We start from the raw sequence: 72,089 nt of genomic DNA on the forward strand, positions 1-72,089 counted from the left end.
TAGCTTTAATGTGTAAACAAATAATGTCATTGTCAGTTTGGATTATATATGCATATTTTGTGAACAGTGTAGCATCCCATACCTTATTCTCCTGCTGTCATGGGTGCAATTTCTTGATTATCAATACTAGAAACACACCAAAATAATAATAATAATAATAATAAATAAAGGGGCTTGGAAGTTAGCGCAAGAAATGTGGGGGAAAAAAAAAAGGCTCATTCAAGTTGATATGTATTTCTACACTGATTCACAAGTCAGTTCTCAAGATGAAATTATCAAATTGAATGTCTTATTGAGCTAAAAATTTGATCTTTAACATATAGATGCATTCCAATTCATCATACAATTGAGATGTTTCTATAACTAATTGTTGCTTTCCTCGAGTATAAAATTCTTTCTATGCTTAATTTTGAATCAATATGTTGGCAAGATGTTTATATTAGTTGTTACTTATGACTTATTTGAAATGCAGGTTTTGCCATTGGTGCTTTAGCTGTTTTGGTGAGTAGCTCCTGGTTGTACTGGATTTTCAAGAAAAGAAAGCTCATCGTGCTTAAAGAAAAGTTCTTTAGGCAGAATGGTGGATTGACGTTGAAACAACAACTCTCTAGACTAGAGAGATCAACTAAGGATTTGATCAAAATATTTGATTCAGAAGAGCTCAAGCGGGCTACCAATAACTATGATGAGAGTAGAATTGTTGGCCGAGGAGGTTTTGGAACAGTTTACAAGGGAATTCTACCCGAGAACAAGATAGTGGCTATTAAGAAATCCCAAATGGTGAGGTGGTCGTGCTTTTACAGATCAATCATAAGAATGTGGTCAAACTCTTAGGTTGTTGTTTGGAAACTCAAGTCCCTTTACTTGTTTATGAATTCATCACCAATGGCACTCTCTTTGAGCATATAAATAACCAAAGTAAGGCGTCTAATATATCATGGGAAAATCGTTTGCAAATTGCTGTTGAAACTGCTGGAGTGTTGTCATATTTGCACTCTGCAGCGTCAATTCCTATCATCCATCACTACAACAAAAACATACTTTAGTGGCACTACACTAGTGGCATATTTTTAGAAAATGCCACAAAAATGATATTTAGTGGCACGTTTTTGAAAAATGCCACAAAACGACAAACATAAAAGGCTCTAGTGACATTTCAATGAACAAGTGTCACAAAACTACAACAAAAACATACTTTAGTGACACTACACTAGTGGCATATTTTTAGAAAATGCCACAAAAATGATATTTAGTGGCACGTTTTTGAAAAATGTCACAAAACGATAAACATAAAAGGCTCTAGTGACATTGCAATGAACAAGTGTCACATAACTATAACAAAAACACACTTTAGTGACACTATACTAGTGGCATATTTTTAGAAAATGCCACAAAAATAATATTTGGTGACACATTTAGATAAATGCCACAAAGCCACAAACATATAAGGCTCTAGTGGCATTTCAATAAAGAAATGTCACATCAATTTTACGGCATTTTATAAAATAATGACACAAAAGATTATGTTCGTGACATTTACCAACAGATGCCACTAAACTTTAGTAGTAATGGCATTTTTTAAAAAATGTCAGGACACTAGGTAGGTGAAAATTACTTTTTATGGCACTTAGGTGAAAAGTTTCATAAACAAATATTTTATAGCATTTTGAGAAATGCCACTAAGTCAAAAACTTTCCAAGCTTATAATGGCATTTTTGAAAAAATAAAAAATGCCAATATATTTTTAAAATTTTTACAATGTAGTAAATGATTAAAAATAAATAAATTAAACTCAATATACACTACAGGAAAAAGCATATTCGGCGACTAAATTTCCTGACCAAAAAAAATTTGGTCGCTGAAAGTATAGCTTTCAGCAACCAAAACAGCATTAGTAGCCAAAAGTAAAGCTTATATGGGTTTTAGTGACAAAAAAAATTTTAGTAGCCCAAAGTAAAACTTTTTGGCAACTAAAAAAATTTAGTAGCCAAAAGTCTACAATTGGCAACTAAAAATAAGTTTGGTCACTGATTATATGGGTTTTACCGACTAAAAATATTTTAGTAGCCAAAAGTAAAGCTTTTTGGTGACTAAAAAAATTTTAGTAGCCAAAAGTCTATAATTGGCAACTAAAAAATAAGTTTAGTTGCCAAAAGTGGTTATTTTTAGTGCGGGAGAACTAAAATCTTAAGGCGGGAATTAAATTTTTTGGCGACCAAAATTTTGATAGCTGAAAGTGCATCTTCAGTGACCAAATCCGATTTTGGTCGGCAAAAGTTAAGTTTTTTAGCAACTAAAAAACAATTAGTAGCCAAAAGTATAGAATTGGCGACCAAAAAATATTTTTAGTCACCAAAAGTGGTCTTTTTTTATTTTACTAGTAAATAGTTTATTTTACATAATTTATGTTCAATAAAATAATTATGTTTATACATATACTTTTATATTAATATAGAAGTATGTACTATATAAATAATATATGTTGCATATATAATCATATGGTGCTATAGAGGTGTAGTGGGAAGAGTGTGGTGTATAAGGTTTATGGTGCGGGAGGTTGGCGGTTCGAGTCTCTGCAAGAGCGGATCAAATTGTTCTATAACGAATTATCGTCACGAATGACACTTGATAGCGTCACGAATAGTGCCTACCATGACATTAAAGTGTCACTGAAAGGTTTTAGTCTTGATGGTGTAATGACACTTATAAGTGTCACTAACTCTTTTTTTAATGGCGCTTGATAGTGCCACAAATAATATCTATCATGACATTAAAATGTCATTGACAGTTTTTAGCCATGATGGTGCAGTGACACTTGCAAGTATCTACCGTGGCACTCGTATCTACCGTGGCACCGATAGAAGTGGCACTTGTTCAAAATGCCACAAGACCAAAAAATGTCATTAGAAGAATAGTTTTGTGGCACTTTCAAATGTCACTAAACTAAGAAAATGTTGTAGTGCATAGAGATGTCAAGTCTACAAATATACTCTTAGACGATAATTACATAGCAAAAGTGTCGGACTTTGGAGCATCAAGGTTTGTTCCCCTAGGCCAAAATCAATTAGCCACAGTGGTACAAGGAACTCTTGGATACTTAGATCCTGAATACATGTTCACAAGCCAGTTGACTGAGAAAAGTAATGTTTACAGCTTCGGAGTAGTCCTTGTAGAGTTAATCACTGGAAAGAAGGCGTTGTCATTTGACAGGCCAGAAGAGGAGAGATGTCTGGCTATGTATTTTATTTCTTGTATGAACAATGATTGCTTGAACCAAATTATTGATGAACACATGGTAATTGAAGGAAACATTGAGGAGCTCAAAGAAGTTGCTAATCTTGCAAAGAGATGCTTGAGAGTAAAAGGGGAGGAAAGGCCTTATATGAAGGAAGTAGCGATGGAATTGGAGGGGTTGATCAGGAAAAAGACATTTAGAAATGATTTGAATTCTTCAGAGATTGAGTACTTGCTTGATACGGCATCAACTGGATATGTAGTTGGAGGTTATGGAAGCAACACAACAACAGCTAGGGTTGATAGCATGGCGGAAGATATGTTATTGCATGGTGGGAGGTGATTTGATTGTTTTGTGCTTGTCCATGATGGTAAAAACTTCATTGATGGATTGTTACACCTGCATACAGGTGATTACTTCTTTTAAATTTCTTGTACTTTCTTATGTAAAAATTTGTTAGTGACTCGGTCACTTTTCATTAATCTTGTCTGTTCATATCATTTTGTATCATGTTTTTCTTTTTGTATATCTTGACTTATCAAAATCTTATAAACAAATAAAATTTATAGAATTTGTTAGTGGGACTCGGTTCTGAAATTCTTATCCATCCATATGAATTCAATATCATTTTGTGACATCAGTTTTGTATTTCTAAATATCAATTATTCAGATAATTCATGATATGTAAGGAGAATTTCGTATATAAATGACAAATAGGAAAAGTAATTATAAATTCATATAATGGAAGTGAAAATTGTGCCTCCCAAAAAAAATTTAGGATTCAAAATAACATAAAACTATAGACCATTGATATTAAATTTTAGTGACATGTTGTAATCATATGCATTGTAATGAGAATCTCCATTGTAATCATGCACAGGGAGGATCTAAATCCTTCATGAAAGTGTAAGTTTATCAAATTTAATGTGTAATATTTTTAGGCAATTTATAGATGGTGGTAGGAAATGATTGGTTGGTGCCCGTATATGCTCCAACTTGGTCTAATATATATATATATATATATATATATATTATGGTAAGGTATTCTATATAAGGCAAGAATAACGAATTTACAATAAAATTAAGATGCAGCCACTTCTACCAGGAAAATATATATATCTATCTAATAAGGTAGGAGGGTTTTTGAATTTTGTCTAATGTGGCAAATTTGTCCTACATGTCATTTACTATCAATGGCTGAGAAATATGGCCGAAGATTCAACAGTTCGAATTTGCTTCACCTAGACAAATTCTCTCTCAGTGCTTCTTCTCTCACTATCCTACTTCTAATCTCTCTCACCATTGGCACCAGACCTCCTCTCTTTAGTTTCTTCCTTCCTCTTAGACCTACTTTTCCTCCCTCTTAACCTCTCTCCCACCGCAGCTCACCTACGACCTTCCCGACTTCGGCAGCTACAAGCCCTCTCTCCCATTTCACCACCTCACCACCTATTCCTAATCACCATAATTCTCTCCTCTGACTGATTCTAGGCACACCACCCATCTCCGATCGCCTAAGGGTTTTGTTCTCACTCTTGAAGTTAGATTTTAAATAAGGTTAGTTTAGTTCTACTTTACATCTATCTCGCTTCTCTTTAATTTCATAACCCTAACATCTCTACCAACAACCTCTCTCTCTTCTCCACTTGAGGAATTTTTAGAATTCGAGTTTAAAAGTTTTTGAATCTTTTTCATGCACAAAATTTCAATTCTTGATTTGGATATATTATCAAAACTCTGTATATGTGTCATACAATCTGAAAATTCCAAAAGTGAAATATCTTTGTTCTTTTTTTAGTAGTCAATTATATTATAACAATCATTTTGTTGTTATAATGGAAGCCTTTACAAACAATGTGTTGTCGAAGAGATGGATGAGATTGGCGACAAAGCCCATAAGATCATTAATGAACCAAAGTGGTAATCGACGACAAACAGTGGCTTTGTTTTGGTGGTGGCAATAGTAGCACATACTAGAGATGGGTAGATTGGTAAAGAAACTACCTGATCGGTCGTGTTTCAATCAAAAATAAAGAACTAAACAAAACACTAACTAGTCTCTCCTCAACACTTTTACCAACAGATTCGTGTTGCCTCGTAAGACTTGGTCTCGAGTATCTAAAACTCTAATCGGTCTCTCCTCATACGAGGCATCCTTGTCTACCTCTAATTCTATCCAATACAACACGTGTGATGGATCCATCTCATACTTTCAGAGCATACAGATATGGAACACATCATGAACCCCGGAAAGCTGTGGCGGCAAGGCCAAATGATAAGCTACCTCCCCAATCTACTCTAGGATCTCAAAAGATCCAATAAATCTAGGAGACAACTTCCTACTCTTCCCAAATCTCATCAAAACCCGTCTAGGCGATATTTTTAAGAAAACATGATCTCCCACCTCAAAGGATAACGGTCTCCTCCTACGATCGGCATAGCTCTTCTGACGACTCTGAGCTATGACCAACCTCTTATGGATAAGTGTAACTTTCTCTGTCATTTTCCGAACTAACTTTGGATCTATCATAGGTGCATCACCCACCACAGCCTAACACACAAGAGATCTACACGGTCAGCCGTACAAGGCCTCAAACGGTGCAATGCCAATACTCAACTGGAAGCTATTGTTGTAGGCAAACTCCACTAAGGGTAAATACCTCTTCCACGACCCCTTAAAGTCGATGACACAATCTCAAAGCATATCCTCAAGGATCTGAATAGTACGCTCTGACTGCCCTCAGTCTGAGGATGATAGGCAGTACTAAAAGTCAACCTAGTGCCTAAGGTATTCTGCAGGCTCTGCCACAACCGAGCCGTAAAACGCGAATCTCTATCTAAAACAATAGTCACAAAGACCCCATGAAGTCAAACAATGTCCCTAATGTAAAGGTTGGCTAGAAAATCTACCTAGTCACTTGTTCGCATAGGTACAAAGTGCGCCGACTTGGTCAATCGGTCAACTACCACCCAAATGGCGTCATTATCCCGTTGAGTCCGCGAAAGACCCACAACAAAATCCCATCATGACATGCTCCCACTTCCACTTGGCTATAGGCAAGGGTTGCAACAAACTCGCTGGCCTCTGATGCTTGGCCTTCATTTATTGACAAAGAGAGCACTTCAACGCAAACACAGCTATGTCTTTCTTCATTCCCTTCCACCAAAACTGATGACTAAGGTCGTGATACATCTTTGTGCCTCCCGGGTGCATCGCAAGGCGTGAATGGTGAAACTCTCAAAGTACCTCCTCTCGACAAAACTCCAGCATGAAAGATGATTAAGGTATCTAACACTCGAGTCAGAGTGCGCGTTCAAGCCTCTTTCTACCTTCCTACTGGAGATCTTCTCTCGAAGGGTTTCTACCTCAAGGTCATCCCTCTGTGCTTCTATAACTCGGCTCACAAGTGTAGGTTGTGTAACCACCGAAAACAAAGTTGCCGACTCAACGAACTCGCTAAGATGCAAGGCAAACTCACCAACAGCACCCAACATCTCCCATTCTCGAATGGAAATACTCGCTACACTGCTAAAGGACTTTCTACTCAAGGCATTAGCCACTACATTGGCTTTTCTTTGATGATAGTACAACTCAAAATCGTAATCCTCCATAAATTCCATCCACCTCATTTGCCTCAAATTCAAGTCTTTCTGTGAGAATAGATATTTTAAATTCTTATGATCATAAAACACCTCAAACTTCTCACCATAAAGGTAATGCCTCCAAATTTTCAAAACGAAGATCACAACTGCTAATTCTAAATTATGGGTAGGGTAGTTCCTCTTATATGTTTTCAATTGACGTGAGTCATAAGCTACTGTCTTTCCCTCTTGCATCAAAACACAACCCAAACCTCCCCGTGAAGCATCACAATAAACAGAATAGCCCAAACCCCTCTCCAGAATAATCAACACTGGAGCAATGGTAAGTCTAACCTTAAACTCTTGAAAAGACTTCTCACAAGTCTCATTCCACGTAAACTTGATTTCCTTTCTTGTTAGTCTAGTCAAAGGTGAGGCTAACTTAGAGAAATCCTTCATAAACTGACGATAATACCTAGCCAACCCCAAGAAACTACGAATCTCAAAGGCATTCCTGGGTTGTTCCCAATATTACACTACTTCTATCTTAGAAGAGTCTACAGTCAATCATTCCCTGGATACTACGTGGCCTAAGAACTTAACTTCTTTCTACCAGAATTCACACTTCCCAAACTTAGCATACAACTCGTGGGCTCTAAGCAACTCAAGCATAACTTGCAAGTGTTCTTCGTGCTCTGCCTCAGATGGTGAGTAAATCAAGATGTCGTCCACAAAGACGACTACAAAGCGGTCTAAGAACTCACGGAAGATTCGGTTCATCAAATCCATAAACATGGCCGGTGTGTTGGTTAACCCAAAAAGCATCACTAGAAACTCATAATGGCCATACTGTGCACGGAATGTCGTCTTCTAGATATCTTCCTCCCTTACCCTCAACTAGTGATAAGCCGACCTCAAGTCTATCTGGGAGAAACAACAAGATCCCTTCAACGGGTCAAACAAATCATCTATACAAGGCATTGGGTATTTGTTCTTAATAGTTACCCGGTTTAATTTATGATAATCTATACAAAGTCGCAATGTGTCATCCTTCTTCCTGGCAAAGAGAGCCGGTGTTCCCCAAAGCGATGTACTGGGGAAAATAAAACCCTTATCTAGCAATTCTTAGAATTGAATCTTCAACTCACTCAACTCGGTAGGTGCAAATCTATACGGTGCTATAGAAATCGGTGTCGTGCCGGCACTAAGTCAATAGAGAACTTAATCTCACGATGAGGTGGTAAACTAGTGAGATCCTTAGGAAAAACATCCGGATATTCACAAATTACCCTTGACAAATCAACTCAAACTTCGTCTCACTACCCAAGAAGTTTGCAAGAAGACAACTATGCTCACTCCGACCTTGCAGATCACATACTGGTGATGAAAATGTATCGGCTCTATCCCCAATGAAATAAAAACAATCAATGCTCAAGGTACATACAGTAACCCTCTAATGGTAACAATCTATGATAGCCCAATACGATGGCAACCAGTCCATACCCAATTTAGCATCAAAACTCGACATGGCAATCAACACAAATGCAAAAGGAAATCGGGGACCGACAACCTCTATCTCACAACCCTGACACCTCTGTTCCAAAATAATCTCCCTACCAATAGGTGACTTTACACTGAGTGGAGATGCTAACCGAGCCAATTCTAACCCCAATGCTGATGTAAATGCAAACAAAATAAAATAATGGGATGCACCCGTATCAATCAACACATTAGCAATAGAATTGCATAACAAGAAAGTACCCTTCATAACTGAAGGCGTTGGCACTAAGTTTGGTGAGGTAACAACATACACACGCCCTGTAGGTCTCTGTTCCACCTGCTCACCCCTTGGAGCATAAGTTCGATGCACTGACTGAGCCGAAGAGGCTCCCTAATTGGCTTTCGAGGCCTGTGCTGACTATGCAAACTGGTGGCTTTCTGTCTGCCTCGAACCAGACGCTCCAGGTGTGCTACCTGACTGAGGGTAAAACCTCCTCACATGCCCTGACTGCCCACATTGGTAACAGGTAGGCGATTGTCCTCTCCACTGACTCTAGCTTTGAGAACGAGCCACTATCAGTGCGGACTGTTGCCCTCCTCTCTGCGGGCAAGCTGGAGATTTGTGACCCAACTGGCCACATTTGAAACAATTATCTAGTATTTCATGGATAAAGTGTTCTAATTTTATTTTTATTGATTAAAATAATAAATTTATGTTTATTTTTGAGTGATCACATGATAAATATAATGAAGTGAATGGTGTAAAATATATTAAATAATCTCTCGAAAAACATATTGGGGTTAGGGGCGAGCAACGGATATATCGATCCGCCCAAACCGATCGAACCCAACTAATCCGTCCGCATTTTGGACAGATGCGTGATGACGAGCAGACGGTTACAGATTGATTTTTTCTAATCCGCCTAGTTTTGGACGGATGGCGGATTTGAGGTTCATTTGGCTGCAACCAAACCGCCAAACCGCGAGCACCTCTAGTAATTTGTAAGACTTTGTGTTTTCAAAGCCTCCATGATTACCTCTCCCTGAACCTGAACTCGACACAGGAAAGGTGGATCTAGACTGTGCAGCCTGGGATTGCTATAGAGCGGGACCTCCCTGTCTCTTACTATTCCGACTCTCCCCCTGAACCTGCTGACTCCTTTTGGAGCCCCTCATCCATTCCTCTTTTGCCTGAACTAGAATCTCAATATGAGCCGCCGCCTCCATAAGGCGTCCGTAGTCCCTAATCATTGACCCAGCTACTTTGAAAAGAAGTCAGATCCTCAATCTCTTCTCGAACTCGATACAACGGCATTCCTCTATTGTCACGAGTTTCGATGCAAATCTAGAGAGGCTTGTGAAAGCTGCCTCAAACTCAGCTACTGGCAAGCTAAGTTGCTTAAGCTTCAAAAAATGATCTCTCAACTTCTCCCTAATAGTGAAGGGTAAGAACTTATCTTGGAAGGCGTTGACAAAAGCCTCCCAAGTCACCTTAATGCTCCCATGCACGTACTTCCACTATTAATCCGCATCTCTTGTCAGCTGGAATGATGCCAAGGTCACTCTCAGCCCATCGTCTTTGATGCCAAGTATCTCAAACGTCTTCACCATTTGTTCTAACCACTCATCTACTTTCAGTGGCTCGTTAAGATCACCGAAAAACTCGTCCGGATTAGACCAGAGGAATTCCCTCTTCAAGAATGACGGCCCTGCCTCAACTACTTGGGCCTGGACTTGATTCTCAGCCTTGAGAATGTCCATGGATTCCCGCTAGGCTTTGGCCATTTCATAGGCCAAAGCGCCCATGGCTTGCTGACCAACTGGTTCAGCCACATTTGCCTAACCAACTCCTTTCTCTTGTCTCGGAATTTCATCCGATAACGGCACCTCATGCCCTCTAACCCTACCACACCTACCACCACCATGTCCACGTCCACGTCCACATCCTGACATCCTAATGAAGATGACAAATGAGATTAGCACATTTACAAATGTGTCAAAGCTAACTCACTCGCGTCTTAAAGCGATAGACAACAATTAATTCACTCCACATAAGCAGATAATCACATAAACACATATGAATTTTCTTTCTAAATAATGATCGTCCCGCGACATTATCGGAGTTCCAGTTAGAAATAGCAATGATCAAATGCTCTTCTAATAGGACTTCTAGAAAGCCGTAGACCCAATCAATATCTTGAAAATTAAATCTCATACCCATATAGCCACATAAGCATATTATTGCATAACATACCATACCATACCATACATGCAAATATCTTTATCAAGAGAGACAAACCCATTGTGCTAATAATGACTTCCCATGTACCGAAAGTACTCAAACCCGGTACACTCTAGTACCCAAGTTGTAACGCCCTGAAATAATAGGCAATAGACCATCCATTAAATACATTAAATAACTGAACTGACATGAGTAATTATCTTTCATTAATTTTAGTAGAGTTTACAAAAGAGTGACATATGCAGATATACATTCATAAGCATATCCCTGAATCTATAGCATACATTACAACAAGGGATAAGATATGAAAACAAAATAGATAATAAATGCCCTAAAGGCTTACGACTTTCTAAGACAGAGTTTGGTTACAACAAAAGTGGACTTAAGCCCAATACAGTTAAAACCCTTGGCTTGTACAAAAACAAATATAGTAAATACACAAAAGAAGCTTTCGCTCCAAGTCCTCCCAAGTTATTGCCTTGGCGGAGGCATATCATCAGTACTAGAAATGTTTTTCCCACATAGGGTGAGTCAAAACCTAGTAAAAATAAACCAACACAGTGTATGAATCTTAACAAAGCTATAAGGTGGATGCATATGCAATTCACGTAATGAAAACATTTTATATCTCTTTCAAAATCATGCAATTCTAGGATAATATCATGATTCATAAAACACACTTCTTTCAATGGAAACACAGGGCAGTTAATCATATCTCGAGGAATCTCTAAAGTAGGGATCACATTTCACGGAAATTTTGTCCGCGGGAAACCGTAAACCGGCACCCATATAAACGTAGGCTATACAAGCACTACTATTGCCATTTTACAGATATTTCATCCGCGGGATCAGCATCCAGGTATACACGCGGTTTTCGGGACTTTCACCCTGCATACACAAGCCAACGTATTTGATGTAACAACCACTCCTTTCTAGATTCACCCATTTCCTCAAAACAATATACAGTTACAATGTATAATTATAAAATAATGGCCAATGCAAATGAATAAGAAATAGTTTCAATTCCCCTAATTCTCATGCAATTTCTACAACAATCATAACTTTCCTCCACCGATAGCCCAAAATCGATATTTCTAAACAGATAATTAATATTCCATAAAGATAAACTTTCCAAATTTCAAGAGGTGAGTGATAATACATATCTAACTCTACCATCATCATCAATACCAATCCAACTTCATAATTTCAACCTCAATTTCATTATTTATACAAGATCAATATTTGAGGCATTTAGGATAAAATTCCTTTTCTTTCCAAAATCAATCCTAAGTATCAAAATCAACCATTTCTGCCCAACTCAACATTATTTCCAACATCAAAATCATTTCCAAGAATCCATGTGAAAAACTCGTCTTTTGTTTTTTTCCCAAAACCCTAGATTTGTTCTAAATCTTTCAAAATCTCAATATTGATTAGAAATAACAAATAGCCAAGTTAAAACTCATAAAAAGAGTAGGACATGAGAGAGAGAGAGAGAGAGAGAGAGAGAGAGAGAAGGTGAGCCTTAGAGAGAGAGGGTCTCAACTTAGGGTTTTGAAATATTTAGAGAGAGAGAGAGATGAAAAAGTGATATAAAAAATGACTTTTACGGACTGATATACGCGTAGACCGCCCGAGCACAAGATGTGATGTTCGAGTGTATAGACACAAAAGATGTGACCACTCAAGCGCAAGAAGCTTTTGTTCGAGCGTGAAATATAAACTCCTAGTAATTTTACAGACAGAAAGCCAACTCTCGAGTGCAATAAGGGCCACTCGAGCCAAGATCGCTCAAGTGTAAGAAGTTTCGCTCAAGCGAAGAATACCACTTCCTAGTAGTTTTACAAACTTGTAAAAGTATTAAGAGTTCACAAAGATCGCTTGAGCGCCAGCTCGAGCGCAAGAAGTGACGATTGAGCGTAGGAGCGAAATTCTAGGCAACGATAGTTTGAAAAAAAAATAAGCTACCAAGTTGTTCCAAACACGACCAACACAACCCAAAAGCCAAACTCAAAGGGGTATAAGGGGGAACAAGACATGAATAACTATATCAGACAATGAAATCCGAATCCAAAATGTACAATGGGTCTAGTCTAAATCAGAGATGCTATAGACACACATCCATCCAAACAACACTACACTGGATTCCAAAGTTAGCAAGATATTTTTAACTCTCCACTCAATAATAAATTCAGATCAACTCAAATAAACTCAGTCATCCAAACCAACTCAAAAATAAAATAAAAAATAAAAATAAATAGCTATCATGGAAAATGATTTTGCCAACATACTCATAAGTGTGTGATTCGTCCCAATAAAATAAACTAAAATTCTAATGTGTATTGTCTCTATTCAAACTCATGAACCAATTACTTTGGACATTATAATTTTAAATTTTGTAAGGTGTATGAACAAAATTTCACTTGCTACCTTTGTGAAAGAACTAGGAAGTATGCAAAAAATCCAAAGAACAGCCACAACAATTCACCAACAATTGATGACAATATGTGATTTAAGCAAAACAAAAGTGTTAGGTTTTTATTCTTGGCAATCCCGTTTGACAAAACTCCTTTTCAGTTGTACTTGTTTTCGCACTTTTTATTTCAGTGAGACTATGAGTGTTTAGATACGAATCCAATCTAAATTGTGCCTTGCAGAGAAATTTGTGATGTCGATTCTTTCAAGATTGCCACTTCGCTAATTATGACGGGGGTCGAGCTGCCCGGTCAGCTCGCTGGGTCGAGGGGTAGCGCCCCCGAAGCAAAATGCATTCAAAGTTGCCTGTCCGCTCAAGCGGACATTCCCCTGCTGGAGTGGAGAATGCTGAGTTCCAGAAGTTTGGTGAGTCTGCAAATATACTGTGATCCGTGTTTCCACGCTCGAGCGTACATTCTGGTTTGGAACACGTCATATAGTGTCCCCGCTCGAGCGTCCATTTCCCCACTCGAGCATACACCCTAGTGCGGAACACGCAATGTAGAGTCCCCACTGGAGCGTCCATTCCCACGCTCGAGCGGACCTCGCGATTTCAGATTCTATAAATTCACAAGTTGCTCCAAATCTAGGATTACGCCTCCAGATCTTCTTTTTGGGTTCTAGGGTTTATATCTGGGGATATTTTGCTAGTTTTCTTTGATGTTTTGATTGAGTATTCAACTCATGGTTTAAAGAATATACATCAATGGATTATTTGTTTGTTCTACACAAAAGAGAGAGTTGTTCTTCGGTGGATTCTGAAGAATTCGAGCCTGAAGCTTTGGTGGATTCTGGAGTGGCTCATCGTCAAGACAATTCCGAGGTGAAGACGGGGTTGGAAGAGGCACATAGGAGTTGGTTCAATTCAGGCATGGATTCGCTAGGTAATTGAGAGTATACCTGTGTAATTCCTTTATATCTTCTTAGTGGATTGTTTTGTGGTTGTTGCCCGTGGTTGTTTATCACAATTGGAGGTGTCCAATTGTGGTTTTCCTACGTAAAATCGTTGTATCGATTTATCTTGATTGTTTGATTAAGATTGTTATATACTGCTTAAAATTGATACATAATCACAAATCAACATCTAGGAGATTTCTAGATTTTTCAATTAGTATCAGAGCAGGTCGTTCTATTTTTTCAAAAAAAATTCATTTAGAACGAGATCTTGTTTGATTTGTGATAATGGATACAATTCGTGAGGGAAATTCTATGGTTCGACCACCCCTACTTGACGGATCCAATTATTCTTTTTGGAAAGCCCAGATGAGATCGTTTTTAAAATCTATTGATGAAAAAGTTTGGCAATCTGTCATGTATGGGTGGACTGAACCAATGATTTCCGTTGATGGAGTAACTTTCCCCAAACTAATTGATAAGTGGGACACAATTGATCACCAAAATAGTAGCTAGAATAGTAAAGCTATCAATTCTCTCTTTTGCACTGTCACACCTGAAGAGTTTAGTCGTATTTGTAATTGTGAAGTCGCAAAAGAGGCTTGGGATATCTTACAAACTATTCATGAGGGCACTCCTTCTGTTAAACACTTAAAACTTCAAAGGCTCATGTCTAGTTTCAAAAACCTTTCAATGAAAGATGGTGAGACCTTTGATGAATTTTATGCAAAGTTGAGTGACATTGTTAATTCCAGCTTCAATTTAGGTGAAAAAATACCAGAATCCAAAGTTGTAGGAAAAATTTTGAGGTCCTTGCCCGATCGGTTCCAACCAAACGTTACGGCTATTGAGGAGGCTCAAGATGCTGACAACCTCAAGCTGGATCATCTGGTTGGAAATCTCCAAACTTATGATGCACATATGAATTTCAAAAACAAACAAAAAGATACTGTTGCTTTTAGTAGTGCTCATAGAGTCGGAGAGGATTCTGATGAGGATTGTGAAATAGATTCCAAGATTACAGCTGCTTTTGTTAAACAATTTAAAAAATCTTTTTTGAAAAAGAATCCTAATATTTTGGAATCTACTCATACTCATAAATCTAAAGGCAAAGATAAACTCAAAATTAATTCTATAGCCAAGAAGGAGAAAGGAAAGATAAAAGGGAACTCTGAAAGAGTCCAATGCTATGAATGCCAAGGATTTGGCCACTTTGCTTCAAAACGCCCCACTCGTTTGAAGAAGAAGAAAGCCCTCGCTATCACTTGGGATGATGAATCAGAATCTGATGAAGATGAAAGTGACAACGAACATCAAGACGAAGAGGGACATAAACAATTCCTTGCTTTCATGGCGGTTTCCGAAACTGAAGGACGAACAAAGTATCTGAAGAAGCCGGTTGAGAATGCCACTGATGATGAATCCTTAGGGAGTGATGATGAAGAGCTTGAACAAGCTTATCAAAAGTTGCATAAGGAATCTCTTAACCTATCCAAATTGAATGACAAACTCACTACGAAACTCAAAGCATGTGAAAGTGATAATGTCAAATTAAAGAAAGAGATTTCCGAGGCTAGGAATAATGCCCTTAAGATTTCTAATGATCGACAAACTCTTTGTGCAAAACTCTTGACTTGTGAGACAGAGAGGAATGAGCTACAACAAATCTATGCAACATAAGAAGAAAAAATTGAAACTCTCGAGATGTCTCTAGTTGCTTTGGAAGAACTAATGATCAAGAAAGAGGAAGAACTCAAGTGTGCTATGGCTACCATTGGTCTTTGGAACAGAGGATCAAAGACTTTGGACAATATCATTAGGTCTCAAAAAATTTGTTCTGACAAGAGTGGCATTGGCTTTGGTGGTAAGAAAGAGCAAAAACAGAGTGCTTCCACATCTCATGATACAAGAACTCAAGGAAAGAGAGAACAAAAAATTCCACATGTGGATGGACTTCTCAATCTTCCTAGAGTTGGTAAGGTCAAAGAAAAGAAGGTACACTATGTTTTTATTTGTCATCATTGTGGTATGCATGGTCATATTCGCCCTTATTGTTATGAGTTGCATGGGAGAGTGTCTCATAGAGATGGAAGAAATTTCAACATCTCGTGGGATAGGAGACACTTCATTGGTCGTAATGAGGTTAAGGGTCATAATATACCTTGCTATTTTGATGTGCTTGAGACCAAACATGGAGCGAGTTTGTATTTGCCTAGACCTAGAAATAGGAAGTTGAAAACCAAGTCGAGACAGGTTCCCATTGAAAGGGAAGGGAACCACAATGTCAAGACACCACCCAAGAACCGCCATTCTGACAACTTTGTTCATACTAAAGCGGTTTGGGTGAGAAAACTTGACTTGTGTTAATTTGTTTATTAGTTTTAGTTTTTGGGTTTCTGTATGTTTTTTTTGAGTCATGTAGTGTGTGCGTGTTCGTTTTCTGTATTACTTTGTTTAGAAAAAAAAATTTAAAAAAAATCCAAAAAGATTGTCTTAGTATGGTTTTGCAAGCTTGAAATTTTTGAGTGGTCCTTGGTGCATATTGGAATTGATAAGAATATCCATTACATGTTAATATGTGTGTGCGTTCTATGGTCATTACTCATTTTGGAGTGTGTGTTTTTTATTAGTATGTCTCATTCTGTACACACTCTTGGATTAGCAACTTTTGGAGTCTTCCGCCTTAGTGATCTTTTTTTCCTATGGACTTCTGGCATGGCATCTTTTATTTTTCTAGAGGAATTGACCGATACTAACATATCTTGGGTGATGTTGAGTCTCTTAACCACCTTTCATCTTTTTGCATCTCCATGGCTTTCTCCTCTGTTCTTTGTAGTCCAGCCATGAGGAAAAGGCTGCCTCAGAGTCACCAACTAGGCCATCCTTATTATATCCATGCTTCTCTAGTTTGGTTTCCATACTCTTGAGCATGTCAGCCGCCAATGAGTGTGCAAAAGAATAAGAAAAAGAAAAAGGAAAAGAAAAAAAAATGTGCAAAAGAAAGAAAAGAAAAAAAAAATGTGCAAAAGAAAGAAAAAAATAGGATTCATTGATTGAGGGGGAGCCTCCGCTTTTACTCACCAAATACCCCTTGATTCCTAGTGGTTTGACTTTCCTTAGTTGTGCTTAGATTCTCTTGCTGGAGGTCTCGCTATCAAATCACTACTAGGATTTGAATCTTGTGTTTGTCAAACTCCAAGAGTCACACACACACTTTTATCATGAGTCTATGCTTTTCACATAATGCATCACTTTCTTTTATGAGGAATCTTCTAGAGGCTGTGCACATTGTGTTTTCAAGTAATTATGCTTCTTGGATAATCTTGTGTGTTCTAAGGTACAAATATGAGATTTCTTGCTTGCTCCACCATATTATTTTTGTCGGTTTCTTCTTGTTCATTGTTTTCTGTTTTCAGTGCTTGTGGTTACTTTTAGTAAGGGGGAGTTTGGTTTATCTTTACAAGAGATAGTTAGCATGAACACTTTGATTTGTTTGGTAAGGAAGATTGGCTTTAGTTGTTTTGCATGTTGTTTTGCATTGGCTTCTTTATTGTTTCCTTCCTGCATGCTACTGTTATTTAGATCATCATATCATTACTTGTATGGTTTATGCTCTTGGTTTCGTTGTTTGAGCTTTCTTTGTCAATTCGTGACAAAAAAGGGGAGTACTGTCATGTGTCCTTGTGTCCTTGGATTCATGTTTTCATGCCATGGGTCGGACGGGTGCATGTGTCTTAGCTTTCATTTATTCATGCGACATGTTCTTAAAATCTCCAATTTATATCTATTCATATTTTCATCTCATGCTTCAAGATAATCTTGTCATATGACTATTGCTTTTTCATATACTCTTGTGGGACTAATAGTTGTTTTAGAGATTGCGGCACTAATAACTGTTTTACAGATTATGACCTTGAGAAAGAAGTTGGCTTTTGTTGGCTGTTATGGGTTGGGGTGTTTAGGATTTTATTTGTTAGGTGTGTTTTGTCACTTCATTGCCAAAGGGAGAGATTGTTAGGTTTTTATTCTTGGCAATTCCGTTTGACAAAACTCCTTTCAGTTGTACTTGTTTTCACACTTTTTATTTCAGTGAGACTATGAGTGTTTAGATGCGAATTCAACCCGAATTGTGCCTTGCAGAGAACTTTGTGATGTAAATTCTTTCAAGATTGCCACTTCGCTACTTATGACGGGGGTCGAGCTACCCAGTCAGCTCGCGGGGTCGAGGGGCAGCGCCCCCGAAGCAAAATGAAAAAATGCATTCAAAGTTGCCTGTCCGCTCGAGCGGACATTCCCCTGCTCAAGCAGAGAATGCTGAGTTCCAGAAGTTTGGTGAGTCTGCAAATATACTGTGATCCGTGTTTTCACGCTCGAGCGTCCATTTCTCTGCTTGAGCGTACATCCTGGTTTGGAACACGTCATATAGTGTCCCCGCTCGAGCATCCATTTCCCCGCTCGAGTGTACACCCTTGTGCGGAACACGCAATGTAGAGTCCCCACTCGAGCGTCCATTCCCACGCTCGAGCGGACCTCGCGATTTCAGATTCTATAAATTCACAAGTTGCTCCAAATCTAGAATTACGCCTCCAGATCTTCTTTTTGGGTTTTAAGGTTTATATCTGGGGATATTTTGCTAGTTTTCTTTGATGTTTTGATTGAGTATTCAACTCATGGTTTAAAGAATATACATCAAAGGATTATTTGTTTGTTCTACACAAAAGAGAGAGTTGTTCTTCGGTGGATTCTGAAGAATTCGAGCCCGAAGCTTTGGTGGATTCTGGAGTGGCTCATCGTCAAGACAATTCCGAGGTGAAGACGGGGTTGGAAGAGACACATTGGGGTTGGTTCAATTCGGGCGTGGATTCACTAGGTAATTGAGAGTATACCTGTGTAATTCCTTTATATCTTCTTAGTGGATTGTTTTGTGGCTGTTGCCCGTGGTTTTTTATCACAATTGGAGGTGTCCAATTGTGGTTTTTCCACGTAAAATCGTTGTGTCGATTATCTTGATTGTTTGATTGGGATTGTTATATACTGCTTAAAATTGATACATAATCACAAATCAACATCTACGGAATTTCTAGATTTTTCAAAAAGTATGACAAAGTTTAAATTAAACAAAAATTAACAAAATTATTGCCAATAAAAAAATTAGATAAAAAATTAGGACACTAAAATTAGATTTAAAGCACAAGTCAAAATTATACAAAGTCTTCAAATAAAAAAAGAGCAATGAATTCGAAAATATATAAAGAAATAATAATTAATAAATAAATAAATAAACAAGGAATTTTAAAATTTAATTAGAGCACAAAAAATAGATTTAGGGCAAAGAGAGAGGACTCACCGTCAGTGATACAATACCGCACCATTACTTCGTCGCAGGTAGAATTGAACTCGCCACCCGCTCCTTTTGCTTCCCAGCTAAGAGTTGCATTTGTAATTTGGAATAGATAAGGGGAAAATACAAGTCAGTGGGATTTTTCAAAATTAATTACATATTAATGATAAACTTTATAAATATTAATAATTAATATTATAAAATTTTCAATATATTTGAATTATTATTATTGTTATTTTTAAACCTACTGGACTGTAGATTCCCTGATAGATGATGCACTGGAAATAAAATTGATAGGATTTTATTATTTACAAACTTCACCCATTATATTTTATAATTAAATTTGTACCCCTAAATTTTTTTGGGCCTTTTTGTGTTGTGTGTTGAAACTAAAGAATATTGGGCTGGACTTCGATTTGGGGAACTTACAGATAAGTTTCATACACAAAGTTCATAACCAATTTAGTCCCAAAATAAAATATTTGTACCAATTAGTCCTACATATTTTTAATTGTTATCAAAAAAATCCTTTTTTGAAAATAAAAAAATAAAAAAAAATTTAAAGACGCTTGCATCCCACCACTGTCAGATTTCCGTTAGACGACCATCTGAGACTTACCAACATCACTGGGAAGTCACTGGAATATCACTGAAAATTTGCCGGAGTATTGCTGGAATATTCTGATTATCACCGGAAGTCGTCGGAATATCTAGAATATTTGTTGGACGTCAAGAACATCGCTGGAGACTCATCGGAATATCTAAAATATTGCCAAAAAATGAATAAACTAACAGATTAAAGCGAAAAAATATAGAAAAATATGCTAAATATTGATAAACTGAAAAAAGAAGAAAAAATCTAAGAACAAGAAGCAGCAATAATGGAAAAATATATATGTCATTTTCAATTTTTGTAAGGTTCAAGCAAATAATCTCCAATATTGATCAAATTGCAAAAGTAAGTTTTGAAATTGTAAAATGTTACAATTTCAAAGTATGATTCAATTAAACATTTATTCTTATTAATCAAACTGAAAAATATGATACGAAACTGCAAAATTTTACAGTTTTAAAGAATGATTCATTTCAGCAACAAAAAAATTAAAACTGTAAAATTTTACAATTTTTACTGCCTGTAACTAAAATTCGAAAATAACTTGTTCAAAACGTGAAGATTTTCTCTATTATAACAGGAAAATAGAAGTGTGTAGTACAGAAAAAGTAAAAAAAATTGAGAGATCAAATGAAAGAGACATATATAAAAAGATGTTTTTACTCTGACAACCAATTTTTAGTTTAGATATAGCCGGATCTAATGTAGATCTACTCAGATATAATGTAGATCTACATTAGACTTGAGTAGATTTACTCATCTTCTTCTTCGGAAACTCATCTCTTTCGCTGTCGGTGAATGCGAAGTAAAGAGTTGATACTCGATGGTTGTCAGTGAATCCCAATCAATGGTGGTTGCCCCGGTGACTGTAGATTAGAAAGAGAAAGAAAAGAAGGAAAGTGTGGTCATGGTCGTGGTTGTGGTTGTCGTCGATACCAAAGAAAGAGAGATAAAGAGAAGAAGTAATGTGTAGGGAAAGAGAAGATAAATGAATATAGGACTTTTGGATCTATCCAAAAGATTGGATTAAGTAGAATATACACTTTTTAACAAGGACTTATGGGTAATTTACCCCTTCAATTTTAGGCTACTAATATTACATGGGTAATTCTATTTGTACTCAAATATTGACTCAGTACGTCCAACAAAAATTTTAAAATTTTACTTCCTATTATATCTTAATGTAAATTTACTAATAAAAATAATACACATTAAACCTTAAAATAAAAATATTTTTTTTTCTCATGGTACGCCCTAATTACTTATGTATATTTTTCATATTCAAGTCTCTTCATCTTCTTTTCAAAATTTTAATGATTATTATTTTTTTTTTGTTGATAAATCAAAGTTTTAATTATTTTTTATTCATCTTCTCCTTCGCCATTATCATCAAGTAATGTCAGAGATCCCAAATATTTTATCAACATTTTTACCAAACGTCTCACATTGGTGTGGGACCCACATGGAACTCACATGGTATGGGTCCCACACCTATGTGAGATATTTGGTAGAAATATTGGTAAAATATTTGAGGTCCCTAACATTTCTCTATTTCTTATTGTGTTTTTATTTACAAATAGAATAAAATTTAAATAAAATCAAACAATAAATGTGAATAATAATAATTTTTTTTTAAGCAATCCATCACTCAATTATGTGTATATTCAACACTTTATATCATCCGAAACAAAACGTGATCGAATTTCAAGTCGCTGAACACAGACATTCTCTTGAACATCTATTCTCTGCTCAAATTTTCACTTACAGCCACTTGCAATATCAAATTGTGTGAGTGATTTTTCGATCACACTGCCCAACTGGAGAACACTGGCAGAATAGATGACACCTGGTTAACCTGTAACAGAAAGAGAAGATTCCGGCGGTGGTTTGTCCACCCGAGGGTACTCCGACGATCAAGTCAATATATCTCTCAAAGATAATCAATAGTGCTTAACTCACTATACAGAATATATATTGCGTACCTTAGACCCACAGGGGTGCCTCTCTTTTATAGTTACCTCAATCCTAATCTGAATAGAAGCCTGATTTCTATGGATTCCTGTTCAGTACTTACTTTGGACTCCTTCAGAGATAAAGATAAACTCCCTAAGAGCTTTATCCTTATCTTGGCTAAGTCTCCTCTTTATTCTAGGACTCTTGTCCCTTATCCGCTTTTCTCGGACTCCGATATCTTCGGAGATAACCTCGGCGTCATGACCCTGACACGTGACACCTCGGCTGACACGTCGGCGTCACCTTGTCACGTGTCGGTACTCAAAAATATATCCCCACAACTGCCCCCTAGGTTCTATTACCTCAGCATTCTGAGGTGATGGAACCTATATCATTCCTTCCTTCCAGTACGTCGGTTTACAGTATGTCAGCCAAGATCATTATGTTAGCCGACATGTCTTTGTTAAAGAACAAGAACTTCAAGAACCCTTTCACGCGTATGAGCTGTCATACACCACAATTCAACCGTTTCAGCTACGTGTCCCTTTCTTATTGGATTGTACTTGGCACGTGCTTCATAATCGTCTCGTACATACGTGTGCCGTCTGACGCTCACGTTGTCCCAGGCGCATTAATTACCCTCTTTTTGCCGTCGTTTCAATTTTTTAACAAAACTTGTTTTTCCTTCTTTCGTGTTCTTCACTTTTACATCGATTCCTTTGCTTTTTCTCTCTCTAGCTCTTGAATACGCCATTGTTCTGGACCTCAAGCTCTGTAACTGCCTTCATTCTTCCTTCTGGTGAAGCTTTCTGCCGTTCTGTTACTTCTGTAACCATTGACTGACTTCGACAATTCTTACACCGGCCTCTTTTCTTCGGTGAGTTTACTGTTCCTTTCGTTTTCAATTTCTTGATGCTTTTCATTACTTGCCACCACTACTGCATTTGTTTAAACTTTTTAATTTGTGAATCATACACCTGAATGTGTTTTGCTCACGATTTTTCCCTTGCCCATATCTTGAACACACGCACTGTTTCACCACTTCCCTGTATTTTTGCCACTGTTCATGGCCTTATACTTCTTGTATTCTTTATGTTCTTGATAAACCATCTCTATTCTTGCTTCTGAAACTCGTTCTTGTTTCTGTTTTCCAGATTCGTTCCTTCAATCTTCATCTTCATAGCTTTAGGTTTGGGATTTGTTTGTAGAACCCACAATTTAGGGCGAAACTGAAACATCCCTTACAAATTTCTGCACTAGCTCAAACCTAGGTTTTTTGCCGAGGTCCTAATAACCCCATTTGAAAACATCTTCTGACTGAAATCCAATACCTTTAGTAATCCCGATATCATGGGTATGTGGAAACATCGGGTAGACACCCCCTCTAAGCTAGACTTTTTTAGGCAAGAGTTTGAAATCCCAGCCGATGTCAATCTGAGGTTGGCTGGGGATGATGACTCCATCATGCCTACAGATAACTCCATGCCCTTCCCTGTGGTTGCCTTTATTGAGTGTGGACTCTAGTTTCCACTTGACCTTTTTTTCCGTCAAATCCTTCACTTCCATAAGTTGAATCCAATGCAACTCGCCATTAATTCTTACCGAGTTATTACTGGTACCATAGCTTTAGTCAAACAAGAGAATGCCAGGATCACGCTTGTCGATTTCCAGTATTGTTATACCATGTGTCGCCTTAGAAAAGACACAGACTATGTCTATTACCTCAAGCCGAGATCCACCGAATATAAAATCGTAGCCGACCTCCCAAATTCTAACAAGGGAGCTGGAGACGATTACTTCATCGTCTCGGGCAATTGGGAGTTTCAGCCAAACGACGACCTCCATCTTTATCCCTTAAGCCGAACTATTTTGGGAGAAGGAGCTGGTAAGGGCCACCCTTCATAAGTTTTTTTATCTTTTTGCACAAATTGTTCAATATTCTTGTTCTAATGTCAGTGTTGTTTTTATCTTTGCAGTTCTTCCTCAACCTCCAAAGAACTTTCGCCAATCCTTCTTCCCCAGCAAGGATTTGAAGAAGCTACTAAACCTTCCAGTCCATAAACGGAAGGCGCCTTTGCTTCTCAACTTTATCCCAACCTATAAGTCAGTTCTGCCCGACGTTCCTAAAAGGAAGAAGAAAAGCCTCTCTCCACCTTCTGCCACAACTCCACAGACTGCGTCCACATCTCGGACAGATCAAGGGTCAACTTCCGATCCAGCTGATCAACCATCAACCTCGACTCTATACCCGATTCCAATATCTCAACGCCACCGTCGATGTTGAACAGTTTCTTCCGTCGAGATGGGTCGCCCAAAACCAATTGCAAAAGATCTCTTGGTCAGCATCCCTTCTGATGTTGATACACAACCAACACAAACCCTGCCTCCACCAAAGCCGAAAAGAATAAAAAAGGCTCAGCCAAAGGCTAAAATTGCTCAAATTGAATCTAAGGATGCTCTGCCAATCTCTAAGTTGGCTGAGAGTGACAAATCTCAACCTTCTGTTGGGAAGAGGTGCTCTGAAGCCCAACCATCCGAATCACCCAAATCAAAAAAGCCGAGGTCATCTTCTGCAATGACCTCAGGGTCTAAGAAGCCTGCTGCCCCCTGGGGCCCCGAAATTACTTTGGAGGATAAGCCAGTCATGGCAAATGATAGTGCTGAGGATATTAATGTCGGCGTTGCGCTCAGTACTGCTCTGCTGCTACCAGGCGATCTGGAGCGAAACGCCGAGTTGAGCGAATACGAAAACTATGCGTTGATGCTTCAACGCTCTATTCAAGTAAGTGTCTTTCATCTGGAACTTTTTTTCTTTTTTTTTCATACTTAGAAATTTTCTAATAACTTTTGTTTTATTCAATTTCAGGCCATCCAGCATGCCCATTCTTTCTCTGTTCAATCTTTTGAAAATCGGCAAAAGCTAGCCGATATGAAGAGGGAGTTCTCTTCTCTCCAAAAATCCAACAAGAATTTGTAGTCAAAGATGAAAAAGTTGGAGGACCAAGCCGAGGCTGCAATCAAAGCCCAAACTGAAGCCGAAGAGAAGGCTGAATCTTCCGAAGCCATCAGAAAGGTTGCTGAGTCCCAAAGAAAAGAGGCTGAGGAGAAGATGGCCCAAGCCGAAAAAGAGCTTCAAGAAGCCTTGGCCACCAAAAAGGCTGAAATCAAAGACGCCGATGAAAAGGCGTACGCCCAGGGCATAGCCGATGTCACTGAGGCTTATGAAAAACAGGTGAAGGAGGCATGCAACAAGGATTTCACCCTTGGTTGGATGTCCCTTCTGAAAAAGCTCAACGTTCCTGAGGACTCGCCCTTGAGAAAAGCTGACGCCATTCCTCTTCCATTCCCTCCATCTCCACCTCTAAGTCAAGACGTCGACAAATCTGAGTCTGAGGATGGTGATGAGGATGAGGATGAGGCCTTGGTGAGAAAATCCAAGGATGCTGATGGGGCCAAGTCCCCTCTTCAAAAGGAGCAAGTCCTAGACTTGACTCAAGACGAGGAAGGTGATGAGGTTCCCAAAGATGCTGCTCATGAGAAGGTATTCACCGACAAGAGTATTGAAGAAACTTTGCAAGAAATTGATGCTGAGCTAACGGCGGAGAAGGCGGCCGAGGTTGCTTCTCAACAATCGTCTGAGGTCCCAACCCAGCTCACTGTTGACGCTGAGGAACCTTAGTTTTCATGTCTTTTCTTTTGTACTTTGTTTTTTTTTTTTTTTTTTTTTTTTTGAAACAATGTAAGATCTCTATATGGCCGATGTGCCTCCTTTTTGTTGAATGCTGATACAACTTTCCTTTACTGATTACTTGTACTTTTGTCTGTTCTTGACTACTCTGGTGTGATTCTATACTTAGAATATTCTGTATGTCTTTCACATACTCTTCCTTCTTTGTGCAATCTTCTCAGGGTGACACACCTCGGATAGGCAAACTTCTTGGTTTAACTTAACTTGTATATTTTTAACAAGTGTTGGACATCATACTGGTTTAATTCAACTTGTAAATTGTCCATAAATTTCAACAAGTGTTAAACAATGATTTCGGTTTAACTTAACTTGTAAATTGTCCACAAATTTCAACAAGTGTTAAACAATGACTTCGGCTTAACTTCAACTTGTAAATTATCCACAAATTTTAACAAGTGTTAAGCAATGATTTCGGTTTAACTTAACTTGTAAATTGTCCAAAAATTTCAACAAGTGTTAAACAATGCTTTCGGTTTAACTTAACTTGTAAATTGTCCACAAATTTCAACAAGTGTTAAACAATGACTTCGGCTTAACTTCAACTTGTAAATTGTCCACAAATTTCAATAAGTGTTAAGCAATGATTTCGGTTTAACTTAACTTGTAAATTGTCCACAAATTTCAACAAGTGTTAAACATATTCTTCTTCTCTCTGCCCCCTAATGTGAACCTGAGTTCCACTTGGGTTCTCATTATGCATGTATTCTAGAGACAATGTCAAGTATCTTGAAAAGAAAACTGAATCCTTATTTATTTACTTCGGCAAATGGAAAAGGAATAAAGAAATTTTAATGATAGAAAAATTTCAAATTACAAGTGTTCCAAGGTCTTGGCAACTCTTTGCTCTCATTATCTTCAAGCCGATATGCCCCATTACCCAGTACCGAGATGATTCTGTAGGGTCCTTCCCAGTTTGGGCCAAGCTTGCACTCTCTGGGATCCTTCTTATTGCCGACGACTTTCCTCAGGACTAGGTCGCTGAGTTGAAACTCTCTTGGATTAACCTTCTTGTTATAAGCTTTTGCAAGTTGCTGCTGGTATGCTGCAAGCTGGATTGCGGCTTTCTCTCTTCTTTCTTCTAAAAGGTCTAGATCTCGGGCTAAGAGTACATTATTACTCCCGTTTTCTACTCCTTGGGTTCTAATTCCTGGGATGCTGATCTCCAGCGGAATGACTGCTTCTGTGCCATAAGCCATGGCGAAGGGGGATTCTCCTGTTGATCTTCTCGGCGTAGTCCGATATGCGCAGAGTACATTGGGCAATTCGTCTACCCACTTGCCTTTTGCTGCCTGCAGCATTTTCTTTATTCCATCCAAAATTACTTTGTTGGATGCTTCTGCTTGTCCATTGCTTTGTGGAAAGCTTGGGGTTAAAAAGTAGTTCTTGATCTTGAACTTTGCACATAAGTTCTTGATTAGCTTGCTGTAAAACTGAGTTCCATTGTCTACAACTATTGCTCTCGAAATCTCAAATCTGGTGATAATGTTTCTCCATATGATGTTCTTGACATCCACATCTCGAATCTTGGCAAGAGGTTCTGCTTCTATCCATTTTGTGAAGTAATCTGTTGCTACCAACAAGTACTTTCTTTGTCCAGTTGCTTGGGGCAATTGCCCAACGAGATCCATGCCCCATTGGGCAAATGGCCAAGGACTAGATACAGGGTTCAGGTCAGCAGCTGGCTGGTGTATCAAAGGTGCAAACCTTTGGCATTATTCACACTTCTTTACGTAGGCTTATGCATCTTTTTGCATGTAAGGCCACCAATACCCCTGGGTAATAGCCCTGTGAGCTAGTGATCTGCCCCCAGCGTGGCTTCCAAAAATTCCTTCATAGATTTCATATAAAAAATCTTCAACTTGCGAAGGGTGTATGCACCTTAAAAGTGGTCCAGTGAAGGACCTTCTGTAGAGATGTCCTTCTGCTGTCAGACTGAATCTTGTCGACTTCAATCTGATCTTGTGTGCCTCCTTGCGGTCATCTAGTAGCTTTCCTTCTTTCAGGATTGCAACAATTGCATCCATCTAGCTTGGTCTCATGTCTACGCACATTGCTTCATGCTCTGTGGTTACTGGTTCAATGCTCGGGCCCGACATGTAGTCAATTATTATTGTCCTTGCTTTTCCAGGTTGTACCGCACTAGCAAGGTTGGCCAACGCATCGGCGTGGCTGTTATCATCTCGGCTTACCTGAAGTAGTCAGCAGTTCTGAAGCAAGGCTGACAGTCTGATGACTTCCTTTGCGTAGGTCGACATTCGATCATCTCGGGCTGCAAACTCGCCTGTTGTCTGGTTGACTTTTAGTTGTGAATCACAAAAAACTATTACCTCATCTGCTTGCACTGTTGCTGCCAACTTCAGTCCTGCAATGAGTGCTTCATACTCTGCTTCATTTTTTGAGGCCTTGAACCCCAAACGAATTGACTGTTCCAGTACCTGCCCATCTGGGGATATCAATACTACTCCTGCCCACGCTCCTTGTCGGTTTGAACTCCCATCAACAAACAGTCGAAAGGAGTCGCCGATGTAAATGCTGCAGGGTCTGAGTTTGTCCTATTTCCTTTGTTCTTTTGCCTTTGGTTGTGCTTCTCCTTGCTTGGTTGGATATCGCTCATCCTGGCTCAACGGAGCCCGATGTTCGATGAATTCTGGTGTAAACTCAGCCCCGAAGTCGGCCAGAACCTGGCCTTTAATTGCTGTCCTTGGCCTGTACTCCAGGTCATACTGGCCTAGGGTGACTGCCCACTGGGCTATTCTTCCTGTCAGGTCTCCTTGCTACAGTAAGTACTTCAAAGGGTGCTCTATTAGCACCACAATTTTATGGGCCTGGAAGTAATGGTTCAACTTCTTTGAAGCCATTACTAAAGCTAGTGCCAATTTCTCTAAGGGTAGATACCTCGTTTCTGCATCGGCTAGGGTTTTGCTTACATAGTAAACAGCCCTTTGATCTCCTTTTTCCTCTCGGATTAGTACTGCACTTATCGCATGTTCTGAAACGGCTAAGTACAGGAACAACTCCTCCCTAGGTTCTGGATTTGAAAGAACTGGAGCTATGGTCAAGTACTTCTTCAGGTCGACCAAAGCGGCTTCTCATTCTTCTGTCCACAAGAAGTCTGTGGCTTTCTTCACCAAGTTGAAGAAAGGTCTGCACTTATCTGAGCTTCTGCTGATGAATCTGTTCAGGGCTGCGGCCCTTCCAGTTAGCATCTGCACCTGTTTTGTCGATGTTGAGCTCTTCAACTCTAGGATGGCCTTGATTTGATCTAGGCGGGCCTCGATGCCCCTTCTAGTCACCAGGTATCCTAAAAACTTACCAGATCCAACTCCAAATGCACACTTCGATGCATTGAGTCGGAGCCGATATGTTTTAAGGATTTCAAAGACTGCTTTTAGATCGGCAAGATGACCCTCAGGCTCCTTGGTTTTAACGACCATGTCGTCGATGTAGACTTCTACTGTTCGGCCAATCAGGTGTTTGAACATTTTGGTTACCAGCCTTTGGTAAGTGGCTCCTACGTTTTTCAACCCGAAAGGCATTACTCTGCAATAGTACAGGCCTTTTGGGGTGATGAACGCTGTCTTCTCTTCGTCTGGGGGGTACATGGCTATCTGGTGGTACCCCCTGTAGGCGTCTAGGAAGCTCATTCTTCCATGCCTTGAAGTGACATCCACTAGCTGGTCAATCTTGGATAGAGGAAAGCTGTCTTTGGGACAGGCTTTATTGAGGCTGGTGAAGTCTACACAGACCCTCTATTTACCGTTCTTCTTCTTTACCACCATTGTATTGGACAGCCATGTCAGGTAGTGTACTTCTCTAATGGCCCTGGCCTCCAAAAGTCTGTCTACTTCTTCCTCTACTGCTTCGACGTGCATCAACGTCGATCTTCTGGCTCGTTAAATTACAGGTTTGGCCGACCTGTCAACATTCAATTTGTGGCAAGTGACCTCGGGGTCAATGCCAGGCATTTTGCAAGGTGTCCAAGCAAGCACCTCAATATTTGCTCTAAAAAAAGGTTGCAACTCTTTTTCCTCTTCTTCGACTAAGCCCGAGCCAAGAAGAAAGAAGCGTTCTTCTTCCCCATCCTGGACGAGGATTTTCTTCAGTGCCTCTTCGCTCTTCTCGGCTGGCTCCTTGCCGACGTCTTCTAGGACTTCCACGTCCTCATCTTCAATTTCTGCCTTCTTTGGTTTTTGTATGCTGTAAGTAGATTTCATTGCTGCCATGGAGCAATTCTTTGCCTGCAGCTGATCGCCTCTGACTTCCTCTATCCCATGTAAAGGTTATCATTGGTCCCTGGCACTCTTTTGCCCGATGTCTTTTGTCCCCAACTTGGTAGACATGTTGTAAGTGTTTTACCTTCTGGGTCTCTCCTCGGATTTCGTTTTCGTTGACCTTTGGGTGGATTACATTGATTATCTGAGGTCCTCCTGTCTGTGGCTGTTGTGCTGGGGGAGGTGGGACTGCTGGTGCCTGAGGCAATCTTGTCCGTTCTTCCCTTGTCCTGGTCTCATCGACAAGGTCTCTCAGATGTCCTTGTCTCACTACGTCTTCCAAATATGTTTTCAGGGCTCTACAACCCTGAGTTGTATGCCCATCTTCATTGTGGTAGGCACAATGCCTACCAATGTTTCTTCCCATGAACTCTCCTGGAGTCCTCTCTGGCGTTCTAAAATAGGGTTGGTTCCGAATTTGATCCAGGACTTTGGGAATTGGGATTCGGAACACAGTTGTTACTGCTTGTGTGGCCTTCAGTTCTGCCTCTTGCCTACTCGTTCCATTGTTACCTCGGCCTCGCTTCGGCGAGCCGTTTCCTTTCTCTTGTTTTATCTCCCTGGTTCCCGACGTGTCTTCTTCGGCTTTGGCGTACTTCTCGATTCTCGCCATGAGCTCCTCCATACTTTTTGGCAATGTCTTTGCCAAAGACTTTCATAGTGGACAGTTGTCTTTTAAGCCATTCTTGAAAGATACGACTGCCACCTCTTGATTACATTCGGGTATTCGATTGAACACCTCATAGTATCTTTTTACATAGGCCCTAAGGCCTTCATCCTTGCTAATCTTCAGAGCCATCAATGTGTCCACCCTTAATGGCTGCAGCTTGTTTGTCACAAATCTGGCCACAAACATCTCGACCAGGCCTTCCCAAGTCTTCACGCTTCCCTTCGGTTGTTTGTGGAACCAATCTGATGCAATCTCCCCGAAGGATGAGGGGAACACTTTGCAGAGCAACGGCTCGTTCCCACTATACAATGCCATCGAGTTCAAATATAGTCCAACGTGGAAGTTAGGGTCTGACTTGCCATCGTATATTTGAAATCTCGACATACTGAATCGCTTCGGTGCCTCAAATCTGCCTAATTCCATCGAGAATGGTGTCCTCGGCTTATCTGGGGAGGTTACCTCGGCTTCGGCATTTTGTTGCTTCCTCTTGAGGTAATCTCTTAAGTCTTCTTTGCTCCGCCCAGGAGCTCGGCTATCTTTCGACTTCAGTCTTTTTGGTATACTACTCTCAGCTTCGTGGTGAGCCCTTTTCGATCCTTCTCCATGAGTTGTATCGAAGCACAGTGCCTGCCCCTGAACATGCCGATGTCCTTTGGGGTCTGCCTCCTTTGTGCGATGCGTCCTCCGTGATTCTTCTCTTCTTGATTTTTTTCGTCCGTCCTCTCTAGAAGGTCGGTGAGAGTATCTCTCGTTTCTGTTTGCTGAGGGGCTACGGGGATTGTTTTCTGTCCTCCCTTCTGGGTATTAGCCGCTGGAATCGGCGTGTCCTATAGCGGGAACGGTAACTGCATGACATTATTTTGCATCATGAAATTGACGACCGACTGCAGGTCTGTCAATTTTTTTGCAATCTCTTTTACCTCTTCGTCCCTCCGTAGGCATCTATCCTTCCAAATTTGGAGGTCGTCCTCGTTGTAATACCTGTTTTGATCAGGTTTCTTTGGCGCGTTGCCAGTCTGGCCGACGTCTTTTACTCCATGAGTTTGTTCATGAGTTTCTGCATTCGACCTTTCTCCTTCGCCATCAAGGTCAATAGGTCTCCCACTCCTAGTAGGAGTGTCATCCCCAATCTTTTCCTTATGTCCGTTACTGGCCATCTATTCTACTTTCGTTCCCACAGACGGCGCCAAATTGTGTGAGTGATTTTCCGATCACATTGCCCAACTCAGTATTCAGCTGGAGAACACTGGCAGAATAGATGATACCTGGTTAACTTGTAACAGAAAGAGAAGATTTCGGCGGTGGTTTGTCTAACCGGGGGTACTCCGACGATCAAGTCAGTATATCTCTCAAAGATAATCAATAGTGCGTAACTCACTATACAGAATATATATTGTGTACCTTAGACCCACGGGGGTGCCTCTCTTTTATAGTTACCTCAATCCTAATCTCAATAGAAGCCTGATTTCTATGGATTCCTGTTCAGTACTTACTTTGGACTCCTTCAGAGATAAAGATAAACTCCCTAAGAGCTTTATCCTTATCTTGGCTAAGTCTCCTCTTTATTCTAGGACTCTTGTCCCTTATCCGCTTTTCTCGGACTCTGATATCTTCGGAGATAACCTTGGCTTCATGACCCTGACACGTGGCACCTCGGCTGACACGTCGGCGTCACCTTGCCAGGTGTCGGTACTCAAAAATATATCCCCACACAAATCTAACACCCCCTAGAAATTAATGTTCATCCACAATTCCATACGCCTTACAATCTCAAATCTTCGATATCAAATCGTCTCCTTCGACTATATAAAGCTTTGGATTGTGAGTATATTAAATTGATTTTAAATTGACTCTGGTTTGTTTAATATACAGTGTAATTTCTTTGGTTTGTTTAATATACAGTATAAAATCAATTTAATATACTCACCTCTAGTGCTTGCAATTAATGGGCATCTTACCTTTAGGATACAACGATCACCCCACATAGAAATTACACAACTTGTTGTGTATACAACGAACCAATTTGTGTCATGCACTCTCTCTTATATACTCGACTAGACATAATGTATAAATCCTAAACAAACCTTAACTTATTCATCAAAGTTATAGGATGTGATGGTATTTATAGAAGTATTCGTGACCTTTAAAATGGTTATATCTCTTGGGTTCATATCATTTCATACGAATAGACACCATGAAGGATTGCATCCTTTCATTCAAATGGAGTCAATTCTCATTTGCTTCTAAAATTTTCCAATAATCCCCCACATAAATAAAATTGACGACACAATGAAAATGAAATGCAGATACTAACAAAAAGAGTACAAAATGGAAATTTCCAACATTAGGATAGGTAATTTTTGGCTTTAAACCTTCCTTAGTGAAAGACTATCGGACTTATTAACTAACCAGTGGACGTGATGCCTTTAACTGTTCAGTCGTTTATGTAAACCAAGACAATAGAATTCATACAAAATATCTCCAAACATAGCTTGGTTCGTTTGGTTGTGCCCATTTTGGCCTTGGGTAATTCCTGGTTTTCGTGAGTGCTTTAGAGAATTCAATCTTATCAATTCTCCTAGAAGTGGCCCCTTCACACTCAAACAGGTGATTCTTATTTCGAGTCTCTTAAATACTTCACTTGAAAGATACCTCTCTAGGTTTTTCAAAATATAAGTAATCATAAAAGCATAACTTATCCTAAGTCTCCTACATACAACACATGTTGCAGATATCACTCTCATCATATGAATGGATAGGAGATAGACTCCCTTATGCTGTGTTTGGTTGGTGGATTTAGAAATAGATTTGGAAAGAGAAAGGGAAAATATATGTGAAACTAGGTGAAATTTAGGTATATTTTATTCACATTTCACCTACCTTCTCCATTTCTCTTTCCAAATTCCTCCTCAAATCCCCCAACCAAATACAACATTAGTGATTTCTAGTGAGTCATCAATAATTTGGTTGTCTCTTTGAACCTAGATTTTAGGGTCTCTAGTCAGGTAAGTTGGGTTGCCATTATGGCGACTCAAAATTAACAAGTTTCAATCACATACCCCTCAATGAACTTTCTCTCATTTATTCTCTGGTCAAACCTTTTATTTAGCGGCCACTATTTTCTGTTTGACTTTCTTTGAATATCATTGAGTAAGTTAGTGGATCCACTTATATTGTTTTCAAACAATACTCTGAGAGAAAATGTCTTACGACATTAAGTCTTTGAATACATCAAGACTTATCGTTATTCTATGCAACTCTCATAGTTAAAATTAATTAATGGACATAGAGATGTTCCCTAAGAGTTAACAAAGTCATTTTTGTTTTAACTCTAGCTTTGTCCTATAGAAAGAATTAGGATGGGTAATACTAGAGATACCAAATTTTCTACCAAATAAATGACCAAATGTCTCACATGGGTGTGGGGTCCGTAATTTGGTGGATCGCACACTCATGTGAGACATTTGGTAATTTATTTGGTAGAAAATTTGCGATCTATATCATTTTCCAATTAGGATTCTTTGTGGACCTACCATGGGAACCATTACTTTAGTAAAATCCTCCAAGCACCCCCACATTTCAAGTACTCTATGAAAAATTAATTTCTTTGATAGGATATTACCACACGAAAATATCAATACACTCCCATAATTCTGATATAAATCAAAACATAATATCCATGACTTATTCACTATGATGTGCTCGAATAATAAAATTCTAAATCAAAATTTATGAAATAGAAAACCCATAATAATTATGAAGTCAGAATTAATGCTTAAAGAAAATTATATCCTCATAAAGATTTTGCTCAAGAACCAAATAATTCAAAAACTTCATTTGATTGTATAAATCCCTACAATGTATTTAAGAAAAAATATTTGTACAATGCATTCACGAAAAAATACTTGTACTGTGATGTCCCAAAATTTGGGGACATCATGATAAGGTTTAAAACTTAAAATCAATTTTCTTAATTAAGAATCCTCATTAATGTTGCCACCAAATTTACCATCATCCATTAATTACAACACCAAAACTAAAAGTTCTTAAATTACAACTCCAGTCAAACTTAAAACTTTGTCTTAGTACACAAATAAATAAATAAAAAAACTAGAGAAAAACTAGAAAACTCAGAAAAATGGTTCATGGAACTTTGGCACGCATCAAGCTAATCAGAGCTGAATGTTGCCTTCCAACACCTCGGTGTTTCCTTTGGTTTCTTCGGTACCTGGCATGAAACGCCATGGCAACGAGGATGCCAATGAGCGACGAGCTCAATAAGATACTACAACCCGAAATACCCACCCTGATAATAATACCCACAATGAATAATGCGTAGTAACAGAATAACAAGTAGCATTTAATAAGCATGATAGGAATGCCATCAGTTGAAATAATAACAATAGATAATGAATAAATAAAAAATGACAAACAGAGGCAGTATTTCATCATAGGGAAAAAGGCCCACTTTTTCTTTTTAAATTCTCGTAAATTTAGTTTATCAGATAAGTTTAAGTAACTCCCCGCAGAGCACTATTTCCATTCAACCGCTAAGCAATGGCCACGGGCAATTCTGACTCCCTCTTGGTCAAATATTCAAATGTTACTTACAGTAACTACCAATGATGCCCACGCACCAGGGTTACATACCCGAGTCATGACATCACGGTTTGCCCCAAGGGAACGATCTATGTTGTGACGCCCGCACCACCAACCTTATATCGCCTACACCGATAAGAGCCGAAATACCTTCCCGTGCCATGTTAGGGTTCGCAACTCACTTGTGCAAGATTTTAGACCAGGCTCACCCCATCACTTTTACATGTTAATGTATCATTGGTTAAATTTCGTGTCTCTTTACTCGTTGAGATATTTACAATAATTCAAAATTTAATTACCAATAATGTTATACCAACTCATTAAAATCCGAACATAAAATATTACACGTCACACAATAATAAACAATTGTACAAAATTTAAATAAATAATTTATACAGTTCTAAAATTCATGAAAATGTACAAAATATTCAATAAACATGTTTAGGTCATTTTTTAGAAAGTGTTTCCCAAAAATAAGTTATAAAAAAACAATTGAACAAATAATTTTTGATTCCTCCTTAATCTATCAAAATTTTCAGAATGTATATCTTGCAATTAAAATTATAAATAAATTACTTATACAACTCTAAAATTCATATAAATCTACAGAATACTCAATAAACATGTCATGGTCATTTTTCAGATAGCATTTTGCAAAAATAAATTATAAATAATTCTTAAAAATTTTCAAGAGTGTTTATGACACAGATTTATCACATTTTCTTAAATTAATTACATACTTAAATTTATAAATCAATTCCATGATCTAAAAATTTATTATGAAACTAAACTTCTCAAATTTCATTTTTTGCTTAGAAATGATCAGATTTGGTTTAATATAAAATTTTTAATAATTTTTTAAACACATAATAAAATCTGCCTATAGCTCCAGATTTGGTTAAAATTTTGTATAAATTTGTATAAAACTCAATAATTGTTGAAAACTTTTGTTGATGAACTAGACATCATTATCAACAACTTTTTAGAAGAAATCATCTTCAAATTTTGAGTATAAAATTTTCTAAAAATTCGTACAACTTTCTGGCAGATTTAAAGGGCCAAATAACATCTTCAATAATCTTTTTAATGGCATAAACTACACATGCAAGTCCAAATTCCACAATATTATCAGGATTTTCAGATTACCAATATTTAATATACCATCATAAAATTTTTATACAATTATAAATAAAATCTTATCTACAAAAAAAATGAGAGGATTGAGAGGATTTTCTTACTATGTTAGGTTGCCAACGATTTATCGTCCGAATTTGACTTATGATTCTGATCGTAAGATATGACCGTCCTGGCCCCATGATCGTTTGCTGAAATTTCACATTAATCGGACGCGATCTCACCGTTGATCTCCCATTGGATTCTATTAGAACTTTTAGTTGTTGATCATCATCTTAGACTTAGAATTTGCAAGATCTAACCCCAAAAATGGATTCTACACGTTAAAAAACCTAAAGGTGGTCATCCCCAAAGTCATAGGATCACTCAATTAACCTAAAGGTACTAGGATGCACCGTAGCACCATAGGCCGAGAAACGCTAGATAAAATTCAATTCATCTTCTCCAACAGTCGTCGCATGCACGAACCGAAAGACCAAAAATAAGATTTTTCCTCCCGTCTCCGACTTTTCTTCGAGCCATCTTTCGGACTCCATAACTTTCTTAATTTTTAACGGTTTTACTTCATTCTTTCGCCAATCTCTTCAACTTACTTCGTACTTCATCTTACATAACTTATTTTTTTCACTTCTTTCCGGAATGAATGGTTTTGGCATGCCGAAAGTAAGCCGAAAACCAAGTTTTGAAATTCAAAATAAACTTCTATAACTTTGTTTCTTTCTCCTCCATCTTCCTTCTTCTTCTCTTTCTTCACCTACAACACTTTGTTAATGGTGGTTTTAGATGATAATGGAAATAGGTGATGGCGGTGGTGGCGGTCCGACGGTGCGCCAATGATGGTGAAGTTCGCGGGTTGGTTGTTCAGATGGTGATAGTATGGGTTGAGGCCATGGCTATGGAGGTCGGGGGAGGAGGAAAAACATAGATAAAGAAGGAGAAAGAGAGTTTTGAGAATGAGAGGTGGAGGGAGAGGGAGAACCGAGAGAGAGAGAGATATGAAACGGATAGAGAGAGATATCAAATTGGAAGAGAAGCAAAATGAGGAAGATGAAAAGAAATTAAAAAAAAAGGAGAAATTGAACACTTGGTGGTATGGCATCAGCACGTTCACCACGTTTTGTTTTGGTAATGAGAATGATAGCACGTGGAAGGTAGGAGGTGAGAAAACATGGAGAGCAAGCCCATGGTTTTTGATTGGGTTTTAGTACAGAAAATATTAGGTTTCAGTGTAATTTGATTACAAAAAAATATAGAGAAAAATATAATAAAAATATCATACGGTTCAGAAATTAATATTGAGTAATAACATAAAGTCAAAAATATTTTATTTTATTTTGAATAAATTTTCAGTATAAAAATATACAGACTATTAAATTCAAAATATTGTGAATAATTATTTAAGAAAATTAAAAATATATATATTATTTTTATTATATAAAAATACCAGGTTTCACATGTACCTCCAAATTAATATTCAAACTCTTAATTTTGAGTACTTCTTGTTCGAGTTTTTGTGGCTAACTTGTCATAAATCTTGATTAGTAGATAATTTTGCTTCTCTTCCCCACATTTGTGATAATACAAAAATTAACACAAAAAATAGGGTGTAAATTTGGCCTGGCCCGACCTATGTCGGGCCTCGTGGGCTCCCGTCAAAATTTGAGCCGGGCTGGGCCGGCCTACAGGATAGAAAATTATGCTCAAGCCCCGGCCCAAGGGGTATTCGGGCCTTGGGTGGGCCGGGCCGGTGGGCTCAAGCTTGGGTTGGGCTAGAACTTTTTTTTTTAAATTTTTTTCTATTCTTTTCATCAAAATTTTATTTTTTTCCACTAAAAATGACACTGGGCCTCAGGTGGGCCGAGCGGGTTAGGCCTTGAGCCGGGCTTTGAGTGGGCCATGAGCGGGTCGATGGGTCGGGCCACAGGCCGGCCTAGGTGGGTCCGGCCGAGTTTCAAAATGATGGCCCAGGCCCAGGCCTAGGGTATTGGGTTGGGCTTGGGCCTAATCGGGGTAAGCCCACTCTGGGCCCCAGACGGGCTTCAGGCCGCCCACAGGTCGCGAGCTATTTTTACACTCCTAACAAAAAGCATAACTAATTTTCAAACAAGTATCAATGTTACAACTATCAACACACACTCATGACAAATTTGTATTTGACGCAAGACATATATCTTACATCATTCCATCAGTTTTATCACGCATAAATAAACCCCACGAAAACTAACTACTCACTCTTAAATTACGGGTTTATACTAAACACAATATGCGCTTTTTATGCTGTCAAAACAATTGGATACCTATTAAAGCATATAAAAGTAATTTTCAAATTGATTATTAACAAAATAATAATCAAAAACAAAAGTTTCATCAATCCACTTCTAATTAAATGGAATGGCATCACTATTTAAACCATCATGTTTAAACTTTTCTAGTGTCAATGATCACTTTGACGTTGCAAGAATACAATTACCACAAGTAAACGAAAGATAATTTATAAAGGAAATATACTTTTCCATGTAATACTCTAGAGAAAATTCAACGGTAATGTCATCTTCACAATCATAAATTAATTAAAAATTTCATAAAATTTTAAATAAGATTTTATTTAAATCCCAAACATAGCATTGAAAAATTGGTCATATATTTTTTTTTTTAATTTTAAAAATGCCATAGCAATATGATGTCATAAAAACTCATTCCAAATTAATTGAAAATACTCAAATTAATACACGCTCATTTACAGAGTCCACATATCAATTTATCATTCCCAATAATATGAAGTTAATTTAACAAAAATAACATGAATTCACATCTGTACATACATATAATACGTATCATACAAAAGAATGGGTCGCATGAATAGATTAACATATATAAATTTATCATGCACAACACCACAAATTAAGATAAAAAAGTTCTCAAACCACAAACAAATTTGAGTGTAACTAAAACAACACAATTGTTTTTAATTTAAAACCAAAGAAGACAAAACACCATGAAATGGATTTAAAAGAAATTCGAAATTTGAAATTCCAAACACCACAAACAAAAAGTCACTTCCTCGTGTGTATTAACCATTGCCTACTGTTCGTAAAAGCATTACTTGTGACTTTATACTTTGTTCATAGTTGCAAATCAACAATACTCAAATCGATTACAGCAAATCATTTAATCAGAAAAAGACTAGATCAACACACAATTAGAATTTTTGGTTCAAACAAAACTGTTTTTATAATATAAAATAATTAGAAATTTGTATAACAAATTACACAGATGAAAACCAAACAAATTATACCCATTCATTCTAAAATTGTTCACAATTGATTAACAAAAATACAGAATACAAAGCCTGTTTCACTCTCATGTAAGTAAACAATTGAACACAAACATTAGAAGATATCAGGATATCACAATTAAAAACCTGTATAAAACTTTATACAGACATACTAAATAAATAAACAGTTTTAGACAAACGGATTTAAACATAATATCACAAGACGAAATAAAATGATGCATAAAGCAGAAAATCAATGTCTTAAAAGACAAGAAATCGATTCGGAAAGAATGACAACCGAACTACTTCTATAGATTTTCCTTTTGGCCTATTGGTCTCTTAGTAAGGAAAAGAAAGAACAAGGTCCTATCTACAGCACATAATATGAAAGAAGAGTATCATACACACAATAGATATAAATTCTATTTCGAATAAATACTAGTAATCTTTAAAAATATGAAGAATATAAACACAGATTTAGTATTAATCATAACACTGATAAAGAAACAAGTTCCATAAAATAATACCATATCAAGAGAACCAATATCCAGAGAACCAGAAATACTAACAAACAAATTATATAAATCTAGAAACGAAAACAAATTTGATCGAGATTTGTGTTAGACACAATTTCAGATAAAAACCATCAACATTTATGGATTCTATTACTAGTGAATAAAATCAGACAATACTGAAAGTTTTACTCTAAACAAGAAACATATTATGCAGAAAAACGATATGCAAAAAATTAATTTTACCAAAAGAATTAATCGGTATCACTACATATAGGGAAAATTATGTCTTAAAATTGTAGGAAAAATATTTTCGGTAAAATCAATTTAATGCAAATAAATAATCAAATAAAACACAAGAAATTTCTTACAAAAATTTTGTAAATTTAATACACATTGTGACTGAGGCCAATGTTTGAACTCTGTGTCTTGAAGACAGAATTTCCCCCTCGCCTCTAGTGCTTGCAATTAATGGACGTCCTGCCTCTAGGATACAACGATCAATCCACACAGAAATTACACAACTTTCTATGTGTACAGCGAATCAATTTATGCCATGCACTCTTTCTTATATACTCGACTAGACATAATGTATGAATCCTAAAACAAACCTTAATTTATGCATCAAAGCCATGGAATGAGATGGTATTTATAGTACTTTCCAACACCTATATTCCAAATGTTTATCCAAATCAACCTAAAACAAAAGAATCTATTATTTTTTTAGAAATATTTAAAGTTTCAAAAAAAAATTTAAAAAAAAAATCATAAAACTAGTAGAATTTTTTAATATAATTTTTTTTTAAATACTTTTTGCAAATTTAGTCTTACAATGTTTTTGTTCAAATTCATCAACTTCACATTTAAACCAACTTCAAACCAATGTGTTGAGATGGAAAATGGAGCTGCTTGTATTAATGTCCAGAAAATGATTTTTGGGTTAGTAAGCACCATAGATTGTTTCTTGGATTAGCGCACCGACAATACCAAGTCTGACAAATCATTTCACAAATGAAATTTAGAATTGTGGCTAATACATGACCATGTGTTAACTTTAAACAATTGAATTATAAGACTGAGTAACCTTGAAAATTGTCGTCGTTGGTAGGTATGCTTCTCACATAGGGTTCAACTTTTGAGATGAGGCTGCAAAAAAGAAATTTCTTCATAGTCTCGGCGTGACCTAGGAGGGGACTAGTCGATGTGCATGCAAGTTCTTACCATTGAACCCAAAAAAAAAATAAAAATAAATAAATAAAATAAAATTATAAGATTTAGTGACATGTTTTTGTCTAGTAAAAGACATAACACGATTATAAGAGAAAAATTAATGCGGAAAATTCTTATCCAAGTCTTTTAAGCCTTTTTTGCTTGGAAAAATATCCTTGTGCAACAAAAAATTAAATAAATAAATAAATAAAATAAAAATTCCTTATCCAAAGTCAGCAAAATTTTAAAGCTCTACACATCAATACTTTTCCATGAATACAAATGACTCAGTCAGCTATTGGCCCATGGGTGGCCGAGGAGACCAATACTAACTGGAAGTTCTAAAATGAAATAAATAAATAATAATGCTATGAATGAACAAAATTTTGATCACTAGACAAAAAAAGTGGGATCAAGTTAATAAACACGAGTGGGGAAATCATATTCTTGTGTGAGGTAAGACTTAAAAAATGAAAGAGAAGAAAATAAAAACAAATTAAGTTCGTTCATAGTGTGAATGTCCAAGTAGATGAGAAGGAAAATATTGACGAGTACTTCAAAGAAAAGTGGCCATCTCATGAAGGTCCTAGGATATATCTATCGAAGAATAAAAGCAGAGAAGACTTTTAGTGCTCGCAAAAAAAGTACATATATGATTAATTTTCATGGTGACAGTGACCTGAAGTACTTTGTCAAGCCCATCCTGTAACTTTCATCATGTGTTGAATCAGAAAGCTTGTCATTAGTGATTATCATATGAGGCAGGTAGAAACTTGCTTAACCAAAGTATGAAAATCATTTCCTAACTTGAGAAAATTAAGATATTCTTAATGTGGCATTGTCAACAGGTTGTTAATAAAGACTAGACCTACTTCAATGATGTCATTGTTTATTTTTCAAACACAGCCTACAGAGTTTTCTTGTTCTTCCTATATTGCTCCTGCAGCTTAGAATGATATATAAACCAAACCAAACCAAACCAAACCTTAAGACCCATCAAATGGGATAGCCCAGAATGATATCTCATTCCTAGAAAGCTAACTCTACCCATATATTTACCTAGGATGCTTCTGCAGCCTATGTTAGCATGGGTTTTGGGAGCAGCTGTTCTTGCTGCTGCTACTGTTGCTGCCGCCGCTGAAACCTCATCTGGTTGCCCAACTAGTTGTGGTGCCATTAACATCACGTACCCATTTGGCACAAAGGAAGGATGCTACATGGAAGAACATTTTCATGTTTTTTGTGACCACTCCTCCGACCCTCACAAGCTGTATTTAAATACAAGTGAGGGTAGCATAGAGATCACAGACATACTTCTTTCTGGTGAATTACACATATCATCCTCGATAGCTCTTGATTGCTACAACAAACAGGGTCTTCAGGTTTCCAACAATCAAATCTCAGTCAGATCCGGCAAATTCCCCATCTCAGTCACCCGAAATAAGTTCATAGCCATAGGCTGTGACACCTACGGTGTTATTGAGGGTTTTGAGGGACGAAACTATAGCACGGGTTGCTTGTCACAATGTGACAGTATCGACAACGTGATCAACGGCTCTTGTTCTGGCATTGGCTGCTGTGAGAAAAGTATCCCAATGGAAGTGACAAGTTTCAAATTCAATGTCAGTAGCCATGACAACCATACTCATGTTTGGGAGTTCAATCCATGCAGTTATGCTTTTGTAGCCGAGGAAACTAATTATACCTTCTCTTCTATAGATCTTGCAAACTTACAAAATAGATCAATGGTTCCAGTGGTGCTTGATTGGGCAGTAGGGAACCAAAGATGTGATGAAGCCAAAAAAAATCTAACTAGTTTTGCTTGCAAGGCTAATAGCGACTGTTATGACTTTGACAATGGTCCTGGGTATCGCTGCAATTGCTCCGTGGGATATGAAGGGAACCCTTATTCTCCTGATGGTTGTACAGGTAACAACAACTATGTTGAAAGCTTTCAATTTCTTCTTAGCATTGATGCTATGATTTATATACTGTAGCTATCGAATTTGACATCAAAGATCAAACTTGGTGGTTCTTCGCTTCAGATATTGATGAGTGCGTTATTTCAAGCCCAAGTCCCTGCAACATCATATGCCACAATTTACCTGGTACATACAGTTGTTCTTGTCCAGAGGGCTATGAAGGTGATGGAAGAACAGATGGATTAGGTTGCAGTCCAATTCCAGATTCCAACAACATCCTTCCCTTGATTAAGATTGCACTGGGTAGGTACACCTACACCCACATGCTTTTAATTGGCGCTGTTTGGGAAGCCGAAAATGAGGCTATTATAGCCTCATTTGAGAAAAAAAGCCCAAAAGCAACACTGTTCATAGGTTTTCAAAAAAAAAAAAATACATATATATATATAGGCTGCTGCCCGGACAGTGTAGGCTGTGCCTACACTGTCACAGCCCCAAAATGTTACATCAACGGCTAAATTACCATTTTGCCCCTTTATATCAATTTTAAAAATTATAATTTTAGGGACAAATTTGTCATTTTAAATTTAAATATCATTTCAACACATTTTTCAATACAACAACTCAAATAAAATCTATCTCATCTTCCCAAATACAAAAACTAAAATAGCCTACTAAAATAGCCAAATAGCCTAGCCTACTAAAATAGCCACTTCCCAAACGAGGCCATTATATTATTGTCAGAAGATTAAATTTTCATCAATGTTCAACCCATCAATGCTTGTGATTTGGACTCTCATCTTTAGTTTGAAGTTTAGAGTCCCCAATTATTGATGCAAAGATAAGAAGCACTTTGAACATGATATATCTCCAGTTTCATGGCATCTTCATTTAAGCAAACTAATGTTTAAGTAGAAAGCTGAACAACCAATTCTCTCATCTTATTTTTCCATTTTCATGTATTGGTTGTGTTTGGTAAGTCAAAGAAGAATGGAATTACAAAAAAAAAAAAATTGTCATCCAAATATGGCTGAAATTGCACCCAGAAAATGAAATGTATAAACTAGATTCATTCTAGGTGTTGTGCATTCCACACCAAATTTAAATCTATGATACACTTCATTCTTGGGGGTTAGTAGCTTTTTCGTTTGATCATAAACTAATTTGAAATTTGAATTCTCAATATTGACCTCTCCATTCCAATCCCTACAGGCATAAGCATAAGCACATCATTGCTACTTTTTGGTGGCTCCTGGCTATATTGGGGATATAGGCAAAGGAATATCATCAATCTCAGAGAGAAGTTCTTTCAGAAAAATGGTGGGATCATGTTACAACAACAACTTTCCATACGTGAAGGATCAGTACAGTCCGCTAAAATCTTTACTGCAGAGGACCTTAAGAAGGCAACAAACAACTACCATGAAAGTAGAATCCTGGGCCAAGGTGGCCAAGGAACAGTCTACAAGGGAGTATTACCAGATAACACCGTAGTTGCCATTAAGAAGTCCAAAGTAGCAGAACAGAGCCAGTCCCAGATTGAGCAATTCATTAACGAAGTCATAATTCTCTCCCAAGTCAACCATAGGAATGTTGTGAAACTCCTAGGGTGTTGTTTGGAGACGCAAGTTCCTTTACTAGTCTATGAATTTATTACCAATGGGACTCTCTATGACCACATACACACTGTAGGTGGCACATCCTCAATAACATGGGAGAATCGTTTAAGGATAGCAACAGAAACTGCAGCGGCCCTTTCATATTTGCACTCTGCCGCTAGCACTCCTATCATTCATAGAGATGTTAAGTCCACTAACATACTATTAGACAACAATTACATTGCAAAAGTATCCGATTTTGGCTCTTCGAGGTTGATCCCCGTAGACCAAACTCAATTAACCACATTGGTTCAAGGTACACTTGGTTACTTGGACCCAGAGTACTTCCAAACAAGCCATTTGACTGAAAGGAGTGATGTTTACAGCTTTGGGGTTGTCCTTGTGGAATTGCTAACCGGCAAGAAAGCAATTTCTTTTGACAGGCCTGAAGCAGATAGAAATTTAGCAATGTATTTTATTTCAGCAATGAAAGAAGATCACTTGTTTGAAATTGTTGATGAACAGGTGATAAATGATGCAAAGGCTGACCAACTAAAGGAAGTCGCTATTTTAACAAAGAGATGCTTAAGAGTGAAAGGTGACGAAAGGCCAACCATGAAGGAAGTGGCAATGGAGCTAGAGGGATTGAGAATGATGGAGAAAAACTCATGGTTAAATGACAAGAAAAATTTAGAAGAGACTCAGTATTTGCTTGGAGATCAACTTTCAGATGCTTATAGTGGTGGCACTAGTATGAGCAATTCAGCAGCTTGTGATAGCATAGCAAAACATGTCATGTCACCATTTCATAGTGGACGATAAGGTGTTACTTATGATGGTCTATGTTCCTTAGATGTTTTGTAATATTTTTATTTCAGCCAATTTGTCAAATAACCCTGTGAATTGTTTGGAATATTTGGTTATATATGTTGAGGTTGAATTTGTTTGATTTTAGACTTTGAGCATCAAATGTTTTTCTTGAAAGGTAGCTATTGATGCAAATCCTGTCTTTATGTATCAGATGAATAATGAATTATAAAACTTTGCAGTTTGGAGCACATCTACACACTCTATCAATGAAGCACCATCAGTACCACTTTACCTTTTCATTTCATCGTCACAAACAAATGATTTTATTGTCGTTTAAAAGTCCAGCTGATGCAGTATGGTTAGATAACAAGTTGATGGATCAATTTAACAGTTTGAATCAAATTTGATAACTTAGGAGAATTTCCAAATGTTGGATCAGCCCTGAAGGACCCATAGTCGATATGAAACAACCTAATTCCAAACCTTTTACATCATTTGCTTTTTTATCAATTTTAAATTACTTCAAGATCATTAAGGGCTTAATGAACTGGGATAAGGTCAGATGGGACAGAATCCTAACACTTTATTGGGATGTTAAAACTCGAGTATTGCCACAGACAACTACTTTTCATGTTACAGCCAATGTACCCACAAGAAAAATTACTAAAGGGCTTTGTTGGTCAAGTGGTACCAATTGGCCTTTCAATTTGTCAGGCCCTCAAATCCTCATATTATCTTGATGATCCTAAAGTGGGCTCATCAAAGCAAGATGAACCCAAATTTTTCTACTTTTCTGATGCTTACTACAATTAACTTTCAAGTCTATAATTGATTAGATGTTATTGTTGGAAAAATAATGGTTTTTTGGTGACTTTAATGCAATATTAAAGTGGGTGCCAAACCTCAATGGAGGTGGATTAAAGTGGATTTAGATTCTTTGTAATGAAATCTTTACACCACAAAAAGAATGACCAAAAACCATTGGGATTTGAATGAGAAATTGACTCATTAAGTTGTTCTCATGAAAGACGTGTTGGGAAAGGTGTAAAACCTTGTATCCCACATTGATTGTAGAGGAGAACATTGATGGGTATTTAAATCCCATTTTTTGCCTAAGGGTGTGAGTTCTTTGGGGCGTCCAAATTTTCCGAAAGAAGGGAGTTATGGATGCTTCAAGGATGGACTTCGGCCAAGACTATGGTCCAAGTTGGTTATGCAAAAATTGCCGCCCGCCCGGACCGCCGTGAGGCTTGGGGGTTGGGCTTGGCCTACCCATCTTAATCTTTTTGGGCCAAGCCAGATCTGTGGACTGCAGAAATATATACACAAAACCTATGTGATGGATTTAATCCATCAGTTTTGCAGGCTAATACAAAATTGAATCCTGCATTTGTTGCAGGAGAGCCTCTTCCTCTCTCCCTCCATGTGTATAAAAGGAGGCCCTCTCCTTCAGCTTTCTACACCAGAAATTGGTCCTCATGCCTTCAAAAGTTTTATATTATATTCTTCCTGTGAGAGAGTGCTGCAAAGTTCTGTTTGCCGAAGCCACTCAGTCGGTGCATTGCTGTAGCTGGTCCAACCGTCGTATCCTAGGAGACAGACGTCGAACAACCTCTAGCACCCAATCAGTGAGGCGGTGAATCTATTTTAAGGAAACTGTCTAGTGCAGGCTTCGGTTTGCTTCCTTTTGCTAGTTTTATTTTATTATGAATTTCTGTAAATTCCAATATGTTCTTGTTCTGAAATTCAAAATGATTGTTCAATATAAATCTATTTGTTTTTATTTAATTACACAATATGTACAACAAACTTAAAACAGATTAGTATTTTTCATGAAATTAGAACAAATAAATTCATATGTAATTGGACTAGTTATTTTTCCTAGGATTGTACACTGTTATAAGATTGCTTACTATTTCATTAATAGGAATTTTGTCTTATGTAATTGGACAAATATGTAGTTCATTGTCCTTATGTACATCTCTTCATGTGGGTAGTAAATAAGTACTACACTGTCCCCATAAATCTACTTCTATTGCACAGATTCATTTTTTTTTTCTTTTATATCACTGAACATGATTGTAAATCAATTTGACTTGCATGCTGCTCTGTCGTTTCTATGAGTTCCTATATTGCATGGTATAAGGCTTAATGAATTGGAAAAAAAGACCAACATTTGTTTGCTACTGTTTTGTCTAGAAATTCGGTACCTATTTTTTCGCTAATAGTTCACTGTTTTTCCCTGGAAATACAAGATTGTAAATTATGCAATGTTATCCTCTAATTGCTTAGTTCAATTAGAATGCTCTAGCATAATTTGCATACTTAATTGTTTTAGTATGATTTTATTTTATGAGTATGGTTCATAATTCCCTACCATGATTTGCATGACTTTTAATTTTATAATATAATTTGCTTGATTATGGGTGTTGCAATTTTTGTCATGCCTATTATTTTCTTGATTTTAGTATATCTTACATGATTTAATTTCTAGAATTATTTGCATGTTAATTGCTAAATGGTTATTGTATAAATTAATTTTTAAATTTAAGGTTTTGGAGTTATCAATTTTTTTTAACTTGTCTATGTTTATTTACATATTTATTGTGTAATAATTTTGTATATATATAACTCATGGGTGTTACCTTTTAATTTAATTCTTAGAGTTATAGGTTTATTTTTGTAACCCATCTATCTTTTGATTCATTAGTGACTTTTGCCATTAACTAGGGTACTAGAAGGTTTAGATTAATTTATTGTTTTTACAGTTTTTTTTTTTCCTCCAATTATCTGCTTTGTATTTTTTTGTGGTTTTGTGCTAACTTTCTTTACAGGCAATACCTATGCAAAATGGAATGGAAAAAAATATATATATATCCAAATGAATAGGATTTGGAACTGTAAAACAAAATTATAGACTACTAACCTTTGTGTTGAATAGGAATACCTAAGCGGGGAAAGAAATTTTTGGACTAAATGAAATCCTTATGGATTGGTTACTGTCTTTATCATTGAAGCAATTTTTTGCTTGAGATTTAGTAGTGATTACTTACCAATGTATTTAAGCAACTTTTATTTGCTCGTAATTGTTGTAGCAATTTTTCCATTGCTTATAATTTCGTTAGAAATTTTTAAATTGCTTGTAAGTTTGGAACTTGGCTTGTTTTAACCTAGTCAATCCCTTAGAAAATTTAATTCTAAAAATTGTCTCCCATAAACTAGGAGTCAACATACTCTTGAAAGTTTTATCAAAAGGTTAACTGAGTTTTAAGTGGGACCGATGTGACTCCTCCAGTCTTCTTGGAAATATTCCTGACCATGTTCGATTCTAGGTTAAGTGGTGAGACTAGTTTTGAATTGAATTTCCAACTATGAGATTTTCTAGTGTTAATAATTTCTAGAAACACAGAAAGTGAAATTATGTTGTATTTTTTCAGAAATGGCAATGGTTACCGATGCTATTGCTGCTGCTAATGTTGGTGGGGATCAGAAGCCCAGGGCAACTGGCTTGCCAACCCCTACTGCTGTGACCTCTATGGTCAACACGGTTGTTGTGACCTTTGTGGTCAACCCTGTTGTTGCTCCTGCTATTCCGGGAGGCCCGATCAACCATCATGAGCACCCAGAGAAGTTCATGGGATTGAATTTGAAGAGGTGGCAGTAAAAAATGTTGTTATACCTGACTACTCTAAGCCTTGCGAGATTTTTGAGTGAGGATTCACCAACTGTGGCAGAGAATGAGCAAGATAAACAGAAGCTCATGGCTCTAGATGCTTGGACGCAGTCAGACTTCCTTTGCCGAAACTATGTTCTGAATGGCTTGGCAGATTCACTTTCGACGTGTTTATGCCAAAAAGTCAGCAAAGGAGCTGTGGGATGCTTTGGACAAGAAGTACAAGACCGAGGATGCTGGGGCCAAGAAATTTGTTGCTGGCCGGTTTCTGGACTTCAAAATGGACTCAAAAACTGTCACTAGTCAAGTCCAAGAGTTCCAAGTAATTCTGCACGAGATTTATGCAGAGGGAATGTTCCTGAGTGAATCATTCCAGGCAACTGTGCTAATTGAGAAGCTGTCTAATGGCTGGAAAGACTTCAAGAACTACTTGAAGCACAAGCGAAAGGAGATGACAATCGAAGAGCTCGTTGTCAGGCTCTGTATTAAGGAAGACAACAGAAAGTAAGGAGGAAGTACCTCCACGGTGAAAGCAAACGTGGTTGAGCATGGCTAGTCCTCGGGGGTGAGAAAAAAATCACCAACAAGCAAAAGCTCGAAGTTGGGGGTGAGAGGCGGTGTCTCCAAAAGGCCAGTCTACAAGCCATATGGACCTACTTTTAGGTTCAATAAAAAGTGCTTTAACTGTGGAAACAATGGGCATCGGGTGGTTGACTGCTGCAAGAAGAAGAAGCCTTACAAGAAGTACCCTCCACAGAACAAAAGGTGGGCTCACATGGCTGAGATGGAAGATCTATCACAAGATGTGGACGACATGCATCTGGCAGCCGTCGTCTCAGAAGTGAATATGGTGTGGTCCAACCCGAAGGAATGATGGGTGGAGATTGGGGCCACTCCCCACATATGTGCTGAGAAGAAGATGTTCACAATCTTCGAACCAGTTTCAAATGGTGAGAAGTTGTTCATGGGGAACTTGCCACCTCAACTATTAAGGGAAATGGCAAGGTGGTCCTGAAGATGATTTCAGGAAAAGAGTTGACTTTGAACGATGTTCTATTTCTGCCGGACATTCATAAGAACCTCGTTTCAGGGTCGTTCTTGAGTAAGCATGGCTTCAAAATGGTGTTTGAGGCTGATAAGGTCGCATTGACCAAAAGCGAGGTCTATGTGGGGAAAGGATATATGTCGAGCGGTATGTTTAAGCTCAATGTAATGACTCTTGTCCCGGAAATTAATGAGAAAGCTTCTTCTTCTGCTGGTATATTGGAGTCCCCTAATTTATGGTATGGTAGATTGGGTCATATAAATTTTGACTCTTTACGTAGATTAATCAAATTAGATCACATACCATCTTTCAAGATTAATCCAAATCACAAATGTGAAACTTGTGTAGAAGTAAAATTGACAAGGACTTCTTTTCATTCTATTGAAAGAAGTATGGAGCCCTTAGATTTAGTGCATAGTGATGTGTGTGACTTGAAAGTCATACAATCACATGGTAGCAACAAGTACTTCATCACTTTTGTTGATGATTGCACTAAATACTGTTATGTGTATTTACTTAAAAGCAAAGATGAGGCGATTGATAAATTTATTCTTTTCAAGAATGAAGTTGAGAATCACCTAAGCCATAAGATCAAGGCTTTAAGAAGTGATCGTGGTAGTGAGTATGAATCCCCGTTTGCTGAGCTGTGTGCTCAATTTGGAATTATTCACCAAACCATAGCGCCTTATTCCCCTCAATCAAATGGTGTTGTTGAGCGGAAAAATAGGACGTTAAAAGAAATGATGAATGCAATGTTAATAAGTTCTGGGTTGCCACAGAACTTGTGGGGGGAAGCAATTCTCTCCTCGAATTATATTCTTAATAAAATACCTCAAAAGAAAGTGGACAAGACTCCATATGAGTTATGGAAAGGCCACAAGCCTTCATATAAATACCTACGAATGTGGGGGTGTCTTGCAAAAGTAGCGGTGCCTACACCCAAGCGAGTTCGGATAGGACCAAAGTCAGTGGATGTATATTCATTGGCCATGCACATAATAGTAGTGCATATCGATTTCTTGTGTATAGGTCTGCTATTCCAGATATACACAAGAATACTATCATGGAATCAAGAAATGTATCTTTCTTTGAAGATGTATTTCATTGTCATCTCCAAGAAGGGATTCTGAATTCCATGAAAGAGGTCGAAGGTGACGATGATCACATAGATGATCAAGTCAATGATCAAGTCGATGATCAAACTGAGAAAGTAGATGAGCCAAGAAGGAGTAAAAAGGCTAGGACTGCAAAGTCCTTTGGTCCGGACTTCTTGACTTATATATTAGAGGGAGAACCTCGAACTTTCCATGAAGCCGTGACTTCACCTGAAAGTCCTTTGTAGAAAGAAGCAATTAAGAGTGAGATTGACTTCATCTTACAGAACCATACTTGGGAGTTGGTTGACCTATCCCCAGGCAGTAAGGCCTTGAGAAGTAAGTGGATCTTTAGAAGGAAGATGAAAGCTGATGGGTCAATTGATAAGTATAAAGCTCGACTAGTTATCAAAGGATATAGGCAGCGAGAAAGCATGGATTACTTTGATATGTATTCACCTGTGACAAGGGTTACATCCATTAGCATGGTGATTGCGATAGCAGTTTTACGTGGTCTGGAGATACATCAGATGGATGTAAAGACAGCTTTCTTAAATTGAGATTTAGATGAAGAATTCTACATGGAGCAACCCAAGGGGTTTTCAGCTCCAAGACAAAATAAGAAAGTCTAAAGCTTGTCAAATCATTGTATGGTTTGAAGCAAGCTCCTAAACAATGGTATGAGAAGTTTGACAATGCTATGTTGTCAAATGGATTCAAAATCAATAAGTGTGACAAATGCGTATATCTCAAAGACACTGACAGAAGTCAGGTCATTTTGTGTCTATACGTTGATGACATACTCATTGTTGGTAGTAATAATGAGATGATTAGAACTACCAAGAGGTTGTTAAACTCTAAGTTTGACATGAAAAATATGGGTCTTGCAGATGTAATTCTAGGTGTTAAGATTGTTAGAACATCTGATGGTATTGTACTTTCCCAATCTCACTATGTTAAGAAAATACTTGAGAAATTTGGTAAATCAGATACAAGTGTATCTAGGACACTGGTAGACTTGAGTCTACACTTGACCAAGAATAATGGTGAGAGTGTCTCTTAGCTAGAATATTCTCGGGTCATTGGAAGTTTGATATATCTGATGAGTTGTACAAGGCCGGACATAGCCTACTCTGTTAGCGGGCTTAGTAGATACACGAGTAATCTGAATGCTACTTATTTGAGGGGCATTATGCGGGTGTTAGGTTATCTACGCTACACCTAGGGTTATAGGCTGCATTATACCAGATACCCAGCGGTACTAGAAGGGTATAGTGATGCTAATTGGATATATGATATAAAGGACTCCAAATCCACTAGTGGTTATGTGTTTACCCTCGAAAGGGCAGCTGTGTCTTGGAAATCTTCCAAGACAGCGTATTTATCTAGATCAACGATGGAATCTGAGTTTATTGCTTTGGATAAAGCAACTGAACATGCTGAATGGCTTCGCCAGTACGTTGAGGATATTCCACGTTAGTCAAAACCTGTGCCAACCATTTGTATTCATTGTGACAGTCAATCGGCGATTGGACGGGCACAGAGTAATATGTATAATAAAAAGTCTAGACATATCCGTTGTAGACATAATTCTATACAACAACTACTCTCGAATGGAGTTGTCACTTTAGACTATGTAAAGTATAAGGACAACATTTTGGATCCGTTAACCAAAGGGTTAAATCAAGTGTTAGTAGACAATTCGTCAGAAGGAATGGGTTTAAGGCCTGTAATGTAAGGTGTTACAGGAATGGAAACCCAACCTGTTGACTAGAGATCCCAAGATCTAGGTTCAATGGGACAACCTAATTGCTTGTAATGGTAGTATGTCATTGAGGAGGTTAAACCTCCAGCCATTCCTTTTATCAGTGATACCTGCAAGTGTAGAGGTTAAGCTAAGCTTTTAATGACTCTAGTGTGTTGAGCTGTTGAGCTGAGTATAGCAGGATATTCACGAAGAGTCACCTATGTGAGTGTGAAGTGGGGCCGCTTCTATAAGAATTGACAAGGCCTAATTCTTTAAACCACTTACTGAACTAGGCTAGTGTTTCAGGGCCAAACCGGACACAACAGTGAGAACAGAACGATGGTTAGAGTAATTCCTATGTAATATTTATTGTCTTAGTTTACATAAACGACAGAACAGTTCAAGACTTTGTGTTCACTGGGCAGCCAGTAAATCCAATAGACTTCACTAGGAGAGGTTCAAAGCCAAAAGCTACCCTCTCCGATGCCAAGGTTATTTCGTTGCACTCTCTTCGAGTCTTTGTTGTTAAGCATTGTCCGTTTGTTGTTATTCAATCAATTTTTATTCATGTAAGGGATTGTTGGAAAAATAAGGGTTTTTTGGTGACTTTAATGCAATATTAAAGTGGGTGCCAAACCTCAATTGAGATGGATTAAAGTGGGTTTAAATTCTTTGTAATTAAATCTTTACACCACAAAAAGAATGACCAAAAACCATTAAGATTTGAATGAGAAATTGACTCATTAAGTTGGCCTCATGAAAAAGGTGTTGGGAAATGTGTAAAACCTTATATCCCACATTGATTATAGAGGAGAGCATTGATGGGTATTTAAATCCCATTTTTTGCCTAAGGGTGTGAGCCCTTTGGGGCATCCAAATTTTCCGAAGGAAGGGAGTTATGGCTACTTCAAGTATGGACTTGAGCCAAGAATATGGTCCAAGTTGGTTATGCAAAAATTGCCACACACGCGAGCTCCGCCCGCCCGCCCGGACCACATCGGGCAGGGTCCTGGTCCGTGGGTCGTGGGGCTTGAGCTTGAGGCTTGCTGGAATGGATTGAGTGTGGGGGTTGGGCTTGGCCCACCCATCTTAATATTTTTGGGCCGAGCCAAATCTGTGGGCTGCAAGAATATATACACAAAACCTATGTGTATAATAGAGCTGTTAGCTCCTCTATTCATGATGGATTTAATCCATCGGTTTTACAAGTTAATACAGAATTGAATCCTGCATTTGTTGTAGGGGAGCCTCTGCCTCTCTCCCTCCGTGTGTATAAAATGAGGCCCTCTCCTTCAGCTTTCTACACCAGAAATTGCTCTTCCTGTCTTCAAAAGTTTTCCTCCGGTTTTATATTATATTCTTCTTGTGAGAGAATGCTACAAAGTTTTGTTCGCTGAAACTACTCAGTCGGTGTATTGCTGTAGCTGGTTCACTCGTCGTATCCTGGGAGACAGACGTCGAACAACCTCCAACACCCAACCGGTGAGGTGGCGAATCTGCTTTAAAGAGACTGTCTAATGCAAGCTTCGGTTTGCTTCCTTTTGCTAGTTTTATTTTATTATGAATTTTTGAATATTCCAACATGTTCTTATTCTGAAATTCAAAGTGACAATACGAATCTATTTGTTTTATTTAATTACACAATATGTACAACAGTTAACAAAGTCTAAATTTGATGCGTACTACAGTTATCTTCAAGTCTATAATTTAAGCCCTTTCCATTATAATCTCACCCTGTTTTCCATGTATTCCACTTTTTTATCCACATCAACCAAAAATAAAAGAATATTTAAAGAATAGTAATTTAGTAGAATTTCTCAATGTAAGTCCTGTTCTTTTCCTTTTGCAAATTTATTCTCACCTTGTTTTTTTCCTAAATACAGCAATTTCACATATAAACCAAAGTTGTCAATCTTGTACCAGACAAAGTACTGGTTTTTCCATTGGTAGGGTACTGTTTTGGGTTTATCGCTACAATTATTATCATTACAAATATAAAAGGAACAACTAAACCTTAACTTTGACAATTAACCCAATATTGAATTTCTGTCTATGAAATCCAAAGAAGTTCTTTACAGCTCCTATGTTTGTTTATACCCTCATAAGCTCAGCCAAGATAAAAGAAAACGTAAAGCAAAGCAAACAAATATTTATAACAATGTTTGTTTGTGGCTTTTGATCGAGCACCTAACAGACAGTAAAGAAGGCATATATGCATCATTCCACTTAGCATAAATAGAGAAGCCAATGAATTCCAACAAAAGAGAATCAAAACAGAGTCAAAGATACAAAAAAGGCAATACTCATACAGATACAAAAAAAACCAAGCTCAGATTATTCGTAAAAGAAAGGATACCTCCTAAGGCTTCTCGATGTCTCAAACCGAGAGAGAGAGAGAGAGAGTATTTTCCGGGATGACGAAATTTGACGAAACTGGGGGACATACTTCGGTGAGACCGGTATACTGACAGGACCCTATTAAAAAATGCTATGAACTCATAATTTAGGAAAACACAGTCCATGCCCCCGCAAACAAAAAAAAAAATATTATAACTAAAAAAATATTATAATTTTAATTTTTTTAGTCATAATTAAAAGAATATATCATGACTAAATATAACATGAGATATAATTAAAGAATTCATGAATCACAATTAAAATAATATCATAACTAAATAAAAAAATTGGTTATAATTAAAGAAGAAATTGGCATAAATAAAAGTGCATAAGATAAAGGATGTATATTAGAATTTCTCCATAATTTATCCCGAATACGTTTGTATAGTAGAAATTAAATTGATGATACATGTGGTTCATGAGTAAAATGAATTTAAACCATTAATTTATTTTTTTGGATAAATTTTGCGTTCATAAGTTGAGTAACTTTTTAGTTAAAATATGAAGTGAAAAAAATTAATATATTTGAAATGATTTTTTGATTTTTCATAAAAATATTTTAGTAACTTTTTAGTTAAAATATAAGGTGAAAAAAATTAGTATGCTTTAAATGATATTTTGACATTTTATTAAAAATAAGGAAAAATTATTTATGAGTCATATTAGGGAGACTTATGCTACATATGATCCTACGAAAAAACTTATGCTCTTATAAGTCCTGTGTGAAATTTGTTGACACATTTACCCTCAATATTAGTTATGAATATCATAAATAATGGTAAAACCATATATAGGAAATTGAATGTTACTATAGATTAAGTTTGCGAAACATAACGTAACACCTACATAAACGTAACGTAACGTAACGTGACCATATCAGATGGGACATTATATAAACGTAACGTGACACCTACATAAACGCAATGTAACGTGTCACCTTTCGTTTCGCAAACTTACTAGGTTTTTGATTTTTTAAATTGAATGTGAAAATGTTACTTGTTCGTGTATTTTGAAATTCACATTCACATAGATATGATAGGAAATTGAATGTTACCATAGATTAAGTTTGTGAAACGTAACGTGACATCTACATAAATGTAACGTATATAACATTCAATTTCCTATATAGGAAATTGAATGTTACCATAGATTAAGTTTGCGAAACGTAACGTGACACCTACATAAATGTAACGTAACGTGACCATATCAGATGAGACATAACATAAACGTAACGCGACGTGACACATACATAAACGTAACGTAATGTGACAGCTACATAAACATAACGTGACACCTACATAAACGTAACGTAACGTGTCACGTTATGTTTCGCAAATAAGATCTTGTGGAATACATTCTTATCTAAATAGGACTTGAGACTTTATAAGAAATTTCACATGACCTAACATAGCATAAGTGTCCAAAATAAGACTTATAAATAAGTCTCCCTAAAAACAAATGTGAAAAAAATAAAGAAGAAATAAAATCCTTGTGTTTTTTTTTTCTATAATTGTTTAGTTTTTTGACTTTTTAAGTAACTTTTTTACTATTTACTTATTATTCTAATTTTTCAAATTTGCCCCAAGTCTACGAAGCAAACTTATCAAACCAGATGAAGATTTTGTATAGTGTGGGATCTATATATAAAATAAATTTGAATCACGAGATGAGAATTCGGGTGGTTCTAAATACACCTCAAAAATTAAGGCTTAGTTTGACATGTTTGAAAAAGCCAAAAAGTCACTATCCTATTTAAGTCACATCATCTTATTTAAGTCACATCACTTCTCTAACACATCACTTCAAACCCAACCCAAACTCAACCCATATTTTATAAAAAGTAAAAAGGTATACTTATTTAGATCATCCCAAACAACTCCTAAGTTGGATAACCCATTACTTTGAAATCCCCAATCTACAATTTAAATTTTTATTTAATTTTTAAACACCCCAAATAATACCAATTATACTCCTAAAAACTTTAGAAATATATTAGAAACTTACTTTTTACACCTCATTATCTTGTCATTGCCAAACTCCCATCGTCGCCATTTGAATACTTAGTACCGAACAAATTAAATACATTAGGATACTTAATTCTAAAAATATTAAATTTCTTCGAACACTCAATTCTGAACAAAATTAATATATATTAATTTCTCAATAATTTATGAATTGATAAGTCTGAATTCATAATATTATTGCAAACATTTCTGTTTTTGTTCGAATAGGGTAAGTTTTACCATTACTAAGTTATATGAATACTTTTAGTTATGGGTGTCAAAATTTCTTTACGATATGTGATAAACATGAGAAATGCATAGATAACTCATGTTGTCATAGAATTGTTCTTGAGAATTGTCAAGGGTCTATGACTCGTTTAATTTGGGCTACACAAGACAGACACATCAATTGTTCCATAGACTTTTGACTCTACAAATCATTTTCATCAAATTAACTAGTCAGACTATTGCAGCTGCAATCAAGCGACCAATGTTAATTGAATAATTTTTTTAAAATAAGGTGGTAAATTACACTATTCATCTTTATAATTTTTTCAAAATATTATTTTAATTTTTGTAATCTTAATTTTTAACAATCTAAAATAATTTCATTGTTGTTCTGTTATGATCTGTTTGTAGCCAACCCATGCAACTCACATATGTATTTTAGTAAACTCCTGCTCACAAAAAAAATAAAAATAAATAAATAAATAAATAATTGAATAAATTACACCTGTCTACTTTAGTATGTAATTTAATATGTAATTTATTTTTTCTTACTTCATTGCAGTATAATTGTCCATTTAGTATTTACATCCATAATGTTTTTTAGATGAAATACTAATAAATAATGACAGTCAACAATTACGACAATAATGACCAATGAGAGAATATGGACAAATGCTATGGAATCTTTTTTTTTTTTTCCCAACACTATGGACAAGGACAAATGCTATGCAATTATATAGTTTTATGAAATTATACTGATTTTTTTTTTAGTAAAGTTAAATAGAATAAAATTAATATAAATAGTATGAAAGTATAAAAATTCATATTTCATTTACTTTTTTTATTTTTCTCAAATCTTTATTTAAATTTATGAACCAACCACAGCGTAAGAGAGTTCAGTATAATTAAATTAAATTTATAAAATTTATTATATTTTTTTTCAAATCTTGAAAAAGATATATGCAATTTACACAAACAAAAAGGAAATAAGAAAAAAGACAAATATAGAAGCTTCAAGGAGAATGTCACCTAGATGAGAAGGAAAATACGTTGAGGCTCAAAGAAAGTAGCCATATTGTGAAGGAAGGAAATAGTAAGTAACTTGTGAAAATTACATGATGGTTTTAATTTACGTGGGGAAAGTGATCCAGTCTTTGGGAATTATTTTTTTTTTTAACATAATTATGTTATCACCATTCAATAATTATTTTTTATTATTTTTATTATATATTTGTGATAAAGTAGTTATATTCTGAAAGTAGAATTCATCATTTTCATACAAATTTATTATTAGATAGTATTATCACATGTCATTGATGATATGAGTTGTTAGGTTTTTGTTATTGGCAATCCTATTTGACAAAACTCCTTTCAGTTGTAATTTTATTCGTTTTTTTATTTTAGTGAGGCTACACTACAAGGATTTACACATTTGGCGACCACTTTTGCCGACCAAAAAAATTTTGGTCGCAAAAAAATGGCATTTGGCGACCAAATATTAATTAGTCGCGAATGATCATTATTTTTGGCGACCAAATATTATTGGTCGCAAAAGAATATATTTTGGCGACCAAAAAATAAGTTGGTCGCAGAAAGTGGTATGCTTTTGCCGACCAATTATAAATTTGGTCGCGAAAGGTCACATTTTTTTGGCGACCAAAATTTTGGTCGCCAAAAACTTATTTTCAGCAACCAAAAAAAATTAGTCGCCAAATTAGCACTTTTAGCGACTAATATTTTAGTCGCCGTTGATTGAGATTTGGCAACTAAAAAAATTTGTCGGCAAAGGGTACATTTTCTGCGACTAATCTGATATTTTAGTCGCCAAAAATTTGGGAGGGAATTTTGAAACGTGGGGCGGGTATTTTGGTCACACTTTCTCATTTTCTCCTCTTTCATCTCTCTTTGAAATAGGTGCGAGACAAGCGAACAAACAACCCCGAACCACTCTCTCTCTCTCGTCTTTGCGTTCGATTCGAACCCTAGGCACATTGAATCAATCATTCGGAGTCTCTCTTGGATCTACATGGTGATCACCTCCCCCTTTCTCTCTCTCACGCCTCACGCCTCACGCCTCACGCCTCTGTGTCTCTTCTCTCTCACGCCTCACGCTGCCCTCCTCTCTGTTACTGGAGCATCACCGCAAGGGTTAGACGAGCACACCGTAAGGGTTAGCACTACCATCGCTTTGTCTCGGGTAGGTATGTCCTTTATTTCACCCTCTCTCTCTTTCTCTCTGTGTGTGTGGGTGTGTGTCTCTGTCTTCCTCTCTATGTCTCCTTCGATTTGGGGCTAATTATTTTCTTCATTTTGCTCACTATTTGAAGAAAATTAAAGAAAATTAAAGAAAATCATAGAAGAACTTGAATGTATTTGCAATCTGATGCTTGAATGGATAATGATGCTTGACCGAAGCATGAACTCTTAGATATTGCATCTCGTCTGTAGCATATAGTTAGTTATATTCAGTAATGGCAATGTAGAGATTTGGAACAATACAGGCCAAACCCGCTGGTTTTCCCCTTCTGTTCCAATCCAATACCAATTTAGGTTTAAATATTTCCCCAAAATGATGCATTGGCATGGGGTGGGATTGGATGAGATAATGAAATAAGTATTGTTCTGTACCTAATATGGAGACAAACATATATAATTAATATCAGGCAAATAAATGAGGATAAAATAAACTTGCACCTGGTTATGTAAGGCTCAAACATATCCCAAGGTCTGGAGCATGAAACAATTGACTCATTCTGTTGCCGTCTCTACTCATACAACCATTTTTTCTGTTACTCTCAAGATTTCTCAGGTAAGGACTGCTGTCTTTTTTAATTTTTTAATTTTTATTATTGAATTGCCCCCCAGTGCCAAAGTTGTGTGGTATAAACTGGATTACTATGTCTGAGTTGGAATATTAATTGAGAACATATAAGTTTGATAGTAATCCAGCAAAACAGAATATTTCATTCTAGGTAATTTGTGTTAACAACATGGTTTCTTTCACATGCTCTAACCTTTAAACTGTAATTTGCGTGAGCCTGTGGAAAGCCTTCGACTAGATATGTCTTCATTCCTAAATGGTTTAATTTTAGTCTGTACTGTGATTACGTAATTATTCCTTTAATTTGATTCTCATTACCTGCTTTGTCTTCTCTGTTTTTTAATCTTTGGCAGTTTATATTTGATGCTGCTGCAAAGTTCTGTGTTGATATTGCAACTCATCAGCATGGATGTTGTGTTCTGAATCGATGCATTGATAAGTCAGTTGGGAAATATCAGGAAAAGTTGGTTGCAGCAATTGGTGCTTATGGGCTTCTTCTTGCTCAAGATGCTTTTGGGTAATTTTTTTTGAAAAGTTTGGATGATATCTTTGATTGAATATTTTTTATGTACTATGTATGCATGCATGCTTATGGCTGTATTTTGATAGAATGATCCACATAGAAATATATCCAACAAATGAGTATTTTTGCTCACTAAAAAGTAATCATTTTCATGCTGTGATACGGTTTGTTTGCATTCTTGTTAGGAATTATTGATTTCTCTGTAATTCTATTATTTGTTACTCAAAATCTTGCTTTTGAATATCACTGCATTTAGTAATATGGTAACGGAAAAAAAAAAAAAAAAACAAAGCACTGCCTTAACATCTTTGTCTCCTTCAAGTTGATCATTAATGTGAGAGGTTCCTTCTGGTTAGAGAATCATGCTAAAGTGGCTCTCCCATCAATAGCTTGCTCAACCTACCAATCACTAGATACATAAATTGTTGACTGTTGTGTTTTATCATCAGATGTGGAGATTATTCTTCGTAATTGTTCTTTAAACTGTAATTGCTAAACAATGCTTCATCTTGAAAACCCTGGGCAGACTTTTCGTGCTCCACTGGCCTTCTTACTTAGCATTAGCTCATTTCATTGTGACTAGTTCACCCTTTGTAGTTTGTACTTAGCTAGGCCATGATTTATGTTACATTGCTAAAAAAGTATTGAGCATTGAGATCTGACACACTAATGTAACGGATAGAGTTCGCAATTTATTGACCTGGCCTGTGGAATCTTCCATTGATTTTAATGGTTGTTTTGATCAGACAGTGATTTTAAGGGTTTGAGTTTGGTTGGGTTTCTTTTTCATGTTATAAATGGGTTTGTTTGATTAAGCCCATTCCAACTCATTTCTAAGTAGGCAGGAAATGCTACAATGTGCACTTGCACATTGTAAGAAAAATTACGATTTTGTGATAGAAGTCATGAATTTTTGTGATGGAAGTTATGATTTTTGTAATGAAAGCTATAAATGGTGAAGTTATGATGTGCACCCTAAAAGTTAAAGTTATGTTTTTGTGATTTAAGTTCTACTTTTTGCGAGAAGCAAAAAGTTACAATTTTTGTGAAGAAAAAAGTTATACTTTTTGTGATAAAAGTTATACATTTTATGATAAAAGTTGCACTTTTTACATCAGGCGCATACCATATGCACCCTTTCTGGGGTGCACATGGTAGCCTTTCCCGTATGGGTTTTGGCCGCGGTGATCCATTTATTGAAGGGCTTTAGACTAGGTTCAGAGTATGAGCAATATTACAGGTGGTTTTCCCAACTTAAACCGGCCCCACTTTCCCTAGTTTCAGACTGGAGAATTGAAATATATAAGATCTAGCAACAAGGTTGATTGAGTTGGAGGCCAAACGATTTTATTGATGGTTTGATGGGAGGCTCTGGGTTAAACAGCATAACTGACAGCTTCTTACTGCCTCCATTCAATTTGCTCTCTCCTCCTAGTTAGCTCTATATTAATTGAATTCACACTAATTGGTATAATGGTCATAAAACAAATTATACAGTCAACTCTAATTGAAGTCCTCTCTTCTGTTGTCTTCCTTTCTCACAGCCATAACCCATGTTTGTTTAGCATCCTGTTCCCTCCTTTCTCCTTTCATTTTTGTCGTCATCATCATCATCATCATCAAATCATCATAATGATCATCTTTTTCACATTTCTTAAAGTGGTGAAATGCCATGTGTTAATGCATTTATCTTTGATTATGATCCAAACGACCTTTTGACTTACAGCAATTAACTGCAGCTTTTCCAAGTTACACTGGCTGATCTCAGTTGATGTGTTGTTATTTGTCCATATCTCGACTTACAGCAATCATAATACTTGAAGTCACCAGAAGATGCATGGAAGTTCCAAGCTTCCTTGCTTATTACACACTAATATTTCCTATAATATGCTACACATGTTACCTCGACCTAGATTTGATTTATCACTGGATAATTTTTTTTTTTTTGCCTATTATGCAGATCGGCACAACAAACACCATGTACACACCATATTTAAAAAAATATATGCTAATGATCACCCAATGATTAGTATTAGTATTGATATACGTGCTAAATATGTATCAAAATATGTAAAAAGTGCATAGTATTCTAACTATTTTGGTATTACCTCCCCTTAAAGACAGACCATAAGTTGTCATTAGCATGATCCGTTGAAAAATAATAGTGGATCTTATTATTTTATAGATATGATAGGTCCTATATTTATACATATGGTTCGTACGTAGGAGGTAAAAAGAAAGGGGGGTAAATATTCATGTATCATTTTCTTAGTCATCAAACCAAGACATACTCTCTGAGGATGAACTGTCTAGTACAAAATCTGACTCCATTTTCATTTGGCAGACTTAGCTCGAACAGCATTACACTCTGGTAGGGGCCTCCCCATCAACCATAACTCAGTTGTACCAAATTTGCAGTCGTGTGAAGAAATTGTTTCTCTAGTCGATGATAAACGTACCTAATTGCCTTAAAATAGCAAGAACATCAAGTACCCAAGACAAAATAGAAACTTGGTTGCAAGGCGGTAGGGGCCGCCCCATCGATCACTCTTGGTGAAGAAAGACTATTGACTAGTTATATACCAAAACACAGAAAAAAAATCTAGACTACACATTAATTTTTTTTCTGCCTCATTATCTAATTGCATTGAAATCTATTAATTGGGCAGTTTTTGCAGTCTTGGCTTCTTTTACCTTTGGGTAATTTTGCATACTAGGTATTTTACAGTGTTCCACATGCGTGCTTAAGCTTCTCACACGTGGTTATGTAATGCATTCTATTTTTAAAATGTTGACTTACATATGATCGAAACTCATTAAAATTTTCTGCAAAATAAATTAATGGAAGTCCATCAGCCTTTATTTTAGAGTTGAATATGGTTGGATCTCTTCTAGTTTTTTTCTCTGATTTTAAGAGACTTCTTGTAGGATACTTTTCGCGGAAGAGTGTGTGAATGTCCTATTGTGCAAGGTTTAAACTTTGTTGGTGATGGTTATACTCATTGTGAAGGTATGTGTTTATTCAAATTATGAGTGTAAGTTTTGCTCCTTTTGGTATATTGCTCAAGAGACAATAGACCAACAAATCTAGCTAGGAAAATCATTTCTTGAAAAGTTGTGGCAGTAGTTTCCCCCTTTTTTTAGTTAAATCAAGTAAAAATGCCCCCTTTTTAGTTTCACCCTTTTTTTTTTCAGTGCCATCAGCATAAAAAAATTATCACCATGCCTGATATCTCACAGGATACTCCATTAAGGAATTTTGATTTTCATGTCTTCTCACTTTTGATGAAACAAGAGAATATTTGGCTGAAAATTTCTAGCAAAATAGATTTGATTGTTAAGTTGCTGATTTTTGTGATTGTGCTGTTACAAACAGATCTCGTAACATCAGTTTGATTCATTGTGGTTCTGATGTCATTAATAACAATGTAACTCTTAAATTTTTGTGGCAACCTTTTTTTTTTTTTTTTCCTTTTTTGATTGAATTGAAATCTCAACTTACACTTACAGCCAGTAAATAGTATGCTGGCTGCAGGGGTGTACCCATAGGATATTGAAATCATAAGATACAAGGACTTGGTCGAATTCTTTAAATGCGTAGTTTTTCTATTTTTATATCTAAAATAAGTATCAAATAGATAAGATACCGTCTCCAGCGTGATTCATAGTCTTACTTTGAAATATTGTAACTAGGTGTTCATCTTCCTTTATTGTATTGGAACCTTAAGGCTGTGTTTGGATTATGGATTTGAATAGGGATTTGGAAAGGGAAAGGAAGAAGGTGAAGGAAATGTGAATGGAAATATAAGCTAAATTTGTTCTCCATTTCCCCCGCCTTTTCCTTTTCCTTTCCCTTTCCAAATTCTTACCCATTCCATGATCCTAACACAACCTAATGGTCTCTTCCAATAGACATGTTTAACTAATATCCTGCAGCCGCACACAAAGTGCCATTAGCTTAGAAAGATGATGTTAACTCTGATCAAGCGGGCATCTTACACTTTGAACAAGCTGTTGAACTTATACACACAGTATTCAGAAATTTATATTTACATCATATTTTGGCATATTTGGTTTAACAGCTTCAGGTGCTTTAAGGTGTGAATTAAATAATGGAGGCAGTTGGAAGAAGACCCAGGAAGGCAGGACCTATTCTGCTTGCATTGTAAGTGGTTCAAACTCAACTCATCTGTTAGAGTTGATTATTATGACACTTTCTCAGTTCTTTTTAACTGCCCACTGACTATTGAGCGGTTCTTGACGAACTTTTAGGATAACCATACAAAAGGCTGCAAGTGTCCACCAGGATTCGAGGGTGATGGAGTGCACACTTGTGAAGGTAATGTATTTCCACTTCTTGGTTTTACTGATTAATGTCGTGGAACATTACAAAGATGACTGGGATTTACAAGGCTTGTTGGGCCCATTATTTTGCTATGGCTATATCAAATTAGGCGATGACTCTTTTCAAGCATACTGTCTTTAAACATTTAGTAGGTTTGTAGGCTGATACCCTGTAGATTTCAGTCTCTTTCTATTGACCATTCTGTCTTCCAGATATTGACGAATGCAAAGAAAGGTCAGCCTGCCAATGCCCGCAGTGCAAATGCAAGAATACCTGGGGTAGTTATGAGTGTCGCTGCGGCAACAATTTATTATACATGCGAGAACATGACACGTGCATAAGTGAGTATGAGCATGTCTATGACTATTTGCTGAAATGAAAGAACTAGTAATTAATTTATTTTCATTGTGTTGGCCCATAGTTATACAGCTGACCATATTAAATTTAGTTGAACATGGACTGTTTGGTTGTTTTGTGTTGCTGAAGTTGTTTCTGTTCTGCTTTGAAGTTGTTCTGTTTGGCCTACTGTTCGAAGCTATTTTTGCTGTGATGATGTAATTTTCAAATTTAGCTGCTGAATTCAAATGGGTGCTCATCAAGTGCTCGAAAAACAAAATCAAATGGGGTAATGATTTCCACAATAGTAGGTTGTTTGGCACAAAAAAGTTATCTCATATTAAAAAATATTACACAGAGAGAGAGAGAGAGAGAGAGAGCATCATTTAGGGTTGTCCCAGTGCTGGGATCTAAGACTCCAAAGGCAATCTAGTTGATAGGTTAGACTTTTTTTTTAGTGTTTCCCCCATTCAAACTGTCATCTCTATGTCCACTTCCCTACCCTTCCTCTGAGCCTCTTTCCCACACAAAACCTAACCCTCCCAGGCCCCTACAGACCCCAATACCATTACCAACAGAAGATACTATCAAAAAATCATAATACTTAAAGTCACCAGAAGATGCATGGAAGTTCCAAGCTTCCTTGCTTATTACACACTAATATTTCCTATAATATGCTACACATGTTATCTCGACCTAGATTTGATTTATCACTGGATAATTTTTTTATTTTTTTGCCTATTATGCAGATCGGCACAACAAACACCATGTACACACCATATTTAAAAAAATGTATGCTAATGATCACCCAATGATTAGTATTAGTATTGATATACGTGCTAAATATGTATCAAAATATGTAAAAAGTGCTTAGTATTCTAACTATTTTGGTATTACCTCCCCTTAAAGACAGACTAGAAGTTGTCATTAGCATGATCCGTTGAAAAATAATAGTGGATCTTATTATTTTATAGATATGATAGGTCCTATATTTATACATATGGTTCATACGTAGGAGGTAAAAAGAAAGGGGGGTAAATATTCATGTATCATTTTCTTAGTCATCAAACCAAGACATACTCTCTGAGGATGAACTGTCTAGTACAAATCTAGTACAAAATCTGACTCCATTTTCATTTGGCAGACTTATCTCGAACAACATTACACTCTGGTAGGGGCCTCCCCATCAGCCATAACTCAGTTGTACCAAATTTGCAGTCATGTGTGAAGAAATTGTTTCTCTAGTCGATGATAAACGTACCTAATTGCCTTAAAATAGCAAGAAATTGTTAGCAAGTTCTAAAATTCCTAATTTTTACTTAGTGTCTTATGGATATCAAAGATCTGAATTAGCTCCAACACTTTTTATTCATTCAGTTGTCATGTACCAGTTGATTATTTTACAAAATTTTCAATCATGAGAAGTTGATCATTTCACAATCTCTCCTTTTACACTAATGTGTGCATTTTTCCATATAGGGTAGCAACTTTGATGGTGGTTTTTTTCTTTTTTTTTTTCAATTGGCAGGTGATTTTTTATATTTATGAAGATAATTATATTAAATTGAACAATCATAATTTATAAATAATAGACCAAAAAATGTTTTGCAATGAGTGCTTGGTTGATGTGGAATATCATTAGTAGCATGTGAAGATAAACATTTAGTGTTCTTGACATTGGGCCTTGGAACTGTTTTGCAATGAGTGCAAGACAGGTGTTTACTCACCTGCCTTCTGTAGAAATACCCCCTCTTCTCATTCTTTAGGGCTTATCGTGCACTTCATCTTGGGCTCTCAAACTAAGCTTATGTGGATTAAATACTCTAAAATAGTGCAGCAGACTGGGTTGTTTGAGGTTGACCACCAATTTTATATTTGGATTTTGGCATGCATTTCAGGTATGGATTTGAATCAAGATGTCCCATAATTTGAGGCAATGTTTGGTAAAGACATTCATATTTTCTCTTATTTATATTCTAAGGTAGAACAAAGTTTCTACATAAGCAGGAAGTCTAACACAGCAGTTCATTGATATGGTTGTAACATAGAAATAGAGAAGAAATACTTCAGCATGCTTGGCAATTATTGTCACTCAAGCATCAAACCTGAATAAGTGTGGGCTATTGTTCTGTATGGTTGAAAATCCTTCCTTGCCACAGGATTAGTTATTGATTGAGTTGCTTCTAGGACAATAATGCATTTGGTAATGAAAGTTGCTTGTATCTCTGTCAAGGGAAAACCAGCTCAAAAAAAAAATGTAATTCATCCAGCGAGAGAGATTACATCTTTGCATGGGGGATCAAGCAAGTTTGATCCTGTGAGACATTTAATTGTCGAGCTTTGCCTTCTGATGAGAAGTGCAAGAATCAATTTTGATTTTCGAGCGCCGGATGAGAAATATAATTCTCTCAAGTATATTTTGTTATGACAAGATGGATCAATTTCAGTTGCCATGTTTGGTTTCTGCCGTGTGGCACCATATTGGATCTGGAATTGTGGCTCATCCAATTTATTCTATAGACATAAGAATGCTATTGTTTTATTTACAATTTGATAATGGTAGTCATTTTAATTTGCTAATGTGACCTTTGCTTTTCATGGACATTTTTCATTATTTGTCCAATTTTAACTGACATTATTTCTCTTTTTCTTTGGTACAGATGGATGAACTCGTGCACAAAGCTAAATTGTACAGGACAAATTGGCACTTTTTGTATTTTTGGAAGGATTATATATTTTTGTATAGATGTATATGGAAAATATTAGGGTAGACTAGTAGTTATATTTTTGGATACACTACTAGTTATATTTTTGGATGGGTGTGTATAGAAAATATTTGGTAGACTACTAGTTATATTTTTGGGTTGATGTACATGGATAAAAATTTAAAACATAATAACAAGTACTTGTTATGTGTTTAATTTTTATGCTAGATGAAATATGTAGTTTCGAATTATTTGCGGATGTAAATTTATAGTAGTTGCTGATTTTAATTAAGCAGGTTCAGAAATTGTTGATATATGTATTTTGTTGAATGTTGATGATTCAATTTATTTGTTGGTTTGAATGATTTCTTATTTTTACAGATTATATTGAATAAATTGGATGAATTATTATAAATTACAGGTTTATTTTGTTAGGTATTGGCGACCAAAATTTGGTTTTGTTTTTATAGTTTTGGCGACCAATTGATTGGTCGCAAAATGTCACAATTGGTGACCAAAACAATTTTGGTCGCAGAATGTCACAATTGGCGACCAAACAAATTTTCGTCGCAGAATGTTACAATTGGCGACCAATTGATTAGTCGCGAAATGTCACAATTGGCGACCAAAAAAATATTGGTCGCAGAATGTCACAATTGGCGACCAAATTTTTTTGGTCGCCAATTGTGACATTTCGCGACTAATCAATTGGTCGCAGAATGTCACAATTGGCGACCAAATTTTTTGGTCGCAAAATGTCACAATTGGCGACCAAACAAATTTTGGTCGCGGAATGTCACAATTGGCGACCAAATTTTTTGGTCGCAGAATGTCACAATTGGCGACCAAACTTTTTGGTCGGGAAAATATCACTTTTCGCGACCAAAGTGTTTTGGCGACAAAATAAATTAGTCGCGGTAATTAAACATTTAGCGACTAAAAATTTAGTCGCGAAATTCAACTTTTGCCGACCAACCACAATTTTGGTCGCGAATTACTTTTGCCGACCATCAATTGGCGACCAAAGTAGCGACCAAAAAAATTGGTCGCGGATAACTTTTGCCGACCAAAAATTGACTTTTAGCAACCAATTTTTTTGTTGCCAAAAGTGTTAATTCTTGTAGTGCTATGAGTATTTAGATGCGAATCCAACCCGAATTGTGCCTTACAAAGGAGTTTGTGATCTTTATTCTTTCATGTTTGCCAGTTCGCTGACTATGCCGGGGATCGAGCTGCCCGGTCAGTTCGCAGAGATCCAGGGGGTAGTGCCCCATAGCGAGTCCAGGGTAGTGCCCCCGAAGCAAAAAGCAAAATTGTAGTTGAAGTTGTTTGACCGCTCGAGCGAAGATGCAATCCTCTCAGAAGTTTCACTCGGTTACAAAAGTACTGGAAGTTAAAATTTTACGCTCGAAAGAACTTTCGATCGCTCGAGCGTAGACACTTGTTTAGAAACACGGGTTTAAGACATACCACTTGAGCGACCATTCCTGTGCTCGAGTGGTGATCGCGATTCTACCTTCTGTAAAGTTGCAATTAAATCAGTTTCTAAGGTACGACTTCTAGATCTTCTTCTTGGGTATTAAGATTTTCATCTAGAGCTTCTGTGCTTGTTTCCTTTGATATCTATGAGAGTTTATATAATGAATTGAGTGGATTATATCAAAGGGGGTTGTTTTATTTATTTGGTACAAAAAAGAGAGTTGTTCTTCAGTGGATTTCAGAGAATTTGGGCCTGAAGCTTTGGTGGATTCCGTAGTGGCTCATCATCGTGGATTTGATATCGGCGTTGTGGATTCAACATTGAGCAAGACAATTCCGAGATGAAGACGGACTAGAAGAGGCACATAGGGGTCGGTTCGATTCGGACATGGAGTCGCTAGATAATTGAGGGTACACTTGTGTAATTTCTTTTTGTCTTCTTAGTGGATTGTTTTTGTGGCTTTTGCTCATGATTTTTTTTTATCGCAATTAGAGGCGCTCCAATTGTGATTTTTTCATGTAAAATTGTTGTGTCAATTTGTCTTTAAATGTTTGATTGTGATTGCTATTTACTGGTTAATATTGATACATAATCACAATTCAATATCTCGGGGATTTAAGATTTTTCAATTGGTATCAGAGCAAGTCACTCTATTTTCTTTTCTTTTTTTTTTTAATTATTGGAGCGAGATCGTGTTTGATTTGTGATAATGGATTCAATTCGTGAGGGAAATTCTATGGTTCGACCACCCCTACTTGACAGATCTATTTTTATTTTTATTTTTTTAAAGCTCCGATGAGATCATTTTTAAAATTGGTTGATAAAAAAGTTTGGCAATTTGTCATGTGTGGGTGGACCGAACCAACGATTACCATTGATGGAGTAACTTTCCTCACACCAATTAATAAGTGGGACACAACTGATTACCAAAATAGTAGCTAGAATAGTAAAGCTATCAATTCTCTCTTTTGTGCCGTCATACCAGAAGAATTTAGTCGTATTTGCAATTGTCAAGTTGCAAAAGAGGCTTGGGATATCTTACAAACTATTCACGAGGGCACTCCTTCAGTTAAATGCTCAAAACTTAAAAGGCTCGCGTCTATTTTTGAAAACCTTTCAATGAAAAATAGTGAAACCTTTGATGAATTTTATGGAAATTTGAGAGATATTGTAAATTCCAGCTTCAATTTAAGTGAAAAAAATATTGAAATCCAAGATTGTGGGAAAAATTTTGAGGTCCTTCCCCTAATCGGTTCCAACCAAAAGTTACGGCTATTCAGGAGGCTCAAGATGTTAACAATCTCAAGCTGGATCATTTGGTTGGAAATCTCCAAACTTACGAGGCACATATGAATTTAAAAAAGAAACAAAAAAAAAAATGATATTGCTTTTAGTAGTACTTATAGAGTTGGAAAGGATTCTGATGAGGATTGTGAGATAGATTCCAAGATTACGGATGCTTTTGTAAAACAATTTAAAAATTCTTTTCTGAAAAAGAATCCTAATCTTTTGGAATCAACTCATAAATCCAAAGGCAAAGATAAACTCAAAATTAATCCTATAACCAAGAAGGAGAAAGAAAACATACAAGGGAACTCTGAAAGAGTCCAATGCTATGAATGCCAAGGATTTGGCCACTTTGCTCAAGATTGACCTAATCGTTTGAGAAAGAAGAAAGCCTTCGCTATCACTTGGGATGATGAATCAGAGTCTGATAAAGATGAAAGTGACAACGAAGCACAAGGCGCAGAGGGGCATGAACAATTCCTTGCTTTCATGGCGGCTTCCAAAATTGAAGGACGAATAGAGTATCTGAAGAGGCCAGTTGAGAATGTCACTGATGATGAATCCTCAGAGAGTGATAATGAAGAGCTTCAGCAAGCTTATGAAAAGTTGTATAAGGAATCTCTTAACTTATCTAAATTGAATGACAAACTCACTATTAAACTCAAAACCTATGAAAGTGATAATTAATGTCAAATTAAAGAAGGAGATTTCTGAGGCTAGGAATGATGCCATCAAGATTTCTAGTGATCGACAAGCTCTTTGTGCAAAACTCTTAACTTGTGAGACAGAGATGAATGAGCTACGACAAATCTATGCAACATAT

At 36.8% G+C, this 72,089-nt stretch overlaps 1 protein-coding gene, 2 long non-coding RNA genes and 1 pseudogene across 5 annotated transcripts in view; 3 read left to right on the forward strand and 1 right to left on the reverse strand.

The window, feature by feature from the left end:
* LOC114291038 (putative wall-associated receptor kinase-like 16) overlaps positions 1–3,752 on the forward strand; it is a 6,178-nt pseudogene extending 2,426 nt beyond the window's left edge. The window contains exons 3-4 of the transcript XR_014364687.1: positions 473–1,019; positions 2,963–3,752. The product of XR_014364687.1 is annotated as a putative wall-associated receptor kinase-like 16 (transcript). The remainder of the gene's footprint in view (positions 1–472; positions 1,020–2,962) is intronic.
* A 35,777-nt stretch (positions 3,753–39,529) lies between these two features.
* Positions 39,530–55,661, reverse strand: LOC114304929 (uncharacterized). Of its 2 annotated transcripts, XR_014364689.1 has the most exons (3): positions 55,498–55,661; positions 41,128–41,259; positions 39,530–39,901 (listed from the first exon to the last, which is right to left on the reverse strand). It is a non-coding gene; the product is annotated as an uncharacterized LOC114304929 (long non-coding RNA). The 2 variants fall into 2 exon arrangements; XR_014364688.1 differs by lacking the exon at positions 39,530–39,901 and having other exon boundaries at positions 40,976–41,259; positions 55,498–55,629.
* LOC114303252 (wall-associated receptor kinase 2-like) lies at positions 42,137–45,832 on the forward strand. Its single transcript, XM_082921212.1, has 3 exons — positions 42,137–43,181; positions 43,298–43,477; positions 44,387–45,832. The coding sequence occupies exons 1-3, from the start codon at positions 42,317–42,319 to the stop codon at positions 45,592–45,594; spliced, it is 2,253 nt and encodes a 750-aa protein (XP_082777338.1). The 5' UTR covers positions 42,137–42,316; the 3' UTR covers positions 45,595–45,832.
* Positions 55,662–61,072: 5,411 nt separating the features above from the next.
* Positions 61,073–65,749, forward strand: LOC114312047 (uncharacterized). Its single transcript, XR_014364690.1, has 5 exons — positions 61,073–61,107; positions 64,042–64,123; positions 65,196–65,278; positions 65,386–65,452; positions 65,671–65,749. It is a non-coding gene; the product is annotated as an uncharacterized LOC114312047 (long non-coding RNA).
* The last annotated feature ends 6,340 nt before the right edge of the window (positions 65,750–72,089 follow it).

This window comes from Camellia sinensis, chromosome 3 (assembly GCF_055761805.1).
Source record: "Camellia sinensis isolate YWXY chromosome 3, ASM5576180v1, whole genome shotgun sequence".
In the NCBI taxonomy this organism is placed as follows: domain Eukaryota; kingdom Viridiplantae; phylum Streptophyta; class Magnoliopsida; order Ericales; family Theaceae; genus Camellia; species Camellia sinensis.

Excerpts from the sequence above, each read along its gene's own strand:
- LOC114303252 (XM_082921212.1), top strand. The coding sequence starts at position 42,317 with ATGCTTCTGCAGCCTATGTTAGCATGGGTTTTGGGAGCAGCTGTTCTT. Across the intron at positions 43,182-43,297 it reads TTCTCCTGATGGTTGTACAG|ATATTGATGAGTGCGTTATT; the intron begins GTAACAACAACT and ends TCTTCGCTTCAG. Across the intron at positions 43,478-44,386 it reads CTTGATTAAGATTGCACTGG|GCATAAGCATAAGCACATCA; the intron begins GTAGGTACACCT and ends CAATCCCTACAG.